Here is a 72,089-nt window from a genome sequence, read left to right on the forward strand (position 1 = left end):
CATGGCCCAGGAGGAAGGAGTATAACAGTGCCCCCAGCTCCCAGCCCCTCTAGACTGTCCAGAAGGATGTTATGGTCGATGGTATCAAAAGCCGCTGAGAGATCCAGCAGAACTAGGAAACAGCTCTCACCTTTGTCCCTATCCCACCGGAGATCATCAACCAGTGCCAACGAATTCTAAACATGACTAAGTCTGAATCCAATCCAGGGTACTGATCCTACTATTGCGAGCGGTGCTCTCTGGCCCTTCAATAAGCAATGCCAGGCTAATGGTTTGCAGTAATAATAACTTTTTCAGTGATGGACTTCTAGTTAAGGACACCCTCCTTCTGAATGAAATACCGGTACATATGAGGTGGAATTCAATGTAGCAATAAGTGGGGTACAGTGGTGCCCCGCAAGACGAATGCCTCGCAAGACGAAAAACCCGCTAGACGAAAGGGTTTTCCGTTTTGGAGGCGCTTCGCAAAACGAATTTCCCTATGGGCTTGCTTCGCAAGACGAAATGTCTTGCGAGTTTTTCTGACTTCCCCCCCTTTCCCCCCCTTTTTCTAAGCCGCTAAGCCGCTTATCCGCTAAGCTGATAAGCTGCTAAAAGCCGCTAAAAGCCACTAAGCCGCTAATAGCGCTAATCCGCTAATCCGTCAATGGGCTTGCTTCGCAAGACGAAAAAACCGCTAGACAAAGAGAATCGCGGAACAGATTCTTTTCGTCTTGCGAGGCACCACTGTATTTGCAAGCAGAACAAGATGCATGCACACAATGTGATGTCCACCTCTTGTCACCTCCTATGCACCCCCTAAACCTGTTCCAGAGTAGATTTTTGCTCCCTTTTTATTTATTCATAAATATGCATAAAGCTGAATGCACAGAAGTTAATTGTGTGTAAGCTGTGGGTTTACTGTACTAAAATGTATGAGCTGAGTGTACAACTCTAACAATCTTCTTAATGCAATTGAAAACCAAACATGGCCGAGGTTTTTTGCTTACTTTTTGAAACTAATTATCTGGTGATAACTGAGAATGATCTCGGCACCACCCACAGCTCAGCTAATTTCAGCGTTTCCCCCCACTATATTGTGAGGGATTTACAGGAAAGCAGCAGCACTTTGTCTTCTTGACAGCAAAGGTTAGGCTGACCATTAGAATAGCAGCCAAGAGATGTTCCAGGAACAACTTTAACATTTTCCCCTCTAAGACCAAGAGACAAAAAAACTCAGCACTGACTTGAAATGCATTCATTGCCTCAGATTTCTGTAGCATGCATGAGAGCAATTTCTTTAGTGACATTAATTTGGAAGGGATTCCAAATCTAGGAAAGAAATACACACAGAACACACACATACACTGTAGCTTCATTGAATCCTGACTGCTTAAATTCTTGCCAGACTTGATCTTATGAATATGGTGGGGATGGTGTGGGGGCAGAAATTTGGTTCAGTTTGCATTTAGTGTGAACCTACTTAGATGCACTTTGGTCTGCAGCACCCAGTGATCTGATTGTCAGAGCTTGGAAAGCCAGGCACACAGTGCTTTGCACAGGGTTTGGCAGGGGCTGACACCCACCAAATGTCCTAGTAGTCCAAATGGGGAGGCTGATGGGCCAAGTTTAACCCATAGATCAGAGTTCCCCACCCCTGCTCTACAGCATCAGGAAACCTCCTAAGGCAAATGTTTCACTCAAGTGGTCCTTGATGGCTTCCAAATTTCTGTATGTCTACTTCAGTCCAAGTAGATGGACATGATTCAAGATAAACAATGTCTTGGGCCAAATGGGGAGGGCTAGTCACCCACATGAGATCAGAGGATTTGCAACGCTGCCTTACAAATTGGAACTGGGGCTGTACAGCAGCAACAACAGTCAGTTGGAAGCAGTGGTGGAGCCAATCTGACACTCCTACTGGTGCCTCCACACAGCCCCAAACTCACCTCTGCCCTGTTCTACCCCAGCACCAACCAGGTAAGGTGCAGCTATGCCACTGTTGGGAGTGTGGCTCCGCTCTACTACACCAGCTACTACTGCATGTGCTACACACATGAAATTGGTGTATTCTCAGCTAGTTCAGACAGCAAAGCTAAAATTGATCAAAAACTATGTTCAGCCACATCCAGGTTGGGTTTAGGGTTGTTACAAGCCTGACTGATACATTATGCACTAATAGGCAACTTAGCTCTAAATGTTTGTTCTCATATATCTGCCTGAAACACAGTTATTGCATCCTCACAATGCTGGAAGTATGGCATGATTTATAAGGCTGCTTTTTGCATTTGATAAATTGGGCCTTAATCCTTTTTTGCTGGTACAAATTTGAAAAAAAACACACACCAACCCTCTTCATGATTTGCTTACGAGTTCAGAATTTCCTTGCTGAGGATAAAAACAAACAAACAGATCTCCCAGTCCTTTCCTTAGCTTGCATTGATTTTTGACTAATTTAATATGATGTAAGCTGTTGTTTGTAAATAATTGGCAGCTAATGAACTTCATTATTTCTTACATTGTGCTGCAGAGGATGCAACCTTTAAGAATGGTGTCAGAAGTGGCAAATAGCAGCTATTTAAAATACTAATCCACCATAAGCTTTAAAAACCTGGCAGATATTTGAAATACACTTCAACAAAGAGCTATAATTGTCTGTTTCTTTTCTCTAGGTGTTCATTACTGCCTATGATTTTAATCCATGGTATGTGGGAGATGATAGTGTCCAAGATTTAAATTGTGTACATACCTTTTCTGAGTGAGATCTGTTCCTGGACAGAATGCAATGCATCACTTCATCCACTGCAATTCTCAAATAATGCTGAGGTCAAAATCTGAAAGAGATTTTTCAGCTCACAGCTCATGCTAAATTCTAAGCTATGCCACAGAGGGGAAATTGTTGGCTTTCTTTTAAATCTTAGCTACAAATAGAGAGTAACAACTTCAAAAGTTACTGGTGTAGAAATTCTTTCTTTCTTTCTTCTTCTCTTAAAAAAACCCCTTCTAAATGTGTAGAAGAAGGAATTAAGCTTGAATGGTTGGGATGGCTGCAACTAGAGCTGTGCATAGCCCCAGTGATCCAAGCCAGAGCCCAGTCTGAGACTTCAGATTAGTCCCAATCTGGGCCGATCCAACCCAGATTAGAGTGCTGAATTGATTCAAGGGCCAGTCCTAATATTTTATTAGAGTTTGAAACCTCTCCCTTCCCAACTCCACTGCAAAGAGCAGAACTGAACCTTCTGTTCACCAGCTGGGAACATGCTGGTGAAGCAGACCCCAGCAGAATTGAACTCTCCTCCCATTAGCTGGCTGCAGGGGTATCCTTTGCCAGTGTGTTCCCCACAGGGAGCACCCAGCAGGACTAAGCTCAGGATTAAATCTTAAATCCTGCTGTCTGCAGTACAGTCAAAGGCAAGAGGAAGAGAAGGAAACACATAATCTCCTTATTCTCCCACCCCTCTACTGACCATATGTTTGATTGTTTTGTGAAGGAAATAGGGGGTCTCCAAGCAACTATTAGCATCCTTAACAAACTACAGTTCTCAGGATTATGTTGGGGGAGCCATGGCTGTTAAAGTGGTGTAATAGTGCTTCAAGAGCATAAGGTCAAACAGATTCCTCACTGGCCTTGCAGACAACTTCATTGTCCAGAAAGTGAGAGAAGCAACAAGAGGAACAGCCATTTTAGATCTGGTCCTAACCAATGTTGATGACCTGGTTAGTGGGGTAGAAGTGGAAGGATCATTAGGCGCGAGTGATCATGCTCTTCTGAAGTTTACTATACAGCGGAAAGGAGCAGCCAAGCATACTAGGACTCAATTTCTTGACTTTAAGAAAGCCGACTTCATAAAACTTAGGGAAGTGCTGGGTGAGATCCCATGGACAGTAATACTAAAAGGAATGGGAGTTCATGATGGCTGGGAGTTTGTTAAGAGGGAGATAGTAAAAGCACAACTTCAGGCAATACCAATGAGACGGAAACATGGAAGGTGCCTAAAGAAGCCAGGGTGGCTATCTAAAGAACTTTTAACTGAGTTAAGATTAAAAAAGGATGTGTACAAAAAATGGAAAAGGGGGGAAACCACCAAAGAGGAATTCAAACAAATAGCCAGCACGTGTAGACACAAAGTCAGAAAAGCTAAAGCATAGAATGAACTCAGGCTTGCTAGAGAGGTTAAAAGCAACAAAAAAGGCTTTTATGGGTATGTTCGTAGCAAAAGGAAGAACAAAGAAACTGTGGGGTCACTCAGAGGAGAAGATGGTGAAATGCAAACAGGGGACACAGAAAGGGCTGAACTCCTCAATGCCTTCTTTGCCTCAGTCTTCTCCGATAAAGAAAACAATGCCCGACCTGAAGAATTTGGAGCAAATGATTCAGCAGAGGAAACTCAGCCCAGAATAACTAAGGAGATAGTACAAGAATACTTGGCTAGTTTAGATGTATTCAAGTCTCCAGGGCCAGATGAACTGCATCCAAGAGTATTAAAAGAACTGGCAGATGTGATCTCAGAACAACTGGCAGTCATCTTTGAGAATTCCTGGAGAACAGGCGAAGTCCCGGCAGACTGGAGGAGGGCAAATGTTGTCCCTATTTTCAAAAAGGGGAAAAGAGAGGCCCCAAATAATTACCGCCCAGTCAGTCTGACATCAATACCAGGGAAGATTCTGGAGCAGATCATTAAGCAAACAGTCTGTGAGCACCTAGAAAGGAATGCTGTGATCACCAATAGTCAGCATGGATTTCTGAAAAATAAGTCATGATAAAACCTGATCTCGTTTTTTGACAGAATTACAAGCCTGGTAGATGAAGGGAACACAGTGGATGTAGCCTACCTTGATTTCAGGAAGGCATTTGACAAGGTGCCCCACGATATTCTTGTAAAGAAGCTGGTAAAATGCGGACTTGACTATGTTACCACTCAGTGGATTTGTAACTGGCTGACTGGCCGAACCCAAAGGGTGCTCATCAATGGTTCCTCTTCATCCTGGAGAAGAGTGACTAGTGGGGTGCCACAGGGTTCTGTCTTGGGCCCGGTCTTATTCAACATCTTTATCAACGACTTGGATGATGGACTCAAGGGCATCCTGATCAAATTTGCAGATGACACCAAACTGGGAGGGGTGGCTAACACCCCAGAGGACAGGATCACACTTCAAAACGACCTTGACAGATTAGAGAACTGGGCCAAAACAAACAAGATGAATTTTAACAGGGAGAAATGTAAAGTATTGCACTTGGGCAAAAAAAATGAGAGGCACAAATACAAGATGCGTGACACCTGGCTTGAGAGCAGTACATGTAAAAAGGATCTAGGAGTCTTGGTTGACCACAAACTTGACATGAGCCAACAGTGTGACGCGGCAGCTAAAAAAGCCAATGCAATTCTGGGCTGCATCAATAGGAGTATAGCATCTAGATCAAGGAAAGTAATAGTGCCACTGTATTCTGCTCTGGTCAGACCTCACCTGGAGTACTGTGTCCAGTTCTGGGCACCACAGTTCAAGAAGGACACTGACAAACTGGAACGTGTCCAGAGGAGGGCAACCAAAATGGTCAAAGGCCTGGAAACGATGCCTTATGAGGAACGGCTAAGGGAGCTGGGCATATTTAGTCTGGAGAAGAGGAGGTTAAGGGGTGATATGATAGCCATGTTCAAATATATAAAAAGGATGTCACATAGAGGAGGGAGAAAGGTTGTTTTCTGCTGCTCCAGAGAAGCGGACACGGAGCAATGGTTCCAAACTACAAGAAAGAAGATTCCACCTAAACATTAGGAAGAACTTCCTGACAGTAAGAGCTGTTTGACAGTGGAATTTGCTGCCAAGGAGTGTGGTGGAGTCTCCTTCTTTGGAGGTCTTTAAGCAGAGGCTTGACAACCATATGTCAGGAGTGCTCTGATGGTGTTTCCTGCTTGGCAGGGGGTTGGACTCGATGGCCCTTGTGGTCTCTTCCAACTCTATGATTCTATGATTCTATGAAATGTAAGGTGCAGATGTAGCCAAAGGCAGAGCTCATCCAAGAATCCAAAGAGCTTTGCAACTAGTTCCATACATCCAATATGACTTCAGACTTGGGTTTCTTAAACAGAAAACTGCCTTTGTAACTAAGGAAAGTTTCAAAAGCAGTGCATGATAATTCAATACACCTTGATAATTCAAGAGTGGATGATACCCAGCTCTACCCCTCTTTTAAATCAGCACCAGTGAAGGTGATGAAGATCCTGTGTGAGTGTCTGGAGGCAGTTGGAGGATGGATGGTGGCTAACAGATTGAGGGTGAATCCTGACAAGACAGAAGTACTGTTCTTGGGGGACAGGGGGGCAGGCTGGTGTGGAGGACTCCCTGGTCTTGAATGGGGTAACTGTGCCCCTTAAAGACCAGATGCACAGCCTGGGAGTAATTTTGGACTCAAAGCTGTCCATGGAGGCACAGGTCAATTCTGTGTCCAGGGCGGCTGTCTACCAGCTCCATCTGGTACACAGGCTGAGACCCTACCTGCCCTCAGACTGTCTCACCAGAGTGGTGCTTGCTCTAGTTATCTCCCATTTGGACTATTGCAATGTGCTGTACATAGGGCTACCTATAAAGGTGACTCAGAAACTGCAATTAATCCAGAATGTGGCAGCTAGACTGGTGACTGGGAGTGGCTGCCAAGACCATATAACACCGGTCCTGAAAGATCTGCATTGGCTCCCAGTACATTTCCGTACTGACCTTTAAGTGTTGTTGCTGACCTTTAAAGCCCTAAACAGCCTCGGTCCTGTATACTTGAAGGAATATCTCCACCCCCATCATTCAGCCTAGACACTGAGGTCCAGCGCTGAGGGCCTTCTGGCGGTTCCCTTGCTGCAAGAAGTGAGGTTAAAGGGAACCAGGAAGAGGGCCTTCTCAGTAGTAGCGCCTGCCCTGTAGAACGCCCTCCCAGTAGATGTCAAGGCAATAAGCAACTATCTTACTTTTAAAAGACATCTGAAGGCGGTCCTGTTTAGGGAAGTTTTTAATGTTTGATGCTGTATTGTGTTTTTAATATTTGGTTGGAAGCCGTCCAGAGTGGCTGGGGAAACCCAGCCAGATGGGTGGGGTATAAATAATTTACTACTGCTACTACTACTACCACCTGCTCTTGAAGAAAAAAAGTAGTCAAAAATTCCTCTAAAACAGCATTAGGCAGAATCAGTAGTAACTATTTACAATAAGCTGAAAAATATAAAAGGGATGAAAACCTTCAAAATATAATGGAACTCATATTTTTTTTCCATAGTTGCAGATCCTATAAGTATCATATTTTCAATTCAGGATGGAAAGAAAAGGTATTTGCCTAGCTGTGTGATTATTAACTGGTTGTAGCGATTTACAATTTACCCTACACCACCTTGTCAGTTAGGTTACTGCTCTGAAACCTCAAGTGATGGCTAGATGGATCAGAACTGGAGTAGTCAACATGGCATCTGCCAAATGCTGGACTACAATTCCCATTACTCCTGAGGGTTGACTACACTAGCTGGGGCTGATCAGCAGTTGCAGTCGAACAAAATCTGGAGGGCACCAGGTTGCCTATCCTTCGACTAGACAATGGTTGGGCAATTTTATCAGAAGCAGACAAAAAGAATTGCCTGACAAAAGTATGGGCTGCGTGTTTCAAAAATGAAATGAATGGTATGTGTCAAAAATGACAAATAAGGTCATTAAAATATATTTTCAGACTGATTAAAATATACTGTTTAATGCACTGTTACTACTTGCCCTCAGGGAATATCTACCAAAATTTTGAACAAGGAGAAATAAGTATCTGGCTTTTAAATCGAAATAAAAGAGAGATGCAAATTATGAATAATTTGTTTCTGCTATAAGTCTTGTTCCCTTGGAGCAGCTGGGCCAAATGTTTGGGTGGCAGTGTGTGTGTGTGTGTGTGTGTGTGTGTGTGTGTGTGTGTGTAGATTTTGCATCCAGGATCTTTCTTTTGTTGAAAGGCACTGACCTTACAACTCTTTCTTATTTTCCCCATTTATCATGTTAGTGAAACCAATCATTTAACTACCTGGATCATGTTTCGAACACTCAGCCATATCCAAGTCATGTCCAGGTTTCCATCCAAATGGAATTTACAGGTAACAAGCAAAAACCACCTTAACCAGTTATACAGATTTACAGATAGTACATAATTATGTTATTATTAACGATTATGTTTCTATCCCACCTTTCCTCAAAGAGCTCAATATGGTGCACAAAGCTCTTCTCCCAATTTTAACACCACAACACCCTTGGGAGGTAGCTAAAGGTGACTGACCCAAGATCACCTAGTGAGCAGAGAGGAGATTCCAACCCTGGTCTCAGAAGCCTAGGACGATGCTCCAAGCACTACGCCACATTGGCTCTGTAGCAGAGTATGCAGTACTTAGCTTGTAGCATTGTTTCTCTATATAAGGACAATCAAAGGAAGATGCTCAACCTTTAGTTTTAATCTGATTCCAGTATACAAATTTTATGCCAAATTATTACATAATTTAGTTCTTTTCAGTCTTGAAATACCATAAACAGATTTGGAGTCTACTAAGAACAAATATACAGAGTAGAGAAGCATCAGAAAGTTGAGGTTTCCTTCCCAGTTTTGTTTCCTATCAAGCGATCTACTTCTCTTATTTTTTTTTTACAAGGTGTGGAAAGGTTTCTCTTAAAATGACTTATTGACTGCTGCAGGGAATGCCTGAGGCAGGGAAACATAAATAAGAAAAGAAAAAGAAACAAAACAAAACAATTACTAAAAGCTTTAGAGCACTTCTAAACTTATGCAATGGGGGATTTTTTATTTTATTTTTTGCTTGCTCTGTGCAGGTCTTTCTAATGCTACCCCAGTAGGCCATTGCTTTGCATTTCCACATTTCAGACAGTTCTTCCAGGAAGATATTGACATATGGAATTTTAGAATGGCATTGCAATGAAACACAACTGCCAAAGCATAAAGATCCCAGAAGCTTCCATTCTAGATGGTAAGGGTTGAGTGAAAATCACAGTATTCCGTAGTGTGTATGATATTCAAAGTATTGTTATGAGTTTGGGGGTCAGTCTGCACAATGCCTTGAGTCCTTTCTAGTTCTTCAGATCCTGTACCCGTGGGGGTAGAATGTATAAGAGCAAGTTTGCCAAAGCAGTTCCTTTATTAAGTCAATGACATTGACTAGCTAGTTAAGCACCACAATTAGGATAAACAAATAATTTGCTATGTGCCACAGAACAAATGGATGAGTCTCTCCCACCCTTCTCATCTAGCTGTTATGTAGGAGTTGTGTGAGCCAGAAGCAAGGGAGAGAGACATGTTTGCTCTGCGCTGGGATTTGAGGATCACACAGAAACCAAATGGGGATGCAAGATCTTTGGAGATATTAATTTTGTGAGCCCCTTCATCCTATGATCAAGTTATATATGTGTGTGTAAATAAAACCATATATCCTAAAGACACCATAATCTCTACTGACCTTCATTCCAAGGAAACTGAACCCTGGGTAAATGCCAGAACCCCTAGATTCTGTCACCAGTTGGAGGGAGATTGGGGTGGTGTATACCAATATGTTCTGATTTACAATAAACCATGGACTAGAACAGGAACAGGACTTACTGTACTACAAATAATGGAGTAGAACAGGGATTTTCATTGGACTCCAACTCCCATCAACCCCAGCCAGCAAAGCCATATCATCAGGGATGATTGAAGCTGTAGTCTAGAAACATCTGAAGAGCTACCGGAACAGAACATGTCCCTGGAACAGTAGAAAGAACAGTGAAATTTGTATGTCATTGAGTTTTATGCAGCCTTGACTCAGCCTTAGGAAAGTCAGGTTGCTAGTTCACAACAACAGCAACAGCAGAAAGAACAAATGTAAAACTATTTTTGAATCCAAGAGGAAGGGGACATCTGCCTAGCCAACCAAAGCAGCCAAATCAACCCTAGCGATCAATGGGGTGACAGATATCACAACCAGATTGCCCTCACATCAAGCTCAAATGGTCTCAACTTCAAGCAAACTGAAGGGAAATGAAATTAATGGACATGGAGCCTCTATTGCAGACCACTGTGTGCCCCTGAAGATTACAAGAAGCAACCTGACAATTTGATTTAGCTCAAATATTTTTAGATGGTTTGGGGACTACCACATAAGAACGACCACAGGGAAAGCATTATCCCCCAATGAACAAGTCAGCAAATACTGTAACCAGGCTTTCCTCAGGGATTGCTTTCAAGGCCTTGTAATGTTGAAATACCTGTATCAAATGTTCTTGGCTTGCAGTTACAGCATACTCAGGTGCATTTTTTATGTGTCTGATACCACTGGGATGCCAGTAAGTCCTATTTAGAGGAGTTCAAGGACACACATCAGCAGAGTTTTATATATCTTCAGCGTGTCTCTGAATACCAGTTGCTGGGAACCATCAGGGACTTGGGCATGTATCTTTGGCCAGCTTTGTTTTGCAGTGTTGGAAACTTTGTGTGGCAAAGCTCTCATATTCTCTGTTGCCTCTTACCTGGTCTCAGTATATTGTTTTCTAAGCTAAGCATCCATTCCTCACTCACACCATTCACAGCTGATTCATTGTGTTAAAGACTGGTATACATTTGGGGACAATATTGTAGGAATGTAAATGCAGTATATAAAGAAAAGGTATAGAGTTATCCTTAGAAGCTTGACTGGAAGCATTAAAAGTCTCTTATAAAGAACATATTGCAGCAACAGAAATCATTCACTTTGTAATTTAAGGTTAAATATGATGTTCGTAGGTCAGTCGACCAAAAGGGGTGGTGGAAGTGGAGGAGATGTTGATAGCAAGCAAGCTGAGTGGCACAATTATTATTTATTAAAATATTTATAGACTGCACTTTTTGTAAAATACAGCAAGCAAAATTACAATAAGATAAATAAAAAAGCATCAGTAGAAACATCAATAAATACTGGTTGCTAAAAGAAATTCAAACTGCAAAGGCCTATCTGAATAACACCACTTTTAGGAGACATTTTAAAGAAAGCAGGAACAACTCCTACCAGACATTTGCTTGGAAGAAGTTTCACAGGGCAGGGCCCTTTTTCCTGAAACCTTGGCCCTGGTAAAAACTGATCGAACCTCATGGGCATGAACAACCACAAGCAGTGCCCCATCAGAGGCTCTCAATGATGGAGGCAGAGCATAAGGAATCAAGAAATCCTTAAGGTACTTCAGGCCCAAGTTCTGCCTCACAGCTGCCTCACAAGAGGCAGCACCCAATGGGCGTCCTACTCATGCCACACCTCCACCAACAGCAATGGCACTGGCCTCTGGAAAGATCGTACCAAAATCTTGCAATATCACACCAGAAACTGCTGTTGTTGACACCAGTTCACGGGCAGTGCCATGCAACCCACTAAGGGAGGCAGTAGCAGCAGCAGCATGGCAGCATGACCCCTCAGGTGCATCACCCCACCTACTGCCACAGCAGTCTTCTACCTCATTTTGTTGAATTTATAGATGATACCTGATTTTTAAAAAAAGTGAATGCAAGAGAAGAAAAATGAACACACATACACTCCATCATACCTTGCTGCATTCTATTCTTATGGGCACTTCCCATTCTCCTGTCCCTTGACCAGCTGATGTCTAATATCAAAGCCAGAATATGAAAAAGATTCCTTCAACCATGGAGAATAATGGGAAATAAATTGGTCAAGTGCTGTTACCATGATAGTTACAATTTTCAGATGATGATGCTTGCCTATCCAGATCATGCAATAAATGGGACATATTGGATATTAAGTCCATATTAACTGTACACACTCTTAGATGTGTATTATAAAATGTAATTTCAGCACAATTCTGTGGAATCTGGCCATTAGAACCAGATTCACGATCACTGTTTTAGAATGCATGTATGAATACTAATGCAGAATAAAATCTGACTGATGTTTAGACTTCTATGCAGATTGATTTTTCCCCCAAAGCAGTTTTTCTTCTGAAACACAGGAACATAAACGCTTCAGAGCAAATTAAGCTCAGGCTAATGTAACTTAGCTATTGACGTAGCCCTAAGCTGTGACACATTCAGCAGCCCAATTAGCTTGGGTTGGTATTGTAAGGGTAAAATTATGCATACATTTGAGATCTTGGGTGTATGAGGTGTTAGAGGAGGGGCAGTACCTCTGGTGGGGGGACACATTCTGCTCCTTCTGGGGTAGTTTGTCCACCTTTGGTTGCCACCATGCACTCAGCTCTAACCTGTGGCTCCTGGCAGCTGACTGGCCACACTGTGGGAATAGCTTTGACTGGCTGGTTAAACCAGGTGGTGGTAGCCAATGGGTCTTAAACCCTCAATGAGTTAGGGACTTGTGGTTTTTGTTTTAGCTGTAAGTTGTTCAGTAAAAATATGGCACATCAATCCTACAAGAAACAGGTTCAAAAGACTGGAAGGACATTGGAGCAATTCTGTCTTCATATGAAATAAATATTGACCATTTAAGAAATGATTAGACCTTGAGAGAACTTGAATTGCACTTATCTAAAGGAAAAGCTATTGATAATATTAACCAGTAGAAAATTAGGCAAGAAGAACAATACTGGCAATAAATCTTAGAACCTCAAGCACCTTATAAATATTCCCCTAATATAAAGCATCTTAATGTCATTTTCACCAATATGTGCACATCTGCATTTTTAATATTTTTGCCCATTACTTGGCTGGCACAATTTGTAGAAATTCAAATTTCAAAGGATGGCTGCATTTCGGTGCAAATTAAGCAAGTTCTCCTTTAAATGTAAACTGAATTGAATTTGTCCCCTGTCTATAGTGGAGTCCTCTAGTGTGGAAGAAAAAGAAGAGCGTTCTATAGGAGAGATATCTAAAGAGGAAAGTGGGGGGACTAGCAAATAGAACTGCAGATACATCTATGGATGGCCAAATGGGTGGGGGCAGCCAGATACTGAATGCTGAGAACAGAATGTGCTGGAAAGAAAGAAAGAAAGCATTTGGAAAAGCTAGTAATAGCCCAGAGGAAGTACGTGTTATGGGGCACAGACAGAAGGGGATTAGAGAGATAGATGTTAGGAAAACACTGGTGTAATTGAAAGGGGAGAAATGCTTCTCTGTTACAACCTTCTTAAACTAGAAGGACAGACCCTCAAAGCGTTCTTATTTTCCAGGGACAGTCCTGGATTTACAGAAGCCATCCCAGTTTCTGATTTGATCCTGGAATGTCCTGCTATTCATTAGGATGTCCATATTTTCATTGGAGAAATGTCAGAGTGTATGGCGTTATCCAACACCCGAGCCATCTGAAGGTAACCTTGTATAGGGAATTTCTTTATGTTTAATGTTTTGTTGTGTTTTTATATATGTTGGAAGCCACCCAAAATGGCTAGGACAACCCAATAAGATGGGCAGGGTATAAATAGTAAAATTATTACTATAGAATAAAAAAGGTAAAGGACCCCTGACAGGTAAGTTCAGTCGTGAGCGACTCTGGGGTTGTGGCACTCATCTCACTTTATTGGCTGAGGGAGCCGACGTTTGTCCAAAGTTTTTCTGGGTCCTGTGGCCAACATGACTAAGCCACTTCTGGAAAAACCAGAGCAGTGCATGGAAATGCTGTTTACCTTTCCGCTGGAGCGATACCTATTTATCTACTTGCACTTGGACATGCTTTTGAACTACTAGGTTGGCAGGAGCTGGGACCAAGCAACAGGAGCTCACCTTGTCACGGGGACCCGAACTGCGACCTTCCGATCGGCAAGCCCAAAGCTCAGTGGTTTAGACCACAACGCCGCCTGCGTCCCTCTACTATAGAATAGGACGTCCCAATTTTCATTGGATAAAAGTTGGAGGGTACGGAAGGAATGAAATGTGAGCTCAAAGGTGATCTCAGCTGTTCCCCTCCCCAATTTGATCACACCTTTGGACTACATCATGCATCTCCCAAATATGAAGATAATGAATGAAGCCTTGGATCCCCCCCCCCGAATATTGGTGAATATTGGTGTCAGTTCAGCAACATAGATAAGGAGATAGGAATCTCTATTTTAGTGCTATCCAGTATATCCTTGCATCATGATCCTTTAGTTTTCCTAGTGAAGAAAGGTTCAAACGCACAGCCTGCTCTCTGTACACACACTGGCACACACTAAAGTGCTTGAGCAAATAATTGGCTGAATAGGGACCTCCAGTATTATTCTAAATGTCATAGACCTTGCGATCTGAAATAAGTGTCGTTAGTCCAAAGAGTTCTTTGCAACGATCAAACAACAAGCCTTTTGGACTGTTGTGAGCAGCCCAAACGTAACACAGGCAGCATATTAGGGTGGTCAAACATCATTGTGCATAGGAAGAGATGATGCAGTCATTTTAAACTGAGTTTTTTGAACTAAATAGCTGATGGCAATGAAGTTGCTCATCTTTTGAAAGCGGGAAGGCGTGTGTATAAATAACACCATATCTTCACCATTTATTATGCCTGTTTGACATATGCACACTGGAAGACTAATTGCACGTTCAACTCCCCTATGGCAACATCTGAAAGTGTTATAAATTAATAACTCACAAATTGTCATACAAATTAAAAGCAATCATACACGTTAGTCTCTTGACTTATAGCTGGACTTTGCAAGCTCTACTCATTGTCAGTTATGATAATCCTCAGTAAGTCTTCCTGTTTAATTACTAACCCTCTTGTATGCATATGATTTAATAATTCATGCAAACTACCATGCTGTTTGCTGTGATAAAATTTTTATCTGTGCACACTGGGAGCAGATGAGGAGAAGTATTCCTGCTCAGTTTATTCTTCCCCAATAGTTCATGACATTTACATCAGTCTCCTGTGATCATTAATATGCCAATCCAACTGCTATTTTCTACCATAGTTTGGATGATTGGCATGTTTTCTATAATAACCTGAGTTTTTTTTATAATAAACAGCAGCTGACAATAGCTCCATTCATCACCATCCAGTAGGGGAGTCCAACTCACTGGTCAGCTGCTTGGAGTTCTTTTCTGATCATGCTTTATTAGGTGACAAGTGTAGGATTCATCACTAAACCAGAATTATTTGCATACTGATGCTAAATAAGCAGCCTTTATCATAAAAGCACAGGAGGAATACATTAAATGTTAAGTAGAAAACAGGTCCATTCATTCCAAAGTTGGCTTTCGAATGATTCAGCTTTCTTTTGACTAGAGTGCTTGTACCTTGGCCATCTTCATTCCCTGGGTTCAAACATGAATGGTTGGTTGTACCCTCTACCATTTGAGTGATAAGATTGTTTGGAAATTAAATGAGATGTGAATGTCATGTTTAAAAAGTTGAACATATTTGCAATGTTGGAATGCAAACCCAAGATCTTCCGGGATGAAAGAGTTTGAATGAAACGTATTTTGGGCTTTCCTGGCAGAGCCAGGGCTCAGCTAGTATAAATCAGTCCAACTAAACTGGGGCTCAGCCATCAGAACGTAAAACAGAGGAATTTATGCAGTGCTATTCCCCAAACCCTGTTTTGCTCAGTTATGTTGCCTAGGACCCAATTGTCAACACTCAAATTCATATTCACCTGCTAGCTTCAGCCATCAGTAACTCCTCCCAAAGGCCCCTGAAATGGAGGGAACTTGCACCAGCCTGGCTTCCTATAATTATGGTTGCTGGTGGCCCGTAAGCCAGATCAGGATCATGAAACCACCAGCCCTCTGCTAAAATCAGAACCCTCTTTTTTTCTACCTTGGAAAAAATGCCCTATTGTGTGGCAGAATTGCAAAAAGGGTTTAGAGGTTCAGGAAACAGGAGGAAGTCCTTGTTCTTCTTCCCTGGACTCTAATACCTTTTTGCAGTGGTACAGCAAAAGAAGAAGTTACACTTTTTTGAGGTCAGAAGTTTTCCTGCCATGAGGGAAAAAAAAACAGACTTGGGAGGGGGAAAACCCTCCTTTGGGGGTCTCAGGCTTAGATGATGACTTATCTGGGACTCTCCATCCCACAACTCACATACTCAGCTAAATACTCAACTCTTGAGGCAAAGGATCCTGGATTTGCAGATTACAGCATATTACCACTACACTTTTTGGCTCTTTATTACTTTCCCCTCACCACTGAACCTGAGATAACTCAGGGGCATGCTATTTTATGACTCACTCAGCACATGCAGCCCACTAAGCTGTATTTTGGATGCCCACTTTGAACACTGCAATTACATTTTGCTCAGCCTAAGAAGGCGAGTGCTGCTGCTTTCTCATGGAACCATGATAACTTTTGGAGTGCCAAACATCAATCTGCTATCTCGGTGTTTAAGGGAGAAATAAGACACAAACAAAAAGATAATGCCAACCTAATGGGCAAGTAAAATCTAAGGCCCTGCTTTGCTGAGTCAAATCACCAGGAGAAAAAGCTATTTACACGTTGTCTTCCATAGGATTTCTAACAGGAGAAGAGCCCCATCCCTCTAGGATATTACTCCAGATCAGAATACACTAATCTTAATTGCCCATGGATGTTCTTGTACCAAGAGACCACTTTGTTATATGCTTATAAGGTAGCAGATGGTAGATGTAATATATCTTAATGTGCTGAAACTGGAGTTACCGTTCCCTGGCTACATGGCCTTGTTGAATCTTACTTTCTATCATGCATCTCATAATCTGCTGAGGTGTTTGGCTGTTAAAGAGATCCTAATCCACAACTTTTAGCTCTATGTATATGATTGTGGTCCTAAATAATGTCTTTTTGGGGGGTGGGTGGAGGGATGCTTCTCATGTACAAAGTTCACCTGACATATTTAGGATACTTACCTGTTTTTTAAATTGCGATCAGTAGCCCTGGTAAGATGAAGGCAGGCTTTTTCAGAGGTGGCACCAATGTACCACTAGAGCTCTCTGTGATATGAAAGGCCCCAACAGTTATGGCATTATGCCAGCTCATAAAGACATGCCTGTTTAGGTAAGCATTCCTCTGGCTTTCAACCTCCTGCTGTGCTTTAATTGCTGAGCCTTTTAATGGTTATGCTGTTTTAGTGAGCATTCTAATTGTGGGTATTTATTTCAATGTGTGTTTATATTTTTTGTTATTAGTTTTATATTTGTAAATAGCTTGGAAACCACTTTGGCAATTAAACGGTATATAAATTAAGTAAACAATAAGAACACTTATTGAATACTTATATTCAGCTGATTTGTGTTAGCCATGTATCCAGATTGGAGCTACTTAGAAACAAGAGGGAGGTTCGTGCTCAGGAAAACCCCAAGATTCTGGTGGTGGTATCAGCATGAAGCTCAGGGACCAGATACAAAAAGTGTTTATCTACGTTAGTGTCACCTAGCTTGCACCATAAGCAGTTTCCATCTACCAAATCAAATGCTGAAGCAGGTGAGAGGGGCAAATTGCCCCGTCTATGATCACTCTAATCCTGTTAATTATCAACATTCTCTTGCTGATGCAATTTGCATTTAGAAGAAAAATGCTGCAGGTTAGATGCAAAGACACATCTAGCATCATGGCACATTTAACATATCCATTTTGACCCCAATGTGACTAACTCAATGGAACACACATTAAAGTTAGTGATAATGTGGATTTGTTTGAGGGATGTACAAAACAGAAGTACCCTTAGAGCCAAGTGTGGTGTCAGCATGACAGCTTTTATCTGCTAGCTCCTCTTTCCCCATTGGTCATGTCACGCCATGGAGAGATTGTTGTGCTCCACTTACGCTTTCTAAAACTGTTTTTTATATTTGCTCTTATTTACTGCTGTTCTAATTGTTCATCAATTGTTTTATGACTTCAATAGAAGACAGTCAACTGCCGCTTATCCAAGACTCATGGGGTTCACTTTGTATTTTCCAAAGCCAGCTCTCTCACCAGGTGGTTTCCAGAAGGAAACAGCATTACAATTAAGAGATTCAAATAAAACTTTTGGGGATCACACAGGCAAATTAGGCCAGTAACCTAAGGCTAAATTCTTTCTTAGATTGCCTTGTAATGATCTAGATATGGCTCAATATTAAATTAACAATATGGGTGAAGTAATATATAAGTAAATGGATCAATAAATGCCTAGTCTAAACATAAGTGGACACCGGAGCCTTTTAGTCAGCCAGTTCAATGAATAGCAGTTGTTTCAGAAAGTCAAGATAATGTGAGGAGTGATCATCAGTTCCTCTCATAAATCAGACCTCTACAATTTCTGACCTATCAGGTTGTGCAATGCCCAGCCATGAACTGTGGCCGGCCAAATACTTGAATAAAGGCAGTCTGTAATAAAAATCATAATGAGCACCTGGTGGCCCATCCTGCTAGTGGACTGCTTGGTGTGGTCAGCCATTGTGCATGCCTATTCACTTGGGCAAAAACAGTGGAGGCTGGTCCATTAGGGCAAATAGGTCACCAACCTCAGTCTGCCCTCACCTGCCTACCTTCTTACAACCTGTACGGGTGTGTGTGTGTGTGTGTGTGTGTGTGTGTGTGTGTGTGATAGCCTTCCTCCTCTTTAGTATCACTATTCCCCCCATAGAACTCAGCAGGGAGGAGACAGCAAACAAAACTAGAATGAGTTGACTCTGCTTGTCATTGTTTCTTGCTCCAGCTGACATTGGCTCTGGCTTTGCCGTCTGTTTGGCTATCTGCCTTTCATTCCACCAGTCCCAACAGACACCATCCACCACTGGGCAAAGAAAAACACAAATAATGCCAGTCATGTAACAGCATCAGCTGCCTGTTCCTTTTAGGCCACTGAATAAAATACATGATTTTCCAATGGAGACTTAGTAAATCTACTATTTTTCTCCCTGACATATAACCAAAATGTGTAACTCTAATGACTAAAAGGGTTAAGACCATAGAGTAAGCTATCTTGCCAGGCATAGCTAGTCACCCCCACTCTCTAAACATAATACCCCCCTCACTAAACACTTTGTTTTCTTTTTCTTTCTAATCTAACAGGTAATTATGTCTAAGCTGGATGCTCCAAGCTTAGACTGTGGACTTTAGCAAGCCATCTTTGTGTTTCTAAACAAATAATTTAGAAACTCTTACCATTTTTTGAAACTAAGTTGTACTGCCTGTCTTTTCTTGTGGCTGCATGGGAAAACACATGAATTTGACCTTTAAAGAGTTTGTAAGTAAACCATTTTAAACTTACCAAATATGTGGTCTCTTTCTATGCTAAGAGGAAGTGGGGAGCTTTGGAAGCAACATAGAAGGGGGTATTTTAAAGGTCTAACGGTCTGTATTTCTATACTTTACTTTGCTGCATGTTTCAAAGAGTACTTGTTCAATCCTGGATCTAAGCATCCAGGGATTTTTTGTTTTATTCTTTAACCAAATAACAAAAAACAATATTTTCATAATGTTCAGCCATTTAAGTGTAATCATGCATACATGGAAGTTTCTCTTTGTTTAACTTTATTTCTTCCCCGTGCTTTCAACAAAGAGACTGTTTGTTATATCTAATCTCAGCCTTTTTAATACAAATAAACCAACTTACAAAAGTTTCTTTAATATACCCCAGGTATAATTTGAACAATGGAAGATAACATTTGACTGCTGCTGATGGGGCTTAGACATAATCAATTATCCTAGTAACAGATTAACAAGCAACAGTTTTTTAAAAGTCTTGTGGCTCTCCAATCATTGGATTTCCTCTGTGTTCTCCATAGCTGTATGCCTTAGGGTTTCTCTCTCTCTCCATGTATTCTATTTTCCTACTTGCTCTTTTCTATATTACAGTGTCACCGTTTCTCGTTATTACACTATTATACTTCATTACTTTGTCTTTCTCTTTTTAATCCTTCTTATTATATTGTGAAACTACACTTTTACCATGCCGTGTCAAATTCTCTTTTGATACATGCTGCTCTTTTATCACTCTTCCATATTGTGAACCTGAGCTCTGGGTTCCTTTTTATTGTACTTCAATATACTTTCCTCCTTTTTATATCCCAGAATTACAAGCGAAACCCTATGAGCTTAATTTGGTGTTGAGTGCCATCTCCCCTTAAATACTTTGCTTTAAAATGTATAATCCAAGAACAAAGGAAGGCTTTCCACCAAAGAAAGAAAAAGCCAGTCATAACAGTAGATTATCACATCATCAGACATTATTTTAGAGAAAGCTGTTACACAAAGGCAAACCTATTGGGTTTCTTTCTTCTCCATGTAGCATATCATCTGAGGCATTTGTCTTAATGAAGTGGTTCCTTGCAGCTATGGAAACTCTATTGTGGAGCTCCATTCTACACCTACAAAACAGATTGTTTTCCTCATTCGCTTAAATGTAAAGAACAACCCCACGTGGATATGGGTGGTGTGCTGTTCTCCCCAGTTAAAGTAAATAAGTTAGTATAGTCATTCCTCATTCAGTAGTGCACACAGAGCTCTTGGTTGTGGATACTGGAACCATTTTTTCTTAAATAAGCTGATCATTCAGTTCCAATGAGCAACCAGATCCGAACCAAAGCCAATCATTAAACTTGCTGCAGCTGTAATTAAATAATTAGGAGGTTAAAGGAACATGGTGTGCTAATATATTATCAGAAACAGTGGCTTAATCTCAGGCCTGGTGCACTGATTCTCAGTGAAGACTCAGGAGGTTTGGGGCAGTTCTGACTGATATTACTTTTGTTATTGTCTTCATGCCATAACACGCACACACATACATATAGAGAGAGAGACATGCTCAAGTGTCATTTGAGCATGCTTCCTTGCAGCTAAGGATGGGGAATAAATTTTATTCAGTTGGCATTTTATGGTTAATTTACCCAATTTACACTTAACGGAACAATACCTGAACTAAAACAGAAAGCCATCCTTCAAAGTTCACACTTTTCTGAATTTTGCAGTGCAGCTTTCCAGTCAAGTAATGTATAGAAAAATACATATACTAGAGTAGAATGTGCATCAAAAAACAATATATCACTGAAAGTAATATGCAAAAATATATAACCTTGTATATTAGGCAAAATGTCATGTAAGCATACAGATGGTAGGAGCTAATTGCACTAAAATGCTGGTAAAATCTCATGAGGAATTTTTAAAAAAATAAATAAAAGCAGATGTGAAAATATGGAGAACTGAAATGAATGTTAAGAAAATGAAAAATTGAGAAAAATGAAAACCAACAGATTCACCATCCTTGCTTGCAGTCATATTCTGATTTTGCATGTCATTACAAGTGCTTCAAACAGGTACAGTAGTTCGTGAAACGATTTGAGTGTTTGCTGGCTCTGATTATGACCTCTTCATAGGTCTATTCAGCCCATGCAATACTACCATGTAGATGGTAGAAAGTGGTAGCGGGAATTAGTTATCAGTTGGTATGTGTTTATTTAGCATTTCTACTTCTCTATCTCCCTCCCTCCTTCAATCTGTCTGGTGAGGGAACATAGAAAGGCATGAACATACTTTCTGTGTCCGCACACTTGGAAAATAATTTCAGACAATAATGAAGGTGAAGCAGGGGGAAGACCTAAAGGTGGATTGACACTGCCAGATACGGAACAGGTGTATTTACTAAATCAAACAACTGACATTTCATATTGGCATAGAGAATTATGGGGATGGGCTTTTTGACTGCATTCACCTGGGGAAATCAGCATACAGTACATACTCAAACTTTCCAATGTACAGTGGTACCTCAGGTTAAAGACACTTCAGGTTACAGACTCCACTAACCCAGGAATAGTACCTCAGGTTAAGAACTTTGTTTCAGGATGCAAACAAAAATTAGCTAAAGTGATACCTCAGGTTAAGAACAGGTTCAGGTTAAAAATGGACCTCCAGAACGAATTAAGTTCTTAACCCCAGGTACCACTGTATATGGCCAGAACACTATAGTCCATCTTTTTCAGCACCCCCATCATCTTCTTTTTTTTAAAATAATATTTATTACTTTCCCAACAATTTAAACACTACAAAAAAGAACAATGCAATACAACACAAAAAGACTACACAATACCAACACATTTAAACTAACAAAACAAAACAAAACAAAATTTAAAACACATCAAATAATTTCAGTATCTTATCTTTGATTCACTTATTTCCGCGACCTCCTCACACCTCCCTTTTTGTATTCCACTTCTGTTAACTGTTTCAGCAATTCCTTTCCATCTTTCTCTGTTTTCTATCCTATAATTATCTTAACACATTCTATCCTTATTTTTTCCTTTAATATTCTATTAATCTATTTATACTTAATTCCTTATAACATTTCTACTAAAGCCATATAACTTCATTCCAACATTTTCCTAGCATTCATTAATTTTACAGTATTTCCGTAAATTATCTTTAAACTTTTTCCAGTCTTCTTCCACCGACTCTTCTCCCTGGTCTCGGATTCTGCCAGTCATTTCCGCCAGTTCCATGTAGTCCATCAACTTCATCTGCCATTCTTCCCGGGTGGGTAAATCTTGTGTCTTCCAATACTTCGCGATGAGTATTCTTGCTGCTGTTGTTGCATACATAAAAAATGTTCTATCCTTCTTTGGCACCAATTGGCCGACCATGCCCAGGAGAAAGGCCTCTGGTTTCTTCAGGAAGGTATATTTAAGTACCTTTTTCATTTCGTTATAAATCATCTCCCAGAATGTCTTAATCCTTGGGCATGTCCACCAAAGGTGAAAGAATGTACCTTCAATCTCATTACATTTCCAACATTTATTATCGGGCAGATGGTAAATTTTTGCAAGCTTGACTGGTGTCATGTACCACCTGTAAATCATTTTCATTAAGTTTTCTCTTAGGGCATTACATGCCGTAAATTTCATACCTGTGATCCATAACTGTTCCCAGTCAGCCATCATTATGTTATATCCAACATCTTGTGCCCATTTAGCAGCCCCACCTTCTTTGTTAGTTATCTGGTCTTTGATTTTTGGTCTGAAAGTTATTTTATTTGTCTTCAAAAAATGGGGGGGGGGGATTACTTTGAATAATCTTCTCTCTTATACAGCAGTGATGTGTTGATTGCAATACACATATCTAATAATAGACATGTACCTAGCAAGCCATTCTTAAGCAGTTGCGTGTCGAGGTCCCCAAGCCACCCCCCAAATAACTCACAATGCACACTTAATTTTTGTTTAAGGTTTTTGGCATAATTTTGGCCACAACTTTATTTAAATACAAAACCGTGAGTGGTTGTTTAGGCATTGGTTAAGACTATCTGTCCCCCTGCCTGGGGACAGAACTGACTTCCGGGCACCACCGAAAGACAGTGTGGGGGAAAGCAAGTCGGGGAGAAATGGAGCTGAGTCACAGACCCTCAATTCTTATCCGCATGCTCCCCGAAGGCTTGCTGGCCCTAGTCCCATTCCAGGGATTGGACGAAAAGATGGCAAGCCCCAGGATTCCTTTAACGGAATTCCCTTTCCGCAGCAACCATGGAGGGGCAGGCCCAGCCTATCCTAACCCCTCCTCCACCAATTTATAACCAATGCCTAACCGCAACCTTACAAGTTGTGACGATTTGCTACGCAGTAGGCAAAAACCAAATGGCCCAGCCAATCAGGCAGATGGACAAAATTCCTACCAGGCCCCTGCCCCAATGGCATACTACCCCATGACAGGCATAGCAAGGTCAATGCAACAACCCCTTACTCAAGGGCGGGTGAGAAAGCTCCAGGCTGCGTGCAGAGTATTTAAACATTTTACCCCTCCCACCAAAATTGCAACATAACTTTTACCCCAGCAACCCAGTGAACCAATCACTGCCCCAGGCCATCTTTAGAGACCCTGCCTGGTAACAGAGGGGTGGCTCAGCAGACCCCACCGCAACACGGGCTCTCCATGAAGGAGAACATGCTTTATGAAAATAGGAGCAGTGTGCACACCTGGAAAAGAAACCTGTCTTCAGCCTCAAGTCCTCATACAAACATGAACAATTATGGTCATCACTCTAATTCTGTTGTCTAAAATTGAAAAGGTAATTTTGAAAAAGCAGTTCTGTGGATGAATATGGGCTTTGATGGTGTTTCTGGCACTCTCCAAGTTGTTCATTGATATGTTTGATCTTCTTTCTGGGCACAAAAACAAGAATGAAATTGAGCTTAATGGTTGGCAATTGAGCAATTTAATATTTCTGAAACATCTGACCTGTGAATATCTCCCTTTTGGGCCCTATTCCATTTTTAAATAATTTTAATGTCTATTTTTTGCAATCACCACTACAATGCTTAGTGATACTACAAATCTATACATTTGTCAGAGTGTTCATCATTCACAAGGGCCCACACATTTCTTGAGATAAAAGTCCTTTCAGGAAGAATGCATGATATTAACCTGGCATGAAAATTGCTTTGTAAAGGTTTCTCATGAAACTGGGTGGTGGTTTTTTTAAGCTGTGCTTGAAGAAAACTTAGGTTTTAAATAGTTAGTCGATCCATGTGCTGTACATCTCATTCAGAAATTAGGCAGATGTCTTGCTTTTAAGTAGGGTCAGATAGAGTATTCCTATTAAGAAAAGGAGTAAGGGTTGAGGAGTATGGCAGATAGCCATGAACCAATTTAACTGCCATAGTAGCGTTTAAATTGTCTTACACTGGCAACAAGTTCAATTGAACTAGTATCTCAGTTCTATCAAATACTGTTATCTGCTACAGAAAATGAGTAGTAGTCAAAGAAAATACACAATACATATGCCTAGAGTGAAATACAGTTCATTCTTCTGTATCATAAAATGTCTAAATATCTCTTCTGTCTGTCTGTCCCACATTTCTCCTCTGGATTCTGAACCATGGAGCTATTTCAACTGCAGAGGGAAACTACAGATGTCTAGGCTGCTGGAATCTTTGAATGTGAACAGTCATTGATTCCTTATGATCATAAACATGCACCTGCTTATAGTAGAGAATCTGATTTACCTGCATAAAGTGTCAGGTTCAAAACCTGGCACCTCCAGGTAGAGCGAATCCTGTCCACTGTCTGAAACCCTGGAGAGAAATCACCAGTCAGTTTAATAATCTTGACACAATAGATTAAACTCAGCTAGTTGGATGAGTGTTTGCAATGGGTATGATTGCAGGTTCCTATGTTCCTATACATAATAATAAATCTACAGTTGTGATGCAGCAGTCAGGCAGATTGTTGGCATCTGTCTGTCTAGAAAAAATGAAAGAGTGTGCCTTTGAGGGTAAAATCAAGCCATTGGAGAGTTAGACATATCACCACGTAGAAGTCCTTTTCAAAGTCACCATGTAGGGGGTATACAATTTGTATTAGATCATAAGTTTTGGAAGATGGTACAAATTAGCCGAGATTCCTTCCAGAGATTTTTTTACCACTTCCCACTGACCCATCCATATAGGTAAAAGTAAAAGGTAAAGGACCTTTGGACAGTTAAGTCCAGTCAAAGATGTAGTGCTCATCTTGCTTTTCAGGCTAAGAGAGCTGGCATTTGTCCACAGACAACTTTCGGGGGTCCTGTGGCCAGCATGACTAAACCACTTCTGGTGTATGGAACACTGTGACGAGTGCCAGAGCACACAGAAACACTGTTTACCTTCCCACTGGTGTGCTTTTGAACTGCTAGGTTGGCAGAAACTGGGACAGAGCAACGGGAGCTCACCCTGTTGTGCACATTCAGACTGCTGACCTTCCGATTGTCAAGCCCCAGTGGTTTAGACCACAGCGCTACCTGCTTCCCACCCATCTGTATACACACATTTCTCTAAACTTTGTTGTCTTTAAATTAGAAAACTACTTCTTAAAAGGAGCTAGTTCAAGAATGTAATCCTGAAGAACTGATTCTCACATTTCTTTTCTCACACAGAAAGGAAGAGCACATCAATCGGGGTTATCATGTGTAAGGAACTTTTCATGGACCACCTGAGCCATATCTGCTGTTATGTGAATAAGCAATAGTTTGGGCTTGTGTCCAATCACCTTTTGTGAGCTGCAGCTCTGGCCCAGGAATGATCTGAACTCAGAATGAGGAAGGTCTCTATGATGGACTGTCCCAGGAGTACAGGGAGCTGAAGGTGCTGTTTCTAAATTTGACAAACTTGTTTCTCTGTAAGCACATTGTCAAAATGATGTTTCACCTCCATAATGAATATTTACCACTTTGTTTCTTGGTGCAATACCTCTGGATGAAATTCTCAATGTAGCATCATTCAGTTTCAACCAATTCTTTTGGTTTTGTTGTTGTAGACTGTAAATGATATTATCTCTTTTTTACTTGTGGTAGTCTTGTATCCCATCACTTCTTATGCCCTCATCACAGAAGACCAGAAACCAAGATGGCAGCATTGCATAAGATTCTCAATTAGCTTGTGGGCATGTAGGCAGCTTAAAAGCTAAGTATTGGATGCTACACATAGAATTGATAGAAGTAAACATGTTTGCTACTGATCTTATGTGAAGTAATTATTGGGGGGTTATTGTGGTAAGTTGACTGATGAACTAATTTTCAACCTTTGGCAGGCTCAGTGTAGGTAGGATGGAATCATGTGAAAGGTATTCTTCCAGATCTCACTTGATATGTAGCATCCAACACTGAAGGGTTTTTTAGCTTGTTGGTAATATGTTCATTGAATATTGTGTCCACTTACTCCCACATTGCTTCATTTCTTCATTCCTGGGAGTGGACAATATACTATTACTACTAATCCTACTAAATGTATTTTTATCCAATTTTTTCTCAGGTTTGGATTCAATATTTTAAAAACAACATTATAAAATACAAAGCAATAAAAACAAACTAGTTAAAAACTAATTAAAAGCCATCAAAATGCATTTGGAACCAGCAATTAAAATTAGCTAGCCCTCACAACAACCCAGTGATTGGCATTTTAGTATCCTAAAATAATTGATATATACAGTGGTACCTCAGGTTACATATGCTTCAGGTTACATACACTTCAGGTTACAGACTCCGCTAACCCAGAAATAGTACTTCGGGTTAAGAACTTTGCTTCAGGATGAGAACAGAAATCGTGCTCCGACGACGCGGCGGCAGCAGGAGGCCCCATTAGCTAAAGTGGTGCTTCAGGTTAAGAACAGTTTCAGGTTAAGAACGGACCTCCGGAATGAATTAAGTATTTAACCCGAGGTACCACTGTATTGATTTCTACAATGAATCTAATATAAGATTGTCTAGGAAGCTAAAAGTAAAGTCATGAAATCTTTGACAATATAAACATTTTTTTATACAGAATGAGCTCAAAAGTTTTGTAATTGCCAGGCTCCTTTTCTATGCAAATATATAATACACTAAGGAGTACATTTGATATACTTGTCTGTAATTTTCTCCCAACTTGCAGAAATCACATATTTTTTTCCAGCAATTATGTGAAAAAGAAAAGAAATGGAAACATTACCTATGAGAATTTAGTGGATAATTGCTAATTTAATTTGTGTGATGGTATGAACCCAAATGTTGAAGAATTCTTGGCTCATATGGGAAAAATATATTTTAATACAGATAATAGCCATCATTGACGGCAACTGAATTCATAATGTCTAATACATCTTGTCACAGTGGATGGCAAATTCTACTGAAATTGACTAATGAGACCATTGTTTTCAGTCTAGATTTCTTACCTAAGTGTGTAATTGCAGCTGACAAAAAATCTTAAAACACTTTCAGCACAGGTGTCAAGGCAATTTCCATGCCATTTATTCGCAACAGGTCTCTCTTGCAGGAGTGAAGGGGGAACTCTGTACTTAAAATGAGCACTAACTAAAATCTATAACTTTGTCGGAAAGTTAAAGTTTAATATTTTCAGTTAATGAACTGAAAACAGTTTAGAATGAGCTCAATTGACAGAGACATATTTTTCCAATTAACAAATGTATTACAGGTAGAAGTGATTTGTCAGCTTGCTTCACAATATGCCTTCAAGCTAATGACACACTTTAATATAGCATGCTATGTGCTCGGTAAATGATTGGGGGGAACCCATCAAATATGTGGAACCTTAAGAAGAAGAAAGATCATCCCAAATCTTTTAGAGAAATGTTCCCTATACTTTTATTTCCAAAAAAGAATGAGAGGTAATAAAATAAATACATAATTTTTATGCTTGTCTACTCCACATATAGTGTAACCTGTGTGTGAACTTTGTAGAAGCAAACAAGGATGAAAATACAATAAACAGGTTGCCTGGAAGAGTCCAATATGTGTGGATAAGTGTAAGTCAGCTCAAACCAAACACAGTTTTCAGGTGTTTCCTCCATATACAATTCCATACCAAAACACACTTCCATGGCCAAAACCACATAGAAACGGAGTCAGACAGTGTATACTCTGGAAACAGCTGGAGCTGAATTACCTACCCACACTCAAGCAGTGGCTCGGAGGTGTTGTTCCTGAGTTACTTCATTCATGTACTATGTTATCTTTATCTGTATCTACCTACGTATCTCTATCTTATTCTCACTGCTAGTTAGCACTAACTTAGCAGTACCAACCGAATGCATCAAAGCAGTTCTTAAACTACTTTGAATATTTTCAGGAAATAAAAATATGTTATTAATATTTGGATAACTTACCAAATGGAACTTATCTATTTCGAATGGAAATAAAAGAAAATGAATGGTGTGCATACTGCAAAACATCTTGCTTCATTTGTCTATATGTGAATGGCAACTAATTAAAGTGTGTTAGAGTTCAGTGGAATGTGAACCAAATATTAAGAAACCTCAGGCTTCTAAACTGGATCTTCTAGGGATATGTTAATTCTCTCCTCTTTAGTCCCTTGCTCCAACATCATTATGTCCACATCATAATTTATGATATTTTATAATTTATAAATCTGTAAAACCTGGAAAAAATGTATAATTTATCCTTCAGATCAGAGCTGTGTATGTAAACTCAAGAGATCTATGATGTATCCTTCAAATATTTTATATTTTCCTGAATATCTAATTTTGAAATAGCATTGTGCACTGAACACAAGAGTGGGTTCAGTCCATGCTTCAGTGCTTCAGGAAGTGGGTCAATTTGGCTCAGACTGTTTCAGAGGGCAGATGTACTACTTCAGGTTCAAATAAGAATTATGCCTTTAAAAAAACCCAAAACTTTGTGTCTTCCTATTTATCATGGGGAACCATTTGTTCCCTAGCAAATGACATGCAAACAGAGGCATATGGCCTCCAAAACCTGGAGGTTGCACATAAACCTCATTTTGTGTAGGACTTTAGGAACAGAGGGTTTTGTCGTATACTAAGTCAAACAAATAGGTCATCTAGCTCAGTACAGTCTGTACTGACTGGCAGTGACTTTCCTGGGTTTCAGAATGGGAACATTCCCTGTCCTACCTGGATATGCTTTGGGTTCAACCTTGGACTTACTGCATGCAAAGCTACTGAACCATGGACCTTACCCCAAAGGAACCAAATCTGCTGGCACCCAGTATAAGGCAAATCTGTTCTGAATCTTATGCTGTAGTGTCAAGTCAAAGTTTAATAGCATTAGAGCATCAGAGCTTTTCTACCTTTTCTTAAGAGGGCTAAGGGACGTGGGTGGCACTGTGAGTTAAACCACAGAGTCTAGGATTTGCCGATCAGAAGGTCGGCGGTTCAACCCCCTGCGATGGGGTGAGCTCCCGTTGCTCAGTCCCAGCGCCTGCCAACCTAGCAGTTCGAAAGCACATCAAAGTGCAAGTAGATAAATAGGTACTGCTCTGGCGGGAAGGTAAATGGCGTTTCCGTGTGCTGCTCTGGTTCGCCAGAAGCGGCTTAGTCATGCTGGCCACATGACCCGGAAGCTGTCTGCGGACAAACGTCGGCTCCCTCGGCCTATAGAGCAGGATGAGCGCGCAACCCCAGAGTTGGTCACGACTGGACCTAATGGTCAGGGGTACTTTACCTTTACCTTTCAAGAGCGCAAAGAATAAGGCACTATCGCCCGGCCAACCTACCCCTACATTTAAAAATCCCATTGTGCAAGACTCTTGCATTGCACTGCAATGGTTTCTCCATCCTAATGCATGAAGAAAGGGGTTGTTGTCCCAGCACTAAAAACTTTGAACCCTTCATAGACATTTTCTACAGCACACTTTAGAGAGTAGCAGACATATTGACATTCTTTACCGGTACTTGGAACAGCTGACCTTCTAACAGTGCAAGGTTTGCATAAATTAAAACAGGCTTCTTCTTTATAAAAATGAGCAAATCTATGGAAATGAAGTCCAGTATCATGACAGTAAAGCACTTGGCGTCAATCATTTTAAATTATGTTTGATCAGCCTACAGTACATGAACCTTGGAATAATTTCATTCACAGGACACAGGAATTCGATTGCCAAAACATTTATGCTCTAAAATATTGAAATCAGTGTCAACGACTAATGTGAATTCACAAAAATGCCAGAGACCTTAGATACAGTTTTAAATTATCTAAATTTTGCTCTGTACGGGTTAATGTGTTAACCTTGAAATGATACTTTGGTTTTATTGGCAGAAATACAGAGATTCTCATTCTTAATGCTTTGCTTTTGAACTTTTGAATTACTCACTTCAAGTCCTCTGAATAGTTTGTAGTACAAGGATTAATGAGGGCAGACCTGATAACTTTAGGTCAACTTTTTTATTTGATCAATGAGTCCCAGAGTTAAATACTATCCACCCAGCAATTTCTTAGTGCACACCCATCCCATTTAATGTTATGGAGCTGTAAAAAAACAACTAAGTTGCTCCTTGAAATAAGCATTATTTGTGAGTTCCTGTTCATCCTTTTTCACTCCTATTTTTGACGTTACTTTCCTAAGTTATGCTTCTGCTTTAGACCACAGCACTGTAATTACTTGCTGGAAAGAGACAGCAAGCCAAGGACAATGTAGTGCTTAAACTGATTGGCTGCATTTGGATGTTCATCCATGTCTTCATAAACCATGGTTTATAAAGTTCATTCATGGTTCATAAACCATGGTTTATGAAGCCATTAGCAAGTGTCATAGCTTCATGCTCCTTCCCTCCTCCCATCACACACAGACTTTGGCATGAATATCTTTGTTTGCATTAAGCCAGCATCCCCTGTTATGTCTCAGCCAAGGGACCAATTGGCTTAAGAAACCAGGATAATAAGTCAGGACCGAGCTTATTATTCCGGTTAGTTAACTGATATTAAATCTGAGTTCCCTAGTTCAGAAGTTACAGGTAATTCTGGCTTAATATATGCCAGAATTTCTGTGCCAGAGCTGGCATGTGATAAGTTGAAGGGAGGAGTCTGGAGGAGCATGTGGCTATGATGCTCTTTCAGTGCTTCATGAACAGACTTCTGATTCCAGACATAGTTACTGCAAGCTAAAACCTTAAGCAAGCAGGATTGCTAATTCTATAAAATTATTATTTATTAAATTTATTAAATTTCTATAAAGCCCTCCATCTGACAATCACAGGGCTGTTTACAATATAAAAACACAAAAATATATAACATAGTAAGTACAGTGGTACCTCGGGTTACATACGCTTCAAGTTACAGACTCCACTAACCCAGAAATAGTGTTTCAGGTTAAGAACTTTGCAGAAATTATGCTCTGGCAGTGCGGCAGCAGCAGGAGGCCCCATTAGCTAAAGTGGTGCTTCAGGTTAAGAACAGTTTCAGGTTAAGAACAGACCTCCGGAACGAATTAAGTACTTAACCTGCGGTACCACTGTAATAAACAAAAACAATGGCCCCCCCACACAATCAAAAGGCCATAAATTGGTTAATTAGCCAAAGGCCTGGGAGAAAAGGAATGCTCTTGCCTTGCACCTAAACATATGTAATGAGGGCGCCTCACCACCTTATTTCTCAACTAAAAAAGTCTCAGATATTGTGAACGTTCCTCTCAGGGGAGGTGTCCCAGTCCCTTGATCATTTTGGTTACTCTTTTGTGCACCTTTTCCAGCTTTCCATATTCTCCTTGAGATCCAGAGAATCATTTACCATATTGTCCTCAGAATAATTTACTATACCCCCCCCTATATATATATAAATGAGGGCGGGGTTCTTCCTCATCTGCAGAAACAAACTCAGATGGCTCCTGACACTAACCTGTTTTTAAACCTTGCCTGAGCAGTTTCTACTAAAGGCTATCAGGACAGAATCCCATAGTGTTGTGGAAGGGAGCTGGAAGCAAACCCCTTTCTTCGATCAGCATTTTTCAAAGATAATTTATGTCAGCCTGATTCCCAAAGATTGGCTCCGAGATTGCACATATTTGTCTGGTTATTTCTTCAAGTTCCTGTCAGAAAATTGCATGGCTCCTCAGTTCTTCGTCTTCTTTCTTTTTTCTTTTTTTTTCTTTTCAAAGAGAGGAGGACTGGGCTGCTTCTCTATCAAATTAATTGAAGTCTCCCCCCACCAATGTACTTTCATGTCTGCCAGTTTCCCAAAGGCGGTCTCGTCTGTCACATAATGACTCTGCTGCTGTTCCTCAATTGACCTGATTCAGGCACTTGGAAGGAGCGAGGAGGGGGGAGGGGGGAAGCACTCCTGTGCAATGAAATGGAGTCCAAGGTGTACCAAAGACACCTTGATAAATTCGTTTAATGCAAGTGACAGAAGAGACAACATATAGTAATGCAAAATGCATTGATGGGATCAAGCTGCTTCGCAACATATTTATCTAGGAAGAAGAGGCTTAAATATGGGGGGAAGTAATGTCTGTATGCATACAGGACATATATATATAAGCTCCATTTGGAAGGAGTGGGGAGATATTGCTGACTTTGAGATAAGTACTGGATATAGGCTAATTTGGGAAACTGGAATATCAGCTTTGTTGAAACCTGACATAGACCACAAGGGAATAGCTGAAGGATACTTTGGCGTGAGTAGAAATTTTAACCGATCTAATCCAGACACTGAAAGGGATTAGTTTCTCAAAGTAACGTATAATTTTTGCCTTGCTAATGTGCAATTCATTGACAACCAAGTTAGCAAATGGCTACCCTTGTGAACAGTTTTTGAACTGTCATTTTTCTGCTTCCCGAGAAGCACATTGTTATTAAATATCCCCAATTGCAATGGCATTGTCAGCTATGTTTTCAATATGGTATGAAAAAGATTGATTTAAACCATGGACAACACAGCTTATGAAAAGCGTTCTGTATCCTCTGACCAAGCTTATCCAAGCTGGAAGTGAAAAAATACTGTGCTCAGCAGCATCATTGGTCACTACAGTCTGCCTATGTTTATGTGTACCACACTGCGATGGACTGCCAGAGCTTGTTTGTCTTTTGCTGGCACCCTGCCTTTTAAGTAGGCTCCACCAAAGTGCCAACTAGGCATTGGCTTCTGAGAAGACCATGTTTGGACATTGCCTGGAGGCTCTACCTGTGGGGAAAAGAGTAGAGTGGGCACCCTCATCCTTTAGCCTAATGGGAGGGATGGAACCCAACTGCAGGACATCAGACAGAATGAATGTTGGGGAAACCTGCAGGATATAGCAGCCCTAGAAAGGGGGACAGAGGCCCAGTAGAGACAAAGGAAACAGGCTGTAAAGACATAGGGAACCTCCAAGCTGTTACAGGCTAAAATAACTCCTCAGGAATCAGTAACCGGTACACATTTATTTTGGAGCATGCTCAATTAAACCCAATGAGAATGCCAGGTTAAGATCAGTTGAATACTTGGAGCTGCACTAATTTGGATGGGAGGGAGCAGAGAAACATGGTAAAAGGATGCATCACTCTGGTTAAAGGAACCAAAATTTGACCCCTGCAAGCAGTACATCCAAATTGGTAGCCATTTTATACTTCCCTGTACATCTTCACAACAACCATATGAGGTAGGCAAGGCTTAGAGTAGAATATTGGCCCAAGGTAGGAAGAAAGTATAGTGTAGTGCTGGGATGGGCAACACTTTTCAGTCTGAGGGCCAAATTCCCTCATGGTTAACTTTCTGGGGAGCCCATTTCAGTGGTGGCCTAGGCTAGAGACAAAAGTGGAACAGAGCAATGGCTATGACTCTTGCCTTCGTTCCTACATTCCAGCCCTGCAAGAATCGGGTATTTCTGTGAGCAAATACTATAGAAATCTGCACACATACATTTCTTCATTGAGGAAAGCCAGAGGCATTGTCATAGTTGAAGGACATCTTTCAGTCATGCAAAAGTCTTCAAGGGAGACATAGAACAGAGCCAGTGAGGGGTGCAGCTAGGGGAGCTCTGAGTACTGACTAGAGAGGCCTGGAAACGTTTGCTTCATTGTGTTGAAAGGCAATGCACAAAACTGATGGGCCTCAAATCTATTGAACTGCCATAAGTAGTCAGATAATACAGTTCTTGGTGGGAAAAAAGTGTGATTGCAGCTTTTAAGTTGAGCAAAACTTTGAGACTGCGATAAAATGAAGGGCTTACTTTATTAAAAATAAAGTATGTCCTATGCCCCTTTAAAATGTGTGTGGCGGTGTTGGGGGGTGTTATTGGGTTGTTCTATTCATTATATACTTCTGGGTATAGGACACTATTTAAATTCAAATAAAATAAAAATATGATATGCCTGGAGCCACCTCATTTCCAATGGGGTTTTAGCACAGAGGAGAAAGAGTTAATGCTGGGTGTTTCTGCTCCTTCTCTTAAAGAGTAAAACATTTGTGAAGCCTATGCAACTTTCCAAAGTTTGAAATACTGTATCCATATATTTCCCCATACATGGAGAAATATATGAGACACGAGGTCCAGCTCTGAGGGCCTTTGGGTGGTTCCCTCACTGCGAGAAGTGAGGTTACAGGGAACCAGAGGCAGAGGGCCTTCTCGGTAGTGGCACCCGCCCTGTGGAATGCCCTCTCATCAGATATCAAGGCAATAAGCAATTATCTTACTTTTAAAAGACATCTGAAGGTAGCCCTGTTTAGGCAAGTTTTTAATGTTTAATGCTGTATTGTGTTCTTAATATTTGGTTGGAAGCCACACAGAGTGGCTGTGGAAACCCAGCCAGATGGGTAGAGTGTAAAATAATAATAATAATAATAATAATAATAATAATAATAATAATAATAATAATAATAATAATAAATTATTGAAACAAACCAAATCCTTCCAGGCAATCCTGAACATCAAATGGCTCAGGTATCTCTCAGGTGAATCTTCATGGAAATGTGATGGAGGGGTTATAGAAGTGTAGTCCAGCCACATCATGGCACATTAACCCAATAGGAGGTTCTAAGAGAAAGTGCTCTTAGTTTCGACACAAGGGAAGAGACGCTTCGGAATGCATTGCTAAATGTAAGATGGCTTATAACCATTCTGCAGAATGGTTCTTTGAAAACACCAGAAGAATGATCTACCACCAATATGGTAGATAAAGTGTCTGCAGAAGAAAGCAAATGCACTTTATGGCTGTGTGTACACACCCAGTATTAGAATGTCACGAGGACTGAAAACCGCCAAGGTGTTAGCTCGTGGTTGAATATCATTCCACCCCCACACCTTCTGACTTGTTAACTGCGCACCTTTGCTTTGAATTCACTTTTTATCTGGCAATTGCAAAGGAAAGAAGGGAGAAAGAAAAGTGCCTTCTCATTTCCGCTCTGGAAAGATGCTAATCCTCCACAGACGTATTCAAATCAGGAGAGCTGTGAAATATTCAATAATCTGAGGGGAAGAGATGACAGTCAAACCTTCTTGACCTTTCCTTGAAGCCCATTAACACAGTCCACTAACACCTGCTTCATAATGAATGTACTAATCAAGATAGCAAGGTTCACCAGTTACACTCTTTCAGGAAAGCATTTCAGAGACGCGGCCACATTTCTCTCTCAATTAGTTGCCAGCAGTTTGTAAGGCAGGCTCGGACGGCAGCAAGAAAATTGCCTGCAAATTTGGAATGCATGAAAGCAAGGCAATCCTTCAAATGTATAGGGAATTTATTATGTATTATACTGGAGCTCATTTGCTTTTTTCACCAGAGTCACATATGTTTCAAATCAGGCACGCCACAAACTCATTTAGTTGCAAGAAACTTTTGGGCTACACTCTAGAACTGGTGACTGAACTTTCATAAGTTACAGTTAAAAAGATGAAAAGTCAGACTTGGCTTCTTTTAACACATGCACACATACATACACACACAATTGCATCTCATAAATTTCAGGTCCACTTGCAATATTAATACCTTTGGAATTGCTAAAATGTCACCAGGAAAGCAATGATTTCTTCTTCTTTTTTAAGCCTGTCATGTGCATAAGGTTTCCATGGAAATCAGTTCCTTCTATATAGAACTACATGTATTTCTGCCCAGTTATTGGTGCTTAATAAAAGACAAAAACCAATTTTGGAATCATGTTTAAACTGTTGAAATAACAATTTATTTATTTATTAAAACCTTGTTTTGTTGCATCCTGTGGTCATGAACCAACAACCTTTTTCTAGCATTCTATAATGGGCTCAGTATCTCTAGTTTTACCTTGTTCATTTATTCAAGAGAAAGAGAGCTTAAAATAATTTTGAATTTTGACTCATATAGAATAGGCTGGTTTGGACATATTATCTGGCAATTTCAGTTAAAATGGAAGTGAATGTAGGAAACTGTCTTATACTGAATTGGACGAATGATCCATCCAGCTCAGCATTGTCTACACTGAACTAGCAGTGATTTTTTAGGGTTTTATGTAGGTGTCTCTCCTAGCCCTGCCTGGAGATGATGGGGGTTAAATTTGGGATCTTCTGCAAGCAACAGTGAGCATTGGTTTCACACGCTCTGTCTTCTCTTCTGATGCAGCTGCAAAGAGGAGGTTGGAAGCTTTCATTTTTGCTCCACATTAACCACAGTTTATTATGTCATTTGATCAAATAGTTTGGCTAATCCTTAATCTTATTATGGCTTTAATTCAGTTCATATTAACTGCATGTAGCTGACAAACTAACTTCAAGCCCAAATGTATGAAGCTGGCCTGTTTCAACCAACCATAGTTAAGATTAACCACAGTTTAGCTACAATGTGAGATACTGTCTGACCCCCAATCTAAAATAGAAGCTTCTAATATCCTCCTCGTGGCCATGGTGGGGAAAGACAGGGGAGAGGGGGACTTGAAGCTCATTAAGGCTCTTTCTTATACAGTGGTACCTCGGGTTAAGTACTTAATTCGTTCCGGAGGTCCATTCTTAACCTGAAACTGTTCTTAACCTGAAGCATCACTTTAGCTAATGGGGCCTCCCACTGCCGCCGTGCCGCCAGAGCACGATTTCTGTTCTTATCCTGAAACAAAGTTCTTAACCTGAAGCACTATTTCTGGGTTAGTGGAGTCTGTAACCTGAAGCATATGTAACCTGAAGCGTATGTAACCTGAGGTACCACTGTAATACTAAACCATGGTTGCGTTTGAATACAGCCAGTTTGTAAGCAATAACTGAAAGGTTTCCAGATTAGATGACTGGAGGTTCTCATTTCCTAATATAAACTCACAGTCTTGATGGGGTTTCTTGACCTACCTGCTTGACAAATTATAGCATGCTCAGACCTGTTTTCTTATGTCTCCATGACACATGCTGAAGGAATAGCTCACAGCCTCACATGTGGAACAGATTGTATGGGTCTTTAACATTAAATTGTCAACTTGGACCCATTACAATGTGATTGCAGGCCTTTAAACTAACATTAGCACCATGGGATAACCCGCAGAAAAGTGTCTCACAATATGATAATGTATAACATCAAATTAATGTATATCTGGGTTCTCTTCTGGGAAATTATGAATTACCTGATGGCCGGTTCAGCAGGTGATTGTTGTGCCTTTGAGATTCCCTGGGAAAACATCTACATCAGTGGTGGGGAATCTCTGACTCTCCAGATGTCATTGGACTCCAGCTCCCATCAGCCCCAACCAGCATGGTAACTGCTAAGGAATGAGGGAAGATGGATTCCTGCAACATCTCCCTCCACCTCATACCCAACTAATCACTGGGTTCTGCGGGAGAGAATATCCTGCAGATACAATCCTATAATGTGGTCATTTCCACATGATGTTGGAATCAGGCCTTTAGTATGGCAGTACCTACCCTTTGGAAAATCCTCCCATTGAATATCAGACAAGCATCTCCACCATTGTCTTTTTTGAGACTGCTAAAGCCTTCCTCTTTCAAGAAGCCTTCTAAAATCTTTATCACGGTTGGTATCTGTCTCGTATTTCAATTGATGTGAAGTATGTAGTGTTGTTACTTTAAACTCTTTTTATATTTACAAGCACAATATACAGTGGTGCCTCGCAAGACGAAAAGAATCCGTTCCGCGAGTCTCTTCGTCTAGCGGTTTTTTCGTCTTGCGAAGCAAGCCCATTGACAGCTTAGCGGATTAGCGCTATTAGCGGTTTAGCGGCTTTTATTGGCTTTTAGCGGCTTAGCGGATAAGCGGATAAGCGGCTTAGCGGCTTAGAAAAGGGGGGGGGAGGGAAAAACCCCGCAGGAACTCGCAAGACATTTTCGTCTTGCGAAGCAAGCCCATAGGAAATTCGTTTTGCGAAGCACCTCCAAAACGGAAAACTCTTTCGTCTAGCGAGTTTTCCGTCTTGCGAGGCATTCGTCTTGCGGGGCACCACTGTACTGAAAAAATAGGAGTGGTGGAGTTGTAGCAGGATGGGACCACCCCAGCCTCTGCATGTTCAGCTGAACCTGCACAAGGCTAACATAACAATGATTTTTGCTAGAAACAGGGTTCCATCTTGTTCTGCTATTCATTTAACCTGCTGGGAATTGGTATTGGGGTATCTGGAGTAAAGTGTCACCAGTAGTGACCTCTCTTCTTCTTCTTTTGCATTAAACAGATTAAGGCAAAGAGTGGCATGAGAGGACACTGCTGAAAGGATCTTGTTCCCAAATAAGCACCCAATACATTTTGTAACGCAGGGGAAGCCAAATCTGGATCGATGCCAATGATCTCAGCAGCTGGATAGATTCCTGTGGGATCTTTAAGGGTATCTTTGCTCTAATTTGTATAATGAATACATTTAATTTATTTTATTTCCATAACGCTTTTGTATTTTTTAAAAAATAAAATAAAATATGAAACATCTTGGAAATGATTGGCTGCTGATACATAAAATCGAATAAAATTATGACACTTGCAATAATACATCACATATTGTGCCCTTAGGCTGCAGTCTTGTATTCATTAACCTGGAAATAAGCCCCATTGAACACAGGGGAACATGCATAGGATCAAACTATGAAACATAATTCTTGGCAAAACAGGTAAACAAATTCTATCTGTAACAGGTTTTTCAATCCATAAAAATAATGTACTGGTGGAAATTCTAAGCCTTACACTAACAATTATGTAAACAAAACGGGAAGATGTTTGCATTTATATTTTCTGTTCCACTGTGAAGCTCATTGACATTTCCCCCCCTTATTCTTTCCTTCTCCCTCTTATGATGTCAAGCCAAGAGCTGAGGGTTTTATTTTATTTTATTTTTTTCATTTTTCGTTTACGTTTTTTGCTTTTACTCTGTAATAGCCTACTAATTACTTGGTATATAATTGCATGTTTCAGTATCTACTATAATTATATCTGAAGTACACTGACATTTGTGACTTGTGGGAGCCTGCTAATGTTTTTATTTCCGTTGAAAGCTAATCAAGCAGTAGTGAATTTTCAGCTTCTACAGCTACACAAATAAGTATTGTAATTTCTTTGGTCATGATTCAGAGTAGAGCAAAACAAATGTGAAAACAAACAAACCTCTAATGCACTAATTAAACAATTCATGAAGTATGTTGCTTGTGTTATCCCTGTATAAAGCAGCTCTGAAGCAATATCTGCCTGGGGAAATAAATAAATAAAAGCCGTACAGTGGCCTTCACAGTCATTATTGATCAACACCTTTTTGTGTTCTTATCTGAAATACTCAGACCGTTCCCAAATGTCAATTTCTTTTTGAATCACAATGATACAAAATGGCAGAATTGTACCTTTTCAAATAGGCACCTTAAAAAAATATCAAGGTATATTATTTATTATTTGCTTGATGTATGTACTAATTATCCTTTTGGACCGAAAGCTTTGAAAATGAGGTTCTAAGAATTCTGTATTAATGCAACCAGGTGATCAGCTGACAGAAGCATCATGTAATTAGGTTTTTCTGTGTGGTCAGAGGCAGGGCAGTATAAGTCAGCGAATGGGAACCTGTGGCCCTCCAGAGATTGTAGGACTCCATCCCCCATCAGCGCTTGCCAACATGCACAATGGTCAGGGATGACAGGAGCTAGTGCTCAGCTGTATCTGGAGGCTCATAATTTCTCCATTGGATTCCCTGGGGTAAAGTAGAGGGGAAAGCCCTTTATGAAGCCTGTTGTGTTCCAAGGTAGACTTGTGTCTTCAGTCAAGCAAAGAGGGGAATGCCTTTGTAGTAATTTAGCACTTACCCTAAGGGTCTTTGTTACACAACTCCATAAGCCAAGGGTGGGGGGCCCTCAGGATGATGTGCCAAATGCGTTCCTCCAGGCCTCTCGACCTGCACCTCTCTCCCCACCCATCACCAACCCTGTTTCACATCCTTTGTTTTTGCCTGTTTGAAATGGATCAATGAAGTCTAATAAATGGCCTTCTTTATCTGGATGGAGGATAGAAAAGAATGTGTGAGTGTGTGTACAAACTAGCTTAACACAGTAAAGTAAAATTTACACTTGCTTCTCTGACGTAATCTTATTTTGTACTGTGTTGATTTTGTTAACCTTCTTGAGTACAGTGGTACCTCAGGTTAAGTACTTAATTCGTTCCGGAGGTCCGTACTTAACCCGAAACTGTTCTTAATCTGAAGCACCACTTTAGCTAATGGGGCCTCCTGCTGCTGCCGTGCCGCGGGAGCCCGATTTCTGTTCTCATCCTGAAGCAAAGTTCTTAACCTGAAGCACTATTTCTGGGTTAGCAGAGTCTGTAACCTGAAGCGTATGTAACCTGAGGTACCACTGTAATGTTGTAGATAGATTAGGGAAAGTATTATGAATAATAATAATACCTTTAACTCACTAATAATATATAAATAAATAACAATTTCAGTCAATATAAATGAAAACCAGGTTGCTCTCTCTCTTGTGAGTGAGGTGGAGTAGGGAACATAAGCGATTACTAAACAAATATCAACAATTCAATAGGAAAAAGTCTCCACATAGTGATGAACCAAACCACTCTCTGAAGTGGCTCCCACACTCTGTTAAACACCCACTCCCCCAGTTATGTAATGGAGGCGGGAGGTGCTTCAGAGGGCAGTTTGCTGAAGCACCCCCCCACCCTGCTTTAAACAGCTTGCTTGGCTGCCTGTCACCCATGCTGCTTGCTCGCTCACCTGCCTGCCACTGTGTTATCGTGCTGGAGTTGGCATGACAACTGCATCATGACAATAGCCTTACAATTTTAGTATATATTAAGAAATTAAAGTAAGCTTAATTATAAAATTATAAATTCATTTCCTTCAGTATTTGTTTCCCCCCTGTGCAATTCTTCGTTATTTTTTCTTGACACAACCTACAGGTGACTTTGCTTCTCACCTGAAGTACATAGAAATAAATAACTTAGCTGGTTTAATTAGCATTCCCGGCACATGTTTCAAACATACTGCAAGAACATTAACACTTTAGTAAGTCCATATATCTTATAAGGTGAGATTAAAATAACTTGGCTTGTTGACTTCCGGGTTGGCGCCCCCGGCAATGGTGGAGCTCCTCCGATCGGGAGGAACTTGCTCAGTGGAAAGTTGGGTCTGAACCGCCACGGCGAAGGCGGAGACCCATTGAAATCACAGGCGGAAGAAGCTTGTGAACCTGGGATTCGGCTGGCACCTTTTGCGCCTCCCCTACTCGTGGGGAAACCCTGTTTTGGGGATCTGGAGCGACGAGGGGTGAGCGGCACGGTGCTTTGAATCGACCGCTTCTTTCACGTAGTGAAGCCGCATTGCTGTTGCCGGATAGCGCTGACTTTTTCTTGTGGACAATTGGATTTTAAATAACAACCTGTGAGTAAAAAGGAAAATTGGATCTTTAAATATCTTAATTTGGCATCGAACGGGGAAGGTTCAAAACAGAAAGTCCGCCTTCCCCTTTCGTAAATAGACTGAAGCAAAGAGCTTACAAGTTAAGGTCTCAGAAAGCCTTATGTAAAGGATTAAACTTCCATCGATTGAAATTATTAGACCCCCCTTGGAAGCAGGAGAAGAGGGGGAAAATTTTGGACTGTGTATCCTGCAGGAGAGAGTGATTAAAATTAAATTACCACTGCTCTGAACCTGGGAACGGGCTCCCAGTGATTGACGTTTCAGGAGAGTTCATTGACAGCGAAGAGAACGGATGTTGACAGTCAGTTAAATAAGAGAAATATATTGTTTCCATTGTCCGCTTCTGCATTTAAAAGGGAGGAAAAGTATCTGAAAATTGAAACTATCTTTACTTTTTGATCTGTTGGAAAAGATTGATACAAGTGGAGACTGTTCCCCTCTAGAGGGAGCTTTTGAAACTGTTACAAGAGTGGAGCTGGGAAAGCTCCAGCTGCTTGATAAGAACTGTGAGAACTAGAGATTGACCTTGGATATTCAAGAATGTCGACAGGAGAAGCCTTATGGACTGCATTTTCTAAGATAAGCCACTTGTTGGAACAGCTTCATAAAAAGATGGATGCTATGACCACTAAAATTGACATTTTGGAACCAAAAGTGAGCACCAATACAGAAATTATTCAGGATTTGGCACAGGAATCTATTTCAACAGGACAAATTGCTGAAAAGGAGAAGGAGAAAGTTGCTGTTGTCAAACCTAAAGTAATACAAGGGGGAGCCTTAGCCTTACAGAGGCAAATTGAGGACTACAAGTTGAGGCCCTTTATGATTGAGACTAGAAAAAGTCAGATTTTGAAGATCGGAGCCTGGCCTGGACTAGAAAAGGAAAGTTGAAAAGATCCCTCTATGCAGGGATTAACTGACTTTTGGAATATGGACTTGGGTCAGGAGGAGATTGGAGTTCTGGGGGCCTTTGGATTTGGAGGAATTTTGAAACATGCCCGGAAAGACTTTATGGATCCTAGTTTTAATTATGGAAATCTGGCTGACCTGTCGAGAAGGAATAAAAGTATCGTTGGATTGGAGTTCCCCCGAGATCTGCTCTTTAACATCAAAGAATATGAAGAAGACTGGCAGAAGGGACGTGGAAAAGAGTTAAGAGCCTCGGACATAAGATCTCCAGGTTGATGGACTGTATGGAGTTGACGGAAGTGGCTGGTAGAGTCCAAGACTGGGGAGAAGAGATGGTGGAAGAAGATTGGAAATTTAAAGTCTATATATAGAAATATTGTAAAATTAATGAGTGATAGAAAAATGTTGGAAGGAAATTTTATGGCTTTAGCTGAAATGCTATAAGGAGTTAAGCTTAAATAAGTATACTAATTTTAATGGAAATAAGATTAAAAATATGTTAAGACATTTATATTATAGAAAATAGAGAGAGATGGAAAGGAATTGCTGAAACAATTAATGGAAGTGGAATACAAAGAGGGAGGTGAGAGGAGGTCAATGATACAAGGGAATGAAAGATAGAATATGGTAAAGGTATGATGTATGTTTTTAAATTGTTTTTGTTTTGTTTGGTTTAGTTTATTGTGCTAGTTTAATGTGTTAAGGTTGTGTTTTGTATTGTTTATGTATAGTATTGTTTTTTCTCTTTTTTGTTCTTTTTTCCCCCTTTTGTCTTCTTTCTTCCTTTTCTTTTTTGTAAGATTTAAAAGTAATAAATATTATTTTTTTAAAAAACTTGGCTTGTTTAGCATAGGGAAAAAAGATGCTGGGGTGGTATGATAGTATTCTGCCAATATTTTAGAGAGGGTTGCATAGCAGATGACAGGGAGAAATGAGTTGGTTAGGTTGAACAGCAACTAATAACTACTAATTGGCAATTAAGACATTTCAGTGGGGGGTATACATATATATGAGTACAGTTTTGAAACAATTTTCCTTTGACTGTCATAATGGCCCATACAGCTTAAACAGCCCAGTCCTATGTTCAACAAATGGGTATAGGCATATCTAAGGAGTGGGCTGCAGGAATTACATTCAATGGAAAATACCACCCACCGTGAGTGGTTTCTTCTGTCCTTGCAAAACTGCGATAGTGCAAGCATTGCCTGATGAAATTTTGCCTAATATGCAACTCTCACAGACTAATCTTAGCCATGTCTAGTGTGGGGAAGGGTGGACTAGGACCACTACCACCCTGCTACATTGTGGAAATTCGTCCCCACAGAGCGTTGCACAACTTTCAGTGTATGTTGAAGATGCACTTCTTTAGCTTGTTCTTTGTCAGTTCTTTTGTTCTGTGGGACCACCACCATGGTCTTCTTCTGCTGCTTCTGCTTCTGCTTCTGCTTCCTTTTCTATTCCATCTGGAATGGCTTTCTCTGTTTTATCATTGTCTGTTTTCATAGTTGCATTTTATATTGTTGTAAACAACCCTGGGGCCTTATGGTGAAGGGTGGGCAATAAATGTAATTAATAAATTAATAAATTAAATAAATAAATAGCAATGAGAGATACTCAGGCACTGAAAGGCCTCTACTTGAGACTGCCAAACTAGACATTACTGAGCTACGCAGATCAATGGTCTGAGTCAGCATAGTAAAGAACAGCATGTCTCGTTTGACTACTTGAGGAGAAACGGCAAGCACCATCGTGCCCTGCCACTGCTGCTACTCCCACCACCACCTATCTGCTCCAGCAGCTGCCTACTCTGCCAGCACTGCACATCCTGTTGTATCTACTGCTGGCAGAGAAGCACCACTGCCATTGGTGGCAATTCTGGGCAAGGTCTCATCCATTTAGGGCAAGATCCCCCCCAGATTGGTGTGATCTCACCCAAAATTGGTATGGATGATGGCAGCACTTCTCCGCCACCACTGGCGGAGGTGGTGGGGAGGGCAGGGCACCCACAGGCATGCCACCTGGGTGTCTTCTGTCACCTGAGGCAGTGGCCTCACCATGCCTAATGGCTTGCCCAGCTCTGAGTATAGTGCATGTCCCTGGCACACACATATACCACTGGTTTGTCTTCACAAGAGCATTGTGCAACAGCTTAGGGCTACAAAGTAGCAACAGCCACAAGACTGAAGTCCATGGCTAAGGTTGCTAATGTTCTTATGTGTAAGCTGCATTGAATCAAGGGAGATAACTTCAAAATAGACCTGGATAGATTTGGTCTGTGAGGCAGAGGACCTTCAACCTGAATACTATTGATGTTTTCCCATGTGTGCATAATGACTGCTGAATCGCTTTCCTTGATTCTTCATACAGTCCCTACACACAGACGGAGTTTCCTAGACTGCACACTTGCACAGAGTTTACCTGTAATGTATAAGTGCTGCACACACCCCGTAATTTTTGCAGGTATTCTAGTGACATGTATAGTACATATGACTGTAGAGCCAAACATATAGTCAAGTGATGTCACCTGGGTTGGAGAAGAGTGTGTATATGTTCAATTTTGAAGGTGAGAAGTGAGACAGGCACATTCTGCTACTCACTCCACGTTATCTGACATCCCATCCCTGCCCCCCCCCAGGAGTATACACTCAGCTTTGGAGGGGAAGGCAGGGGAGGCAGCTCCCTTGAAGCTAGGAGCCTTGCAGGACCTTCTGTCCCCAAATGTATTGTTAAGTGAACATATTGCTAGTGTACTGTTGTTGCCTATGTTTTCTCCTACTACACATCATGAGTGTTGAACTACCATCTAGGTATCCCTGGTGGATTTTTTAGTCCCCACTCTACAACATCAACAAAAATAGGAAACACCTAGGGGGAAATAACATTTCTTAAATTTGAAACAAGTAGTTCTCTTTCCCAGGAGATGAAAATCCATGCACATAGGACAAATAATCTCTGCTTTTACATGGATCAGGATTTCTGTTGTTTTAACAGAATGCAACCTGTATTACATAATAATCATGCAATTTTGCAGTACAGTACCTCTCTTTCTATAAATCACCTCTGTGTAGTTTCTGTATTTTTGTAAAGCCTCATTTCAGCATTCCTGTGTTAATCATTTATAACCCATAATGAGCTAGATGTAACAAGAAAGTGGATAACGCAAGAGAAGGATGTCCACATTCACTCTTTTGTGTCCCACCCAACACAATTTAAACTCCATCTCAAGTGACATGCTAGCTATTGCTTTAGCCATTATTGGAGTCTGACTATGATGAATCAAAACTACATCTCCAGTCAGACAGAAAGCTGTCACTACTGTGGGGTGTTATTAAAAGAAAATAGAATGGAATCAAAATGGTCTCTCATCTTTCTTCTTCTTCTTCTTCTTCCAGTTGATAAAGGGAAACTGACTTAAAAGCATTATTGGAACTTAATAAGGAAGAACTAGTGGAGAGGTTAGTGTACAGGCTGTCACAGAAGTGCAGTGGAAGGTGACCTATTGCAGGAAAAAAAGTTGCCCCTGGACTTGTCTGCCTGTCACCACATCAGACCTGTCAGCTTAAATATTCCATAATTCAGGGGGATGTGGATGGGTAGCATAATGTCACATTTGAGTCAAGAGTACACAAGTGCATAACATTGCTCATCATGGGTCCATACTTTTTTTCCAGCTGAAGACAGGTCGTGCTGGAGTTCCAAATAAATCATGGTGAATCTGAAACCTGCTGGTCTAGAATCATCCAGTGTAAAAAGCATACAGAAATCCAGACAGCTTTTAAGGAGCACAAATACTTTGTGGTAACGTTCAACTCTGGACCATGCAGCTACAATGACCAACCCATTTACAGCACAATAGTTCCCATGGATGTGAAGGAATATGAAAAAGTGGTGTGATAAAATATGTGACTGAAACATCAAAGAATGGGACAAAATAATTTTCAATCTTTTTAGGCTTAATTAAGTGTTGCATCTAGGGGGGGTCTATAAGCTGTTATATTGTTGTGAATTGTTCTGAAATAAATTTTACTTGATTAACTCTCCCCTCTGTTGTATTCTCATTTAGTATGGCTAGTTGGACCTGTGCCCAACTTAAGATCACTCTGAATTATGGGTTTTGCAAACACAATATTTATACCTTAAAATGTTTCTAAAGCACTCTTCATTCTTGCATATTATTGGGTGTCTTAGAAATATATTTTAAACAAATAAATACTACATTTGCAGACCTCATTATGGATACAGTTAATTGAGGTGAATAGCATTAGCACCATGTTGCCAAAGAGAATCGTTTCCCATGATCCTCCTGTGCATTGTTGGTGGGGTGATGGGTAGTTCTTTAACATGTTTCAAAAGTATGACCAAGGCTGAACAGAAATTTAAAACAAATTAATAATCCATCCTGTAACAATGACAAAGATGATGTGATGAGCATGGTTTTATGAGTGCATCATAGCTGAGTGGCATCTAATTTAAAATGTTACAGAAGTTGATTTATAGGAGTTCTAAGTTATTGTACTTTGCCCACATATGGTGAGTATGGAGTAAGATAAAATATTGAGTTTATAGAAAATGAGAAAACAAGTAATATAGTACATGAGTTTAGATTGGAAAGGGACACAGAAATCAGACTGGAGCAATGTCATAATATAAATGCATGTATAAATCCCTTTCTGTCTTGTTTATAATGTAAATTAGACAGCCCTTGCAAACTGCATGGGTTGTAGCTAACATTACTTCTACTCTGAGTAGACACACAGTCATTAATGAGCATGTGGGGATTATTTTGTTAGTTTTTCTCTATATAATATGAGTGATAATTATAATGCGAGTTTCGAATTTAATTTGCACATCACCCTTCATCCAAAGATCACAGGGTGGTTCATAACATAAAAATACAAAATGAAAACACAAAATACATGATAAAAGGAAACCAAGCCAATAACTCATCTCCCACAAACACAATATTCTTATTTATTAAATTTTACCCTGCATTATCTGTTGTGCTGTAGAACTGTGACTTTTGATAGATATACCACTATTTCACACTAAATTTCATTCACACTAAAGGGTGTGGTTCCTATGCAATATTTTTCTTTACAGCATTGGACTTTCCTTTCGCTTCCAGGCATATCCGCAACTGAGCATCCTTTCGGCTTTGGCCCAGCCGCTTCATCATCTCTGAATCTACTTGTACTTGTCCTCTGCTCTTCCTCAGTAGCATGTTGGACGCCTTCCGACCTGAGGGGCTCATCTTCCAGCGTCATAACTTTTATATGCCTGTCTTTGTCCATGGAGTTTTCTTGGCAGGGATACTGGAGTGGCTTGCCGGTTCCTCCTCCAGGTGGATCACGTTTGGTCAAAACTCTCCACTATGACCTGTTCATCTTGGGTGCCCTGCTCGGCATAGTTCATAGCTTCTCTGAGTTATTCAAGCCCCTTCGCCACGGCAAGGCAGTGATCCATGAAGGGGCAAAAGCTATGGTTTTCCCAGTAGTAATGTATGGAAGTGAGGAGACCTATGGTGCAATAAGATCAAACCTATCCATTCTTAAGGAAATCAGCCCTGAGTGCTCACTGGAAGGACAGATCGTGAAGCTGAGGCTCCAATACTTTGGCCACCTCATGAGAAGAGAAGACTCCCTGGAAAAGACCCTGATGTTGGGAAAGATGGAGGGCACAAGGAGAAGGGGACAACAGAGGATGAGATGGTTGGATAGTGTTCTCGAGGCTACCAGCATGAGTTTGACTAAACTGCGGGAGACAGTGGAAGACAGAAGTGCCTGGCATGCTCTGGTCCATGGGGTCACGAAGAGTCGGACATGACTAAACAACTAAACAACAACAAAGGGTGTGGTGTGACACAACAGCAGACATCACCAGACACATGACCACACTTATGAGCATGTTCACTCATGAAGATAACTATGCTGGAATACCACCCCAAATTTCACTACATGATCAGCAGTGGTGTGATCCATGAAAACCACAGGAACATTATAATCCAAAACTCCCATGATCTTCTGGGTTGATAGGGCTGCAATTTTTTTCCTGGGGGAAATTTACATGGAAATGAGTGCTAAGCTTCCATTAGATTTCCAGAAGTGGCTTTTAAGTTGTGTGAAAGATCACAAAAATGTGAAAATTATCATGTAATGAAATGGCAGAGAAATGGAATAGAGTGCTTTCCAAATGCAGCCTGACTTACGTATATTAACTTCAATGGATCTACTCTGAGTAGAATTTAGTTAGAACCTTATGAAATTCAGATAAAGTACTCAAAACATTGTGAGTTCAAATTCAAGCATTTGGCCAAAGAAACAAATAGTGCACATACCGTTGAAGAAGTGACTCCGATTTAGATTCCATTGAGGGTAAACAGAATTGTTTCTCGGATTTTAAAAAGTATTTTTTTCCTGTCCTTTAAAGGTATGAACCAGATGTTATTTTATTACATTAACATTCCTTTCTCTATTGGTTATTGTTTTCCATACAGCCTGGGTTTCAATTCGCCAGCTGAGGCTTTGTCTATACATCCATTAACTTTCTAAGCTGGATGGCTTGGAACCAGAGCTGTGACAAGTTCATATTTTTGTGTTGTTGGCAGAGAAAATCACAACCAAAACATCGTGCTGAAATATTTTCTGTTGACAAGTATTTACTCTTTTGAACTTCAGTGCCATCTACTGAAGCTTACTTTGGCTTCTTGTGGTCCTAAACATATTCTTGTGTAATGTTATTGAAGGTGAGCAGGAACTCTTTTGAAGTCCTGCAGCAACATATGAATCTACTCTGTGAATAGTCTCCCAGACAACAACACAAAAGAATGTAACCTTTATGAAGGACTCGGCAAAACATGCCATTATCCCATTAAAGTAATTCAACAAGCAATTACAGGCATTCTTTGTGACAGCATGCCAGTCAGCCAACCAAAAATAATGGTTTTGATAAATCAGCCAATCAACAGATAATGATGGTGCCAATTTCAGGGAAAAGGAAATTGTTTCTTAGGACCAGATATTTGAAGCATACGGCATCAGAAGGTCAGGGAAAATCAAAGAAATGTGGACTTTGATGTGAAGAACGAATAACAGGCAATTTTAAATAAGAACCAGAATTTGCTGTAATGCAAAATTTTATGGCTCAGGATCAATAGTTCATCCATATATATTTCTTTTTTAGTCCTACAAATGTTTTGAATGACATTAGATTTCAAAACACAGCTGATCTACTGGAAGAAACACTAGCAGTTCATTAGCACTTTAAAATAAGCCCTACAATGTAATTGCTCTTCATAATATTTTAAGTTAATCTATTGCCCTTATTACTAAAGAAGCAGCTTTAAATTAAGCAACACTAACTATTGTAGATTCCCTCTTTTAAATAATTTGATTTAAAGTTTCAATTATCTCTACAAAGGAATTTCACAGTCTGGCCAGAGTAAGAAACTGTTAATTGTCCAAGGAAGAAATATGCAATTATTTAAACATTTATATATTGGTGTGTAAAATGACAATTCTAAAAATAATATGAATTGAAGATACTAAAAATTCTCTTCTGAAATTTTCTTCACTTGGCAATCTCTCTTTCGTACATTTTTTTCTTATGGTGGAGGCTGCTATCTTCTTCCCACTTACTGTTAAGAATAACTGTCCTTGATGAACAATTGGTTGGAGCCACTGTCCTTGAAGACAATGAGTTGAATTTTACATGCAATGTGTTGTGTCCCTCGTGCACAGATCCAGGATGTGATGGAGAGATTGCTAAGCTTATTAAGCCTACTGATCATTATCCCTCCTCATTCATCCATATGGGAACCAGTGACACCATCAGGCACAATTATGAACTTAGCATATCTGACTCTAAAAGACTAGACCAAAAGGTGAAGGCCTAGGGACTTGTTAATTCTTGCTATAAAAGGAAGAGGAGTACAAAGAGAGAGATGAGCACATCTGGTGACTGAATGGCTACATAGATGATGTCAAAGGGAGAGGTTCGGTTTTCAGGACTACAGTCAAATCTTTATTTGTAATCGACTGCTGGCAAGAAATGAAGGTTACTTCACTAGTTATGTCTACTTTTTTAAAAAAACAACAACCACAAACTTCATGTTGCTCTTCCAAAAAATATAGACAATATGGATCATTGCATCTCAGACATACTGATGGCACAATAGATTCCGTTGCATACTGGCTCTTTATGATCAACATACAGAGTTCTACATTAGAGATAGGTGTAATTGCACCATTACATTGTACCCTGTGCTAAACATCAATGACAGCATGGAGTCCATTTGGACCTGAAACACGGTGCTGAGAAAAGTAGGAGTGAAGTGATAAACAATAGAATGGGAGTGAAGAAGAATTAAATTATTCCTTATACAATTAGAACATTACTAAATCATCCTGAAAAGTTCTAATGTTGCATACATTGTCGATTGGCCGGAATAGTTTATATGCCTTTCTGTCCCTGAATATTATTATTTCTTTGTGAACTCAAGGCTAACCTACCCCAATAGTTTGGGGTCACAACCCCACAATTTTTGCACTTCAATAAATTGAAACTAAAATGTAAAAACATTGTATTCTTTTTAAAACACACACACACACATATAAAATCATGAAGAAGCAATATTATTGCATTTCTAATGCACTCATGGGATCTGGAAGAGAAGCTGACAGGTAAAATTGCCTGTAGTGATGGAGCAAGTTCAGATAAGATGTTGGGGGGTTGGGACTGTTGGAGAACATATTTATTTATTTATTTATTTATTTTATTTATTTATAAAAATATTTATATCAATCAATCAATCTTTATTACGGTCCAGTGACCCAACAAATCATTACAAATCAATACACAATTCATACAGCCTACCTCCAGGACGGGGGACACTTCCAAGCCATAAAAAGCATCAGTAGCACAAAAGCTTTTTGTTGTTGTTGCATTGTTGAGGATTTTGGGGTTCACGTGGGTCCCCTTTGTGTCCATCCCTCTCAATGTGAAACGGGACAGGGCTGCGATCTTCCCTTGGTGCTCACACAATTCTGGAAACAAGCAGATTTAATATGAGTAGGTTTCCTGTCCATCTGTTGTTCCTGGTGATGTTTTCCCTCCCCCCTTCCTTGGGGGGAAAAGAACACACATACCTGTCTCTCTCTACCCCAATCCAGGCATCATCCTGCTCACCTGTTCTAGGGGGTGGGGAGTAAGAATTGAGATGAGACGATGGGAACCTTGTTCTGGAGATGTGTGATCATCATCGAAATGTACTTACATTTGTCATGAAGCCTGGATTCTTGGAATCTACCACTGTCTTCTTTCAGAAATCGCAGTTGAAAGTGGGGTGCACCCCAGGCTTTGGATAGAGCGGAAGACTGTTCCTCTCGTGTTCCAGATGTTATGCATACGATATCAAATAGTGTAACAATGCAGTGCTGTCTTTTCTGAGAAGGAAAAATGAAAGATCAGGATAAATTCTTTTAAAAACCCATGGCAATTCTCATTTCTGTCTTGCAAAACTCAGCCATTGTTTGCCAAAGCGCAAGGATTGATTTCCTGGCGTCCCAAAAATATGGCACCAACCACTTTGAGATTTAAAAGCAACAATAACTTTTTAGTAATGACTGCAGAATTCAGCATCTGGATAATTTCTAGTTCTTTCCCCCCTTTTTTGTACTTAAAAAAAAAATCAAGTTTCTAGCCCTCATGATGAAGAGGACCAGCTTGATGATGTCTGTGGGCCCATATCTCAGAAGCATTTTACTGTTTTTCGTGTCGGCCTTTTGTCCCTTGCCCTGGCTTAACAGAGCAATTATGCAAAATATTTATATACCGCTATATCATAAAAGATATATCATAAAAGCTTCTTCTCCATCCAGAGCGATCTCGGCCCTGAATGGGAAACCTGGACTTTGAAAGTTATCTAATCTTCCTTGCTGTATTATACTGTATTGTTTTAATTAGTGTTTTTATAGTTGTTCTGATTTTGTGTGGAGTGCCCTACCTGGGTGGATGGAGCAGCCAAGTAAATTTCATTGTCCCTGAGAGGGGGCAATGACAATAAAGATATTATTATTATTATTATTATTATTATTATTATTATTATTATTATTATTATTTTGAAGTAGTTTGCAATAATATTGCTATATAACAAAAACACATAAAAATTAAAATCGGAGACTATCAACTAACTATTATGGAAAGATGTATTCTTGATTGCCTGCATAAGCCTGGCAGAGTGCAAGAGATTTCAGGAGGGGATTGAAGGTTGAAGGAGGAGGAGGTGCCGGCTGAATCTCTATTGGCAGAGCATTTCACAGGACTGGAGCAATAACACTAAAGGCTGCATTTGGGGTCGATGCCCAGGGCTTTGCATATTAATATGAAGGGCTTTGAACCTGGCTCAGCAACGGATGGGGAAGCAGTATATATGCTTTATCACTGGTGTCAGATGTTGCCAGCCAGGTGCCCACACCAGCTGTCTGGCTGCTGCATTCTGCACTAGCTGGAGCTTCTAAACTAAGCCAAGGACAGGCCCACACAGAGATCATTGCAGTAATCTAGCATCAAGGTTATCAACACATGGGCTACGGCAGGCTATTTAGAATTTAGGAACAGCCATAGTAGGTGAAACAGACAAAGCTGGTAAAAGGCATACCTCACTTAGGCCTCTAATGACAAACATGTGTCCAGAAGTAGCCCCAATCTATGTACTTGCTCCTTCAGAGGAAGTGAAACCTCATCAAGGATAGCTGACTTACCTATCTCCCCAACCCCCACAATGGGGTTCAAGCACAGTTATGGACCCTCATCCAGTCCACCAGTCCATCTATGCACTGATCCAGAACATTTACAGTCTCTCATAATTCAAAAGTTAACGAAGAAGTAGAGCTGATGCCTTACTCCAAAATGCCGGATGACTGCTCCAATGACTTCATTTGGTATTGAGTAGCCCTAAGTTGCCCTGAGGGAACTTTTTGGCCAAATGGCAGCTCATAAGCAAGCTAAAATATAACACAATTTGTGAATAATTTCAGTATGCAAAAGTGGCATCACTGGAGAATTAATTGAGCAGCATGTTCTCAGAAGATCCCCCCTTTCATAACATTCTTTAAATATGTCAAACCTGAAGTGAACATAGCTATTTGCAGAGGAGTATACACAACAATCTGGGACTTCATATGAATGTTCTAGAAAACAAATCAATCTCCATAGCTGAATCATTTCTAAGGGGTAAAAAACCACAACCATCTACTAGCCTGGAATTTCTTTACATATACAGTATGCAAGTTTCCTTGAGGCTTTCAATTGATTTGATATTTCTGTGGTTCATTTAACTTGCATTTCAAGGTTTTCTGCTTATTTATTGCATGGTCCTTTTCTTACTGATGCTGGCAATGCCAAGCATTATGTTGAGATACCTTGCTTTGAGAGTCAGCGAAAACTACACCAGGCAGAGAGGAGTGCTGCATTTTCATGTGTCCTCAACCATTCCTTTGTGGGCTTAGGCTGGATCTACACAAATATTTTTTTAAAAAACTATTAAAAATGCTATAAGAATACAGCTCCCAATGGAAATTTTCATCCACTTAAGATTGCTGCTCTACAGCACCATCTGGTGTCACATTATTAGAATGCATTTATAATGTTATAAATTGCCCTGTGTAGCTGAGTCATTAGTCAAGACAAGGAAGCTGGTAAATGAGTGTTTTAGCTTAATTTAAAAGATGAGCAAGAATATGGAAACCAATACTTTAATAATAATAATTTTATTATTAATATGGCACCCGACTGAGTTGCTCAAGCCACTCTGGGCAGCTCCTAACAAAATATTATGAACACAATAAAACATCAAACATTAAAAACTTCCCTATAGCCTTATGAGGAATGGTTGTGGGAGTTGGGTATGTTTAGCCTGCCTAAGAGGAGACTGAGAGGATATATGATAGCCATCTTCAAATATCTAAAGGGCTGTCACATGGAAAATGGAGCAAGCTTGTTTTATCCTGTTCTAGAGGGTAGGACCTGTGACCTGTGACTAAACATCTGGAAAAAGCTTTCTGAAATAAGAGCTGTTTGAGAGTGGAATGGACTCCCTTGGAAAGTGGTGGACTCTCCTTCATTGGAGGTATTTGAACAGAGGTTATGTGGTCATCTGTCAAGGATGCTTTAGCTGAGATTCCTGCATTGCAGGGAGTTGAACTAGATGACCCTCAGAGTACACTGTAACCCAAAATTCTATGATTCTTTGAATTGTGAAGGGAGTGGAATAGGGGGAAAAGGAGGCTTATAGCAATTTACCATGGATTTGTTTATCCCCACTTATTCACTGACAGTTCATTTAAAAAATGTATGCTTGACAATGGATGTTTGAGGAGTTAAAGAAGCCTCATTCGCTCCGCATATAAAGGTAAAGGGACCCCTGACCATTAGGTCCAGTCACAGACGACTCTGGGGTTGCGGCACTCCTCTTTCTTTACTGACCGAGGGAGCCGGTATACAGCTTCCAGGTCATGTGGCCAGCATGACAAAGCCGCTTCTGGCGAACCAGAGTAGTGCACAGAAATGCCGTTTACCTTCCCGCCAGAGTGGTACCTATTTATCTACTTTCACTTTGACGTGCTTTTGAACTGCTAGGTTGGCAGGAGCTGGGACCGAACAACGGGAGCTCACCCCGTCGTGGGGATTCGAACCGCCGACCTTTTGATTGGCAAGCCCTAGGCTCAGTGGTTAAACTTCTCCAACTACAATTCACTGGGTGCAAATTGGGAATTCTCCAACTGCCAACTGCTTAGCCCCAGCACTGATCCCTGAGGGTGGGAGCCAGTCGTGATTGGCCGCAACAGTCGCCCACTCCGGGACTGGTAAGCAACCATTCTCTTTACAGTTTTGAAGCAAGGATGGGAAAATAGCAGCCCTCCATATGTTTTTGCAGTCCAACTTCCATCAGGTCATTGCCAGCATGGCCAATGGTCAGATATTATGCACTTCCAGTGACAATGCTAGATCCAAAAGCAGAACCTTACTGCATGGTTGCTCTTTCAGGGGAAGAAGAACCCTATCCATTATAGGCAGTGGGTCAATTTCTCAAACATGGGACCCACTCACCTAAAGTAACTCCATCTTGCCAGGATTCAAGCTTCAATAAACACACCCATTGCTAAGATAACAAATTATGCAATTGCTGAATTGCATTAAAATTAAGATGAAGATGACTGGCATCTCTAAGAACAGGTTCTTTTAGAGGGAGGGGGTTTAAAGGCAAGATTATAAATTTGCTGATATACCCTAGGAAAGCTCAGCTAGATGCTAAATCTCTCTATATTATATAAGACAATTTCACACCTGCTCCCTTTTGTCACTCCATATGTTTGTCATCAATGAAAAATCCTCTCCAGAAGTGCCTTTTCAGTGAGAATGATTATGACACATCTGATTATCTTCTGCAAATTGGACGGTTCAGTCTTTGAACCGTTGAATAGTACCCTGCACAGATCTTGCCTGCAATGCAGACTTGGCTGGGCATTGGCGTAATTGAGCTGAACTCATGACACAGAGTTTGCTCTCTAAGCTCCGCTGTGAGCAGGAGCTTTTGAGCTGTAATGGAGAGTGCGCAAGCAGGTATTCCTCCTTAATTCAAAGGCCATGGATCTTTTAAACAATTTTAAACTAAAGCTGACCAGTTTTCATAAGCAATGAATGGTTGTCCTGACATTAGACATTCTGTATGTGATTTCAGCTGGGCGGGAAAGAATTTCCTAAGGCTGCACACTGGTTCTAAAACCTTTCTGCAAAGCAGGTCAGTGCCAGTTCTGATACTGTATCACTGTTACTACTTCATTAATTTCCTTTTAAAGAGGAGAGGAAAATGAATTATGTCGTAAGACATTTAGCAAATCAAAGCACCTGTGAAAAACTCTTGGAGTAAGGGCGCCAGCTATAGGTTTGCTGGATTTTTATAAAAATCTAGAATTTCTATAAGGCTAACACACCAGATTATGTATTTGCAAACACACACACACACACAACTTAAAAAATACATTCAAAATTGAAAAGGTTACTTTTTCTGTAGCTTCATTCTAAGCACACTTACTGCAATGTAATGTCTAGCATTCCTAAAATAACAGGATTTTTTTATAAAACAACAAGCTAGCAGGCCCTGTAGGCTTGCTTCTGCATATCAAGAAACAGAGATGCTTGAGGAATTTGATCATTGTAAATTCTGATATGAGCTGTCCTGATCTGCACCCCCTGGACGAATAGGCGGGTTGGAACTTAATTATCCACTAGCTTTCACATGTCTTGAATGTTCTGGCACAGTTCTTGGCTCAAGAAGCATAACAAAACACTTTTTAAAAAATGTCTATTTGAGTATGTTTAGAAAAAACCCACATTTTAATATATCTAGAAATAAATATGCATTTTCAATGCACATTTTAACCATAATTTAATAACTAAATACATTGGCAGATTATGGTTGAAGCAGGGTGGAATAATAATAATAATAATAATAATAATAATAATAATAATAATAATAATTTATTTATTTATACCCTACCCATCTGGCTGGGTTCCCTGGGCGGCTCCCAACAGAATACCAACAACAACAATAAAGCAGCAATAAAATATGAATTTATAACTGGATTTATAAACCAGCAGATGAGAGACATGGGCTAGTAATGAAATGATTCCTCCATCCCTACAATGAAATGGCAACCATGACAGGTAATACATAGCAATTTATATCTGTTTTTGACCTTCAAAGCTTTTAAATACCTTTGTCCAGAATAACCTGGAGAATTCTTTCTCATAATCCCTCCACTTCCCAGTGAATTCAAAGAAACATTTTTACGGGCACCACTTCTGTCACTTATGAGGTTATCCTATACTGGGAATATTTGCCCTTATTTCTTCTGATAATGTTAATGAATCTACTGTAACATAATTAGTGGATTCTTAAAATGTGTATCAGTGATGTTCAACCATCTATGATTTGCTCAGTTGTAAACCACACCAAAGGTGGAAAAGCAGTATGTAAAATTAAATATACACTAATAAATATTTGAGGTGTGGAGCCTGAGGCAAACAGGGCTGACAGCCAGGTTTTCACATGCCTCAGTTGGACTGCAATGTAAAGGAAGCAGGATCTACCAGGTTGAGCAGCTTAGACTACAGCTGATCACTGGCTCAGCAGGTGTCAAGTCCCCAACCCTGGCTTACCTGAAGATATGCCAATGCAACATGCTCATCTCAGCACAGCCAGGGCTCAGCCATCTCAACCAAAGCTGGCTTTGTTGTTGTTTAGTCATTTAATCATGACCGACTCTTCGTGACCCCATGGACCACAGCACACCAGGTATTCCTGTCATCCACTGCCTCCCGCAGTTTGGTCAAACTCATATTAGTAGCTTTGAAAACACTGTCCAACCATCTCGTCCTCTGTTGTCCCCTTCTCCTTGTGCCCTCCATCTTTCCCAACACCAGGGTCTTTTCCAGGGAGTCTTCTCTTCTCATGAGGTGGCCAAAGTATTGGAGCCTAAGCTTCAGGATCTGTCCTTCCAGTGAGCACTCAGGGCTGATTTCCTTCAGAAAAGCTGGCTTAGTCAAAGGCAATGTAACCCCCATTTCCCAAGGGGGTGCTAGGGCCAGGGCCAGACGGGAGAGACTGGAACCTAAGCCTGTTCAGCTTAGACACATGACCTGGCAACCTGTTTTAGAACACTATTTCAAAGGCTTGTTTTCCCTCTGCCAGCCTTTGGCTCAGCAGCTAACAGCAGTCCCTCTGCTGAACAGGGCCTGGATCTGGTATAGCTTTACCCCAGGCTATCTTATAGCACCTCAGTTTATGCCAGCTTCTTATGCAAAGGATTGCTCCCTAATATTCACTGCAGATCAAAACTTCTCTGCACTTACTAAGTGCCACAACACTGTTCTTAGCAGTTCAAACCGATCAAAATGCATCTTGCAATAAGTATTTTGAAATAAAATAAGAGCGCATTGCGCATTATGAGAAAAAATATGTTTAGAACTGTGTATTTTGAAAGTGATATGTATTTTAATGGGGATTTTTTGGTACAGATTATTTTATTTTTGGTGGCAGAACCACTAATGAATGCAGCATCAGCACATGATGAACAGATATGAAATTGACATGCTGCAGAAATAAATTGATTTGCCCAATGGATTCCTGTTGGGAGTTGTGCCCTCACATTTCAGAGCTGAATTGGCAAAATGTGATGTCAAAGTGCAACTTTTGCTCCATTTCAAAATGTGATGATGTCATAGTAAGAGAAAATATATAAATGCATATTTTACATTAGAAATGTCTCATCGTTCTCTGTATAATTCCATGAAGTAGCGCTAAAGAATTATGCTCTTATCTGAAGCTTCAGAAACTTGAGGAGAACATGGGGCTTTGTGTGAAAACATGACATTTCTTCAGAAGGCCAAATTTCCATTGATGGGTTTTATTTGTACACCAATAGGCACAGCGGCACTTTCATCTTCTATTTTTAGCTCCCAAAGCAGCAAAATATACAGAAACCACAGGAAGCCATTCAAACGAGAAAAATTGGACATATATTGAATTGAGGGTAAAAATAATAAAATCATCTGGAACGGGCATCTTTTTTATGTGCCCCCCCCCCAAAAAAAAAGAATGAGGAAAAAAAATGTTTACTTTTTAACAAGAGACTTATAAATACCCACACAATTGTCAATATTTGAACCAGGCTCTAAAATAACATTGTTAGGTTCATTAACAAAACAGTACATATATCTGCTCAGCCATAGTGAACAGTCTGTATGGATGGTTTAATTAATATATTTTTTAAACTTTCAGGGGACGAGGATTGTTGACTTTATTCATAAAGGCACATGTGATCTTATATCATGTATACAGTGACTTCTTTTCATTTTGAAATCCTTGAGAGCACAAACACAGATCATGGCTTTCCTCCTGGCAATACTGACATTTCTACTGCAGAGCTGACCTAACGTGTTGCTTACTTTCTACATTGCATAGGGGGGAAATATTCTCTTTCTTCCAGTTCTCCCCTAATACCACAGTATTTGACACCTACTTAGTTTTATAAATCAATGGACTGAAGAGGCAAAATGACTGGATGGGGGAAATAGGATGATTCTGAAATGCAGAAAATGAAGAGATGAAACTGACCTGACATGAAGGAAGGAAGAGGTGTGGGAGGAGCCAGTCATAGCAAAAATGTTAGGGTTATGCAGAAGAATAGAAGCTCCTGCAGTTATCATAACCTCAGAGCAGTGATGGGTAGAAGGTCATTCTGGATGTTCTGGTAGATCTCTGGGTGATTTGAAAGTGTCTGCCATTTTCAGACACATTACACACAAATGCTAGTGAAGATTAAACCAAACCCACTATTCACCAGGATGCACATGTGAGGAGCCAGCAGATCTCTGACTCAGCTGGCTGATTATCAGCGCAACTGAACTATGCCCAAACAAGCCCCATATCCTGGCTCAGCCAGAGATATGCAGGCACAAGTACCTCATCCAGCATTAACTGGGGCTTAGATGGCTAGACTGAGACTGGTGGATTTGATGTTGCTGTAGGCCATGAAAAATGGGGTACTGGGGTGGGGGCATGACCAAGCAAGGGGTACTTATGCTGGTCCCTAATTTAGTTCAACATTTTCCCCCTCCATCGGACTTAGGCCAGCTCAGCTAGTGATAGCTCCTGAATGGAATTTGGAAAAGGCGTAATTTACACTGATTTAAATTAAGCCAGTATGAATTTCACCACTTCCTTTATTTAGGATTATTTTTTAAGCTCACCCTAAGACTGTAATGGACGCGGGGGGTGCTGTGGTCTAAACCAATGAGCCTCTTGGGCTTGCCAATCAGAAGGTCAGTGGTTTGAATCCCTGCGACGGGGTGAGCGCATGTTGCTCGGTCTCAGCTCCTGCCAACCTAGCAGTTCAAAAGCACACCTGTGCAAGTAGATAAATAGGTACCACTCTGGTGGGAAGGTAAATGGCGTTTCCGTGTGCTGCCCTGGTTTTGCCAGAAGCGGCTTAGTTTTGCTGGCCACATGACCTGGAAAAACTGTCTGCGGACAAACGCCAGCTGCCTCAGCCTGTAAAGTGTGATGAGTGGCCGCAACCCCAGAGTCATCTGCGACTGGACTTAACTGTCAGGGGTCCTTTACCTTTACCTTTTTAAAGACTGTAATGGTAATCCTTGCAAGAGAACCAGTGCAGACATCTGTCTGAAACCGGGCTGGATTCAAGTCTTCCAAAAAACACTTGCCTACAATTTATTACCAAATTCAGCCCACAAAGATTATATCCCCCCCCCACAAGGTTTTTCAGCCTTCTGAGGTATATGCAAATGATAATTCTGAGAAACTCAGCCATGAGAAAGCAACATACACAGTTTCAGTTTAATATGTAGAAAGACACAGAGGCCAAATTCCCCATTTGGGAAGGGAAACATATTCCAAATCCTAAATTAAGTTACATGGACGAAGAATCATTGCCTAGTACCAGACTCAATAGACAAGGAAGAATTTTATGGAGAGAAGGGGAAATGTTCACGTGAACTGCTACCACTGAAGGAAATGCTCTGTGAAGCAACACATTTTCAGACGCTGCGTAACACTGAACGTAAAATTCAGTGGCATGCTACTACAATCATTCCATCATCATAAGCTTCTTTGGTTGCCAGATAAGCCCCCTAGGACACATTGGGACTTTCTTCTGAGTAATAATGCATACACTTGTACTGCATGCCCCAGATACACAGCCCATTTTCTTCCAGTCCCATGCCATCTCCATTGGGAATTAATACTGTTACATGCTCTTTCTATGATTCTGTGATAAAATATCTACACACATTTGCATGGTGCATTTTAAATGCAAATAGCACGTGGACTGTGGATTGGAAATATGGAAGACATAAAGTTCCGTTTTCCTGGTTGCTCTTCTTTATCCACCTATTCCTTCAACTTGATCATTTATCTAAATGCAAAGGCACAGGCTGGATAGGTTAAACAGGCATAGTTTTCAGATCTATCATCTTGTTTGGCTGTTTGGTTGTAAGTAGCTATTGGTTGCCTTGGGCAAGATAAAGTGACTAAAAAAATTAATAAATCAGCATCATAATCAACTACCATGTTCCAAATTTTGTTTTTCTCCAAAATGATAGCTAGCAGTAATGTTTCCCAGTGCATTTAAACTGTGTTCCTTAACACCATAGCATAATTTTTGAAACATGATTGATTCAATACGTCATAATTTTACTGCAATAACTATGATAGATTTCACTTGGCAATATGGACAGCTTTCCTAACTGCATTTACAGCATTTTTCTCTTTATAATGCAACATTAATTATTGTAAAATTGTATTCTGGGCAGCAAGGCTAGGTATCAGTACTAAGAACATATTTGAGGATTATCAATGATCAATAATTACATCATTTCCTTATCTTTCCCCCCTTCTTGAGAAATGACATTTCTATAAGAAAGCACACACACCAAAAAGTATATCTTTTGCTTATAACTTGCTTGAACAAAACCATTGTAATAGCATACAATGATTTGGGTCTTTGGCCTGGTCTTTATTGGAACAGGGCTAAGTGGCTTTCCTTTCTTGTTCCGTGGCTTTGGTTTGTGCTGTGTTTCATAACACAGGGGTGAAGGGATGTATTGGCATCTAATGGATAACAATCCACTGCTTCCTAAAATTCTATCCCCCCCCCCCAGTTAATAATGGATGTAAACCTTGTAGACTTTCTCACGTTGTCTCCCTCCCATGTTTTCAGCACAAAATGAATATATCAGATGAAGATTAGTTAGCAGTGGAAACTATTATGTCTTCCAAGCTTCGGGTTTTGCACACAAGGACCACAAAAGAAAGTGGGGAGGGCCGGATGCTGACTGATGTCTGTGCTCAGCTCAGTCCAAAATGTAGGAACAACATTTAACAACATCCCTAAAGGACCTCTGCTCACATACATGGTGGGGGACCACAATATTACTTATAGGCTAGTCTGCTGTTATATAACATTGGGATCAATCCTAAATATGACGAGTCAGCTTAATTTATGTCACCTCAAATTTAACCAGTATTAAAGTACTCCAGATCCAAACTCCATGTGGAGTGGGGCTGTTGCTGGTTGAGCCAGGCTAAGCCTGGCAAATGGAAAGCAAAATTTTAAAATAGAGTGTGACTTTCATCACCCTTGTTGCCATTGTAAATTCCACCAGCTTGCCAGGTCACATCAATAGAGCTCAATGGAGTATGAATCCAGCATAAGTCCTTCATCCTCCGATCCTGTTCCTGCTATTCCTGTAGAATGCCTTTTTCCCCCTCTCAACTGAGCTGGCTTAGCTCTAACTTAGCCAGGATGAAGGAGTTACACCAGTGTATCTCCAGCTGAGTCATGGTTGGGGATGCACACAGACCTAGCCTGGTTGAGCTGAGAACCTGCTGCCTGAGCCAGAGATTTGCCCAATCCTAAATTGCTCATTCTCAGCAGATCTAGAGTTAGGACAGCACCCTAATTCAATATTTTATGTTATTCCACATATCTAGCATTTATTGCATATATTTATTCTATACCACTGTATGTATATATTGGTTTCTTTTCTAAACTCTGAAATCCCAAAATTTTCTTCTGTGTATACCTGCATCGGTTGGAACAGGACTTTCCCTCCTTTGTGAGTCTAGCTGGAATGATACCTTTCATTAAATTTCAGTGTTCACTTACCTTCAAACAATTTTCACTTGAATCTGTTGTTAATAAATAAAGGGAAGCAGGTCTGATCTGAAGCCAATTTACTGTTTATTGCATTCTGTTAGCCATTCTCAGCCTGTATTGAAAAACACAATCAAATTTCCCATACGTTAAGAATTCGAAAGGAACAAAGCAAGAAAAGAAAATCAGGAAACAATTGGCTTGTCTTTCAACATCTCATTAAATAATGCCAATTAAATAATACACGTTGCACACCAAGCTTCTTAGCCAGCGTGTTCACATTTCCACTCACACTTCTTTGTGTTGTGTTGTTTGTTACTCCTTCCCAGTTCAGTCCATACCAATATGGAGAAGGATGTCTTGTCAGACAGAAAATCAGAGTCAATGCAGAAAACCATTTTACATAGTTTTTTTAAAGCTCTTATTGCTTTTCTAAGCTTCTCATTTATATTTATATTTTCATCTTTCCTTAAAAAGGCAAGCAAAACATACTAGCCCCAGTCCCAATATCCTCCTGATCTCTCTATTTGGCCCTCAAGACTTTCCACAGGACACACCTTGGCCCTGATCCTACTCTGCACACTCCTCAAATGCTCAAGGAATGTGTCCTTGAGCTATGATAATGCTTGCCTAGATAGAGGAGAATTCCTGTAACAACTAAGCAGACACCTTGAATTCTATAAAGAAGCACTCCACCAAAGCCTGCTAAAAACCAGTTTGTTGATATCCCACCTTTTCCTGCTCCTGCATTGAAAATCAACACAATGGGAAAACACACATCTTAGAGCTGGGCTGCACAGTCACTACATGGGGCCTGCTTAAAAGCACCTTTGTGATGCAACTGCTCTTCAGCATTAACCCCTCCAACTGAACAGACTGTGAGCTGATTTATATGTGACTGGAGCAAAAGAGCAGAAGAAGAAATGCTCACATCATTGACTCAGACTGCATGGCTCTAAGTCCAAGCATTACTATAGCAGCATGGGTAGAGTACGGAGAAGATACTCTTACATTGCTCTAGGAACAAATGAATCTGCCATCTCTCCATGCCAGCAATGGATATGCTGTGGAAAGGCTCCTTGCAGTCCAGCTGATTCACAGCATGTCAACCAACATCTCTGGTGAGAAGTGGATTGGCAGCCTGCCTCCAACCCCAAGAACACATTCAGGGCAGGTGAAGCCCCTGCTTCAATTCCCAAGTTTCCACTGCTCCCTGTATAAGCCCATGCCATCCTCAAATATGTATAGCATTGTTCCATTTTTCATTCCCATTGGGGCTTTGGCGTGAAAATGGATTCATCTTGCCCTCTCTTTGCTTCCTTGTTAGAATTTGACAACAAGAAATGAAAAAGGAAGGGGTGCACATTCTGCGCATTAGATTACATGTAAAAGGTCACCATCAATTGGTTTAGTAGTATCTGTCAAACAGCCAGAGATAAATGTATGCCAGATTTCTTAGAAATCATGTCGCTGATGCTTAAATCACTGTAGGGCCTATTTTAAGCTGCTGACCTTTTCTAGTTAGGAAAGATGTCACAGCAGATCTCATACACAGAAGCCCTGAAACAAAAATCTTTAAAACGGAATTTCAGTTCAGCGTGGGCACGTGATATGGTAAACTGTTTAATCAAACCAAGCTTTATGTGGTATCTATGGTCTGTGGCGTTCCATGTGCTGCGCTGGCTCGCCAGATGCAGCTTGTCACACTGGCCACGTGACCCGGAAGTGTCTGCGGACAGCGCTGGCTCCCGGCCTATAGAGTGAAGAAGAAGAAGAAGAGTTTGGATTTGATATCCCGCCTTTCACTCCCCTTCAGGAGTCTCAAAGCAGCTAACATTCTCCTTTCCCTTCCTCCCCCACAACAAACATTCTGTGAGGTGAGTGGGGCTGAGAGACTTCAAAGAAGTGTGACTGCCCCAAGGTCACCCAGCAGCTGCATGTGGAGGAGCGGAGACACGAACTTGGTTTCCCAGATTACGAGACTACCACTCTTAACCACTACACCACACTGGTGAGATGAGCACACAACCCTAGAGTCTGGCAAGACTGGCCCGTACGGGCAGGGGTACCTTTACCTTTACCTTTATGGTCTGTGGTAACTTTCGCATAATCAAGAAATGTGATCTAGCTGAAGTATGATGGGAAAGCAGAAGGGACCATAATAAAAGCTGTGGCAACAGGTTCCACCACTTACCCATGTGGTATCATTTCTTTTGCTCAAACCCACGTATTTGTCCCATGGCCCTTCGACACACACAGAATAAAACTCTGTTGCCAAGTGTGGAATATTTATTATCTGATGGTTAGATTTACATTACAGTGAACATGAGGCCAGCCCTGAAACTAATAAGCCAACACTGAATTCTTCCTTTTGTAACATGTAGGTAAACTTACTCACATCCTGATACCACAAACTAGGGGAAGAGCTACAGCTCAGGTAGAGCAACTGCTTTGCACTCAGGAAGGGCTGAGAATATCTGCTGGATACCAGATGTTGTACATCTGGAGGACATCATATTGGCTACTCTTGATTTAGACTTAAATTCAAGAGATACCCAAAGCCTTCTGAAATTTTGATGCCTGAACATGAGATTTTGGCATTAGTACTGCATCAAGCTTGTTAGGGGGTGAAAAGGCACTGGCATACACAAAGTATACCAAAAACTCCACTTGGTAGCAGAGAAACTTGTTATTAACTAGGGATGGGAGAATCTCTTAATTTTGATTCTCTCACTTATTCATTTTTCCATTCTTAAGCTCATTTCTCCACATTTCCATATCAATTTGAATTTTCTTAAATGGTTTTCATGAAAATTCACCTACATTTTAGTGCAAAATTCTCTCAACAGACACATTTTTGTATGACATTTTGCCCAACATACACATTTTTGCAAGCAATTTATCCTCATAAAATACGTTGTTGTATGCTATGGTACTCATATATGCATTTTATGGACACACAATGATTTGGCTGAAGAAGTGCACTGCGAAATTCAAAGAAATGTGAATTCTGATAGATGGCTAGGTGTGGTTCACATATTGTTTTGGAAACTGTAAAGCAGATAAGTTCACCTTTAAATGCAAATTGAATCAAATTTATCTCCATTCCTCCTTAGAGATAAACACCCACTTTTCTGTACTACTGTTGTTCATGCACCATATTTGATATCATGGGTACATAAAGCACAGGTTTGTCATGCCAGTATCAGTTGTTTTTCCTACTGGCTTCTTTCACCCGAAGGTATTTATGCAGTTGAGTTTCAATGATGAAACTAGATTTACCGTATTTTTCGCCCTATAGGACGAACTTTTCCCCCGCGCCTGGGGGGAAATAATTTTTTTTCTTTGTTCCCCCCCCCAAAAAAAAACCTAGGTGCGTCCTATGGGGCAGTGCGCCCTATGGGGCGAAAAATGCGGTAAGTGCAAATTTAGAAGGATGGCTGTGTGTGAATTAGGTAGCCTTGCCCTGAAATGCTAAATGAATTGCATCTTATCCTCCGTCCCCATTCGTCACTCATCACTCACTGCTCTTCCTCGTAGCTTAGCGGGTATTCCTTGTCTCAAGCATCTTGAAATGGGGTGAGAGAGTGTGGAGAAAGATAGTACACTTCTTTGCATGCCCTACTTGCTACTTTCAGCTCCTACATAGTTCATAAAGGTGAAGACATATAACTCCTGGGAACTGAATGTTTAGGCCTAGATGCCTGATGCATAAAAATCTGCACTGTACACATATTTCCAGTCAGGAGCCGGAATGTTTTCCTACTGAAGTTGTTATTAGCTTACTCCACCCTTGTGAATTCTCTGAACTCGAATATCTCAGCTTGTCTGACATTTATTAGTAAAGTCCACATTTTATCTATAGTCATGTGAGGAAAGATATACATTTTTATTACAGTTAACTCAGGCAAATTTATCAAAGCCACCCAGAGTTCTGAATATCAAACAGCCATTTGAAAAGAACCAGGAAGTCAGTCAAGGAGAACCATAATGTTATTCCCAAATAAAGCCAAATATATCACCTGCTATGAGTGTAAGACATGAGGTGCTGTGGTCTTCCAGATGCTTTTGGACTCCAGCTTTCATCAGCCCCAGTCAGTATGACCAATGATTATGGATGATGGGAATTGTAGTCCAACAACATTTGAAAATCCACAGGTTCCTCTATCTCTGGTACTGTATAAGGAATCAGTAAAATAAATTGCTTGGGCATAGTAAATATCTTTAATTATTTACTCTAGTGACTATATTACAAGTAAGTTGGAGGAAAGATGAGTGTGAGGAGAGAGAAGGTTTGGAAAATATGCTTTGGTTTTTGTTTGACATGAAAACCTTTCAATAAAACATTGAACACAAAAGATATTGACTAAATTAGTATGCCTGTGTGATGACTCTCAGTGAAGCTATACTTCAGCTTAGCAAACACCTTTGATACTCCTTGATACTTGTTTAAATCTTGTAATTAAAATATTACAATCCCACATAGAGCCTGCCATAAAATACATCCTTGTGAGAGTGTTCCCCCTGGGATTCATAACATTTATATTATTCTAACTAGGTGGATGACCCCAGTTGAATGTAGAATCTGAAAAGTCGGTATATGGTATAAAGAGCCATCCATTTTATTATATATTTTTTATATTTGTTGTGCTGTGATGGTTAAGGACTTGGATTTTCATAAATGTAGTGGGTTCTATCTAAGTTTTACTCAGATTAGACCCATTGAAATGAATGAACTTAACTCAGTGTGTCTCCTCAGAGAATGACTAATGCTGGAAACAACTGAATTATTCTTATTATTCTTATTCTTATTTAAATTTATATACCACCCTTCATCCAAAGATCTCAGAGCCGTTCACAAGATAAAAATACAGTAATATGTTGAAAGCTGCATATTCTAGGGTGTGCATAGAAATGTATGCTGTGAATACAGCATACAAATATGCAATCTACCTGGGGAAATTGCTTTCTAAAATTGTGCAGATTAAGGAAAATTGCATACAAAAATGGCACATTAGGAGAAAAGTGCATTAAAATGCTGGCAAATCATGATTATTATTTTTTTAAAAAAAATACAAGCTGATGTGGAAATGTGGAAAATTGAACTTAATATTGGAAAAATGAAAAACAGAGGGACTGTCAGATTTTGCCATCTCTAAGTGGCATCAGCTGGTAACACCAGTAGTGTGCTCGTATCCTGTGGTGAAAGAATAAGATCCAAATGAATTTCTTTTTTTCCTCCTGGTTCCCCCGGGCTCAATGCACTCACAGAAATGAGTGTGGGGGTGGCTGTTGGATCTGGTGCTTCCTAATAGTTTTGCATATTAATTCTAACCATTTTCCTCTTCTAGAAGCATCCCTCCAAAAAGGATACAAAGGAAATTGGCATGTGCTGTGTAACAGATGGATTGTCTCTCTGCCTCCTCCCAACACATACTCAGGCTGCAATCCTGCCAGCCACACACTTCCTTTCGGATTTGTTCGCTAGTGTTTTAATAGCCACTTTGGCATTTACACCACTGCCCACTCCAAGATCAGGGAGGGAGGGGCAGCAATAACTACTTTTTATAGATTAAAACAGAACAAAATATCACAGTCTTAAACCAAACTGTAGGAAAGGTTCTGTATAAGACCATCACATGTCTGCTTGAAATGTGTCTAGTTGCAGGTGAAAATAAAATGCCTTCATGCATTACCTGTGCAAATAGGGCTATGTTGATGAAAGGGACATGGAGCTGAGCTCTGCTGACCCAGACAACAATGTATAGTTATTCCTCTCAGTTACCTGACTTTCAAATTATGTATAGGGCTCATTGCTATGTACTAAAATTGCATCCTAAATTTTAATCTAACACCGCAGTTTACCTGCCATGCTTGCCCTCCTCAAACTAATCATCAGCACTGAGACCTATATATTGTCATAAATCTGGGGGTGCAAGACACCCTAAATTCCAGATTAAGCTAGTGTTAGAATTTAATCAAGGTTCGGTTTATTAAAACCAAGAAAGAGCCAGACCCATGTGTATTTGAGATTGACCCAAGTGTGTATTTGAGCCATGCTAGACCTTGCTAATCCTTTAATTAAGCCATGTGTTACAGCTAATGAAGGTGGCCAGTGGATTAGCAGGTCAATGTTAGGAGTGATATGACAAGCAGAAAGCAGTATCTTCTTTGAATCCAATGCTGCTCTTATGGAGGAGGCAAGACCTTCTTGGAGTGTAACTCTGGAGACCCCTCCATCATACACTCAAGTTTTATATGTGTGTAAATAAGCCATATATCATAAAGACACCACAGTCTCCGCTGTGCCTCATTTCTCAAAGGAAACACAGACCCTGGTGGGTAAAACATACCTGGAATTCCCTGGAATCTCGTACTGTTGTGGTGATTGTGTAACAATGTACAACACTGGTAAGAAAGAGGCCTATACAGTAATCACTGCTCTACATCATGAGGACTATTAAGGTGGTCAGAAATCTTGATCATTTGGAAATACCTTTCACATGGTCCACTATATACTCAGACATTAAGGGGACTGAGGTCAGTGGGTAAGTGATTCTTTCTCCTTACCACACACATTGGGTATATGATTTGGAAGAGGAACACAAGTGTACCATCATGGCCTGCCTTCTTGAGCTCTGTCCACCCCTCCATATAATGTTAGACTATAACTCCCCAATAAGTGGCCATGCTGGCTGGGGTTGATGGGAGTTACAGTCTGACAACCTTTGGAGGGCACCATGTGGGCTAATCATGCCTTAGTGATCCAGATTTAGATTCAGATGTGCTGTGAACATCTTTTTAATCACACACACACACTTTAAAAGGCACAATAATGTATTGAAGGTTGAATGTAACTTTTGCTCCTCTTCTTAGGCACTTATGTTGCTATGAGCCTTGTGCTTTAAAGTCCTTACAATTGAATTTACCATTCCCCAGACTTCTACAATCTATGCTGGGTTATGCTGAAGTCAAAATTCTACTCAGTAATTACTCCACTATAATTACAAGCTTACCTTTGGTAAAAGTATATGCCAAAATAATAGAATAGATTGACACCAACAGTCATCAGAGAGAGAGATCTTCACCCAAATTAACACAAGCACTGAAAAGCCATTAGTATGTAACACAAAGACCAAAAGGTGAGAGCAGCTAGTTCAGCAGGATTTGCTAAAGGAATAATTTAATTTGCAGTCTAATTTTGGGCCATGTTACTATGACAGTAGAGGATGGCTTGAAGAAAAATATGCAAGGAAACTTTTATTTATTCAGGCTGCCTACACCCTTTAGGATACATATGCAGATATTTTTAGTTATATCATACATAGCCTCCTCCCCCCCCCGATAAAATTGCCTGAAGTGACAAACACTCTCTCTCACACACATATCCACTCATCATCATCGCATGCCCTAAAGGGAACACAAAGGGGAAGTAATTGTATGTTTGTATTTTGCTTCTTCAAAACAAAATAAAAACATCCAATGATACATCCAAACAGTTCCATAAGATCATGTGCAATGTCCAGTACAGGCTCAGCTTCTTAGAAATAACTTTAACTTATAAAAAGAGCTGACAAACATACCTCGCTTGCTCTCATGCTCCATTTTGCCTGCATCCCACCCCCAAAACTATGTGCTCCTGGACAGCCATTGACATGTCCTCACTCTCAAAGAGTCTAGGAATAAAGACTCAAAGGCAACTCCCTTCAAAATGGTGATTTGCAATTCAATACCTTTGTCACTTGATCTAAGGTTAAACCCTCAGGTGTTAGCTAGCAGAAAACAACAATAGTTAATTATCAACTTGGTTAAAGCTTATAGTCCCGTTCTTGGCTTCAATATAGCCCCATGGAAATTCTCCATATTAAAGCCTTCAGTAATACATATTTAGGCATTCATCATTTCAGTGTTAAGTATAAACCAATTATATTTAAAATCCTATGTGCGGAAACAAGGCTACTGTACAAAGGTGAATTTTACATTAATTACTCCACCTACTTTTGCCTCTGGCTCTGATTCACACTGGCACATGACCCTTGGGCTGGAAACCATTCCCCACTACTGCTGTATAATATGTCTGGATAGAGACCATTGTTTACAAAGGTCTCTGGGAGGCATGTTTGTCCCAGACTCGTAGCTCCATAGCCCAGCCCAGCAATGGGATCCTTCTTCAATACAATGATTTTCCCATGTTGTCATTTATTTCAGCTGCAGAAACTCTACACTTTTGTGTTCATATGCAAACTAGTGGGGAAGAATACAAAAGCACAAAAAAATCCATGATCAGATGAGGCAAATGAATCCAGTTCCGAAGAAGCAGAAATTATATTTACGTCAACTGCTATCAGCCATGACCCTATCATACAATAAGAAAAAATGAATGGGATGGAAAACCATGGGATTGGTCCTTTAGATAATGGACTGAAACAGGAAGGATTTCCCTTGAGTCTAAACCTTTGTTACAGTTCTGGAAACAAATTGAAACCATTATTTCCGTTCAATAAAACATGTGCCTTATGAGCTTGGCCACTTTGCTGGCATGCTGTGTGTGCCTTTTTACTTTGCTCTT

The 72,089-nt window shown here is 40.4% G+C and overlaps 1 long non-coding RNA gene across 1 annotated transcript; it reads left to right on the top strand.

Moving 5' to 3' along the window:
* Positions 1-7,979: 7,979 nt before the first annotated feature.
* Positions 7,980-38,797, top strand: LOC309348260. The gene is made up of 3 exons (XR_014159314.1): positions 7,980-8,087; positions 8,812-8,966; positions 38,655-38,797. It is a non-coding gene; the product is annotated as an uncharacterized lncRNA (long non-coding RNA).
* The last annotated feature ends 33,292 nt before the right edge of the window (positions 38,798-72,089 follow it).

The sequence above is a fragment of the Podarcis erhardii genome, assembly GCF_964252035.2.
Source record: "Podarcis erhardii genome assembly, chromosome: 8".
NCBI lineage: Eukaryota > Metazoa > Chordata > Lepidosauria > Squamata > Lacertidae > Podarcis > Podarcis erhardii.